The sequence below is a fragment of the Impatiens glandulifera genome, chromosome 1, assembly GCF_907164915.1.
Source record: "Impatiens glandulifera chromosome 1, dImpGla2.1, whole genome shotgun sequence".
Taxonomy (NCBI): Eukaryota; Viridiplantae; Streptophyta; class Magnoliopsida; order Ericales; family Balsaminaceae; genus Impatiens; species Impatiens glandulifera.
This window is the reverse complement of record NC_061862.1, coordinates 41283602-41354771: the sequence shown is the minus strand read 5'-3', so window position 1 is coordinate 41354771 and position 71170 is coordinate 41283602. Positions and strand designations below refer to the sequence as shown.

Sequence of the window (71170 nt, the reverse complement as noted above, 5' to 3'; positions counted from 1 at the left end):
CCCAAGAGATTCTGCAATGATGACTCCCCTTGAAAGTCAATCATAGTTGAAGAACAGCGAAAATCCTACAAGAGGGGAGATCATTTAACGATTTTGGAAATTAAGACAGCCCCCTCATCACAAGTCATGTTATTATGGAAATGAAGAACCCTTCCACGCTTCGCATGACGCGACTGCGTCATGGTTCCTAGAAATGGAGGTCGATGGGTTTCGTTCTAACTTGGCATCTTTGGTTTGCTTGGTGGTGGACGGAGAGACTTTATTGTCTGCATAGAGGTTCTTTGCTTACCTCTTCCTTAAGCTGGTGAAACATGTCACACAGACCTGCATCCATCTTTGTTGAGAGGAAGTACTTTCTGCACTAGGTTGAATTTCGGGCGTAGCAAACAATTTGTGTTCGTCGTTTTGTTCGTTGCTTAGGGTTTAGAGAGAATGGGGAGAAAAGAGAGAGCGGGGAAGAAGAGGAGAATCAAAAAATGAAAAAAAAAAATGGGGTAAAATATAATAAATATTCTGGACATTTTTGTCGCGTCACGAGAATGCATGCGTCGCGTCACGCGAAGGGGTATTTTCATCTTTAGACAGACCAAAAAGGTCATTTTTGTAAATTTTATCAAGGGTCATCTCCTAAAATGCGGTTATTATTAGTGTCATTTCGTCAAATTTCTCGATGAGGAGTGATAGAGGAGTGAATTTGGGAGAGAGAATGATGTGTCACCACATCACGGATGGTTTCTCAACCTAACCTGGTTTGGCGTTCAACTTCTAAAACTTTTTGTTCATTCATTCTCAAACTAACCTATTTACTGTTGAAACTCAGTTTTGTTTATTTTATTTATTATTTTTAAAATATATATATATATATTTAAATTATTATTTGTATAAATTAAACTATTTATATTTTGATATATATTTTAAATTATTATTTTTATAAATTTGATTATTAATATTTTGATATATGATCTAAATTATTTATACTTTAATATATATATATATATTTACATTTCAATTATTATTTATATAGATATTCTCTTTAACATTCTAATAAATAATTGATAAATACTAATAAATTTAAAATATCTTAACCATAATAATATAATAATTAACCATTCATAAAATCGATTACAATCATTTATCTAAATTATTGACAATTCTAACTTGTTTTTTCGATCATCATTGTAAATAATAATTGAAAATATATATATATATATATATATATATATATATATATATATATATATATATATATATATATATATATATATTAAAATATAAATAAACAAATTTATAAAAAATAATAATTTAGATTATATATCAAAATATAAATAATCAAATTTATAAAAATAAAAATTTAAAATATATATCAAAATACAAATAATTTAATTTATACAAATAATAATTTAAATATATCAAATTTATAAAAATAATAATTTAAATATATATATAATGAATTTAAAATATAATAAATAAATAAAAAATTGAGTTTCACCAGTAAATTATGTTAGTTTGGGAATGAATGAATAAAATAAGTTAGTTTGAGAAGTTGAACGCCGAACTAAGTTAGTTTGAAAAACCATTCCCACATCACTATCGGAAAAAAAAAAAAAAAGATAAAAGGTGAGGATAGAGACAAGAAACAGAAAAAATCAAATCAAATTAGGTTAGTCATTCCCTCTTCTAAATTTCATTTCCAATCATTTCTTTTTCCCATATAAGAGTATCTTTTAACTTTGATAATAAGAAAGAAAATTAAAAGATTAATTGAGATTATATTAATGAATTGAATTAATTATACAAATAAAAATTTAAAATATATATCAAAATACAAATAATTTAATTTATACAAATAATAATTTAAATATATCAAATTTATAAAAATAATAATTTAAATATATATATATAATGAATTTAAAATGTAATAAATAAATAAAATTGAGTTTGACTAGTAAACTAGATTAATTTGTGAATGAATGAACAAAATAAGTTAGTTTGAGAAGTTGAACGCCGAACTAATTTAGTTTGGAAAACCATCCCCACATCACTATCCAAAAAAAGATAAAAGGTGAGGATAGAGACAAGAAAGAGAAAAAATCAAATTAAATTGCATTAGTCATTCCCTCTTCCAACTTTCATTCTCAATTATTTCTTTTTCCGATATAAGAGTATCTTTTAACTTGGATAATAAGACAGAAATTAAAAAGATTAATTGATATTATATTAATGAATTAATTAATTACAATATAATTAAATTATTTTATTTATAATTAAACTAAAAAATTAAATTTTAAAAATAAATAATAAGAAAAATAAAATAATAAAATAATAATAATAATAATAATAGAAATAGTAATATAATTAAGTAGCTAATATCTCATTTGGCCCAACTAGAAAGAACTATTGCTGCGACCGGCGGAGTTTGGGAAATTTGAGTAAATGAACTCAAAGATTGGGTTATTTGAGGTTGTGGCAAAACATAAATTTAATTGTTTTCGTGGTCCTTTATTATTTTTTGACAAAATTGTCAAGTGAGAATGTGTGAAATGTCCAAATTTCATCAATAAAAACAGGTTTTGGATTTCTAATATTCGGAATATCATACTTGACTTGTAGCACTAAATCGTATGTAAATTTCTGCACGTTAAGTCTAGCGTAGAGTTTATCAACTAATTCAGCATAACGAGTACTTTGGGATAAATCATATGTTTTGATTGAAGATGCATCAAAATACAGTATTCTATCAGCATCAAATTTTCACTCTCCATTATAGAAAACGAAAACTTCAGCCGCAATAAAATACATGATTTAACTTAGAAACGGGAAATGGATAATTAATACTTCGCGAATCGCTAGGCACTTAGCGAAACGGGAAGGCCTTCGCGAATCGCTAGGCACTTAGCGAAACGGAAAGTGCTTAGCGAAACGGTAAGCACTTAGCGAAACGGGAAGTAAACCCTGAACAATAGTGATTCGAAAAAACCAAACATCAATAAACTTGAAGTATCATAGGGATAAAATAAACGTACCAAGTAGAACAGTGTCCGTACTCGTCGTGGAGCTCATCGTGGATTTTGACCCGTCGCCGACGAGATCGCCGCCGGAGTTTAGAGAGGAGGAGAAGAACAGGAAGAGAGAGGAGGAGAAGAAATGAAAAAAAAAATAAGGAATGTTATATTAAATAGTAAGGGTAATCTGGACATTTCACACATTCTCACCTCGCCCTTAGCGTTTCGCGAAAAGGACAATTACATAAAAAAAAAATTAATAATAATAAAATACCACGAAACGCAATTAAATTTATGTTTTGTCAGCGCCTCAAATAAGTCAATCTTTCACGTCATTTACTCAAACTTCCCGGAGTGGCGCCCAGTCGTTTACTATCGAATACTGTCCGAATTAGCTCCTCCACCACCATGGCTAATACTATCACTTTCCGAACGTCTCTCACTCAAAACCCTATAATCTTCGAAGCTCTGCGCCCACGTCCATCTTCTCCGTCTTTGTTAAAGATAAGCTCCGGCATGAGAGGAGGAACTAGAAAACCCTTATGGAGGAAAAGGGTATTATCATCGGAGGCGATACAAGCTGTTCACTCCCTGAAGCTAGCCAAATCTCCTCTCAAATTACAGCAAGTCTTTAGTAGCAAGATCGGTCGGCTTTTAAAGGCCGATTTATTGGACGCCTTAACTGAATTGCAAAGACAGAACGAAATGGAATTGGCTCTCAAGGTAGTAGTATCGTTTCTATAAGCTGTTATTTTTGTTGCATTTGAAATGGGTATCTTCATCTGAACATAGTTTTAGGATTCAGGTATTTGAATTTGTAAAGAAGGAAGAATGGTATGAACCAGACACGTCTCTGTTTTCCAATATGATTATGATATTAGGTAAGAACAAACAGATTGAGATGGCTGAAAAGTTATTTAGAGAAATGGTTAGAGAAGAAGGGTTGAAACCTGACACTAGTGTTTACACTGAGATGATTGGAGCATATCTAAGAATTGGGATGGTGACAAAGGCTATGGAAATGTATGAGGAAATGAAAGTATCTGGTTGCCCTCCTGATAAGTTAACATTAACCATTCTGATCAGAAATCTTGAAGCGTTTGGAGAAGAAGAGCATCTAGCTTTTGTAAAGAGAGAATGCGATCAATATGTCGATCTTCCTAGGAAGTTCCTTGAAGAAGTTGACATGAAATTTGTAAGAATCTCTTTCATTCATGACAGGATTCCTGCTGGCTAAATCATTGATCTTTGAGTTGGTTGACATATTTTTGTTTTATATCTGTTTTTTTTTTTTTGTTCCAGCCAAAGCGAAGGTCATTGGATTTTGCTTGAGGATGGTGTGGACATTTTGCTTGCTGATGTCTTTTATTCCAAGTGAAAAGCATAGCTAAGGTTTTCTAATATAAGCATATCTGGTTTAGATATAGTTCTACAATGTTGAAACATGTTCCTTTTCAATATATATAAATTCATGTTCATGTTCTTTTTTCAAATGTCAATTGATTTTTATGCAGACAGTGGTTACTTTCTGAAATCTGACTTATTTCTTTTTCATTACAGCCAATGAGTACCATTGATAATTGACCATTGTTAAAATTTGCACATATATGATATATCAAACTTATGGCTTCTTTTTTAATCTGAATTTCAATCATATTCATAAACAGAGAAAGAGAAACACATAAGATTAGTCAAGAAATAAGTTTTGTCACATGTCCTCTCCTCGAGTATGAGAACAAAAACACACTGAAAAGATACAGAAGTTACAAATGGTACAAATTAACATGTTTTTCCCTACTATTACTACTACTACAATTGAACATATAGCAAAATGAAATAACAGAAAATAGTAGAAAAACAAAATTAAACATAAACAGTTGAAAACCGTTCTCACTCAGTTAGCTAAATGGCTGGGAGAACTGTTGAACATGGAGTGCCACATGTATGCTCTAGAAAACACCATCTCAAGTTCCAGGTGAGTCCAATTTTCAGTAGGAAGGTGCTGGAGAAACATTACCATCTCTTGAAAATCCAGCTCTCGGAGCTTCTCCGACCACTGAAAACAAACAGACACTCACCGTTATATCCAATAATATATAGTCAAGCATTCTTACAAACATAAAATATCAGAAGGAGGTCTTACTGTTAGTAGAAAACTGGCAAAAATGTAAATAAGGAAATCGCGCAACGCATCTCCTTCTGCGAGGTAAGTGTCCCACAATCGAGTAACAAGGTTGAAAGGTACCTGTCACACAGTTTTTATTTTTTTTACATTTTATGAAGTTGAATGTAAAATATCATAATTGGCATTTCCAAGAGAGAAAAAAAGAGAAGCAAGCAAACCTCCCGTATAAGAAGGCAATTAAACCACCGGAAAGCAAACTGAAGGAATTCTAGCCCTTGCTCTTCAATATGTCTTGAAACGGGTTCTGTGTGTTACAAGATAATCAACAATTTACTAAGTGAGAACAGATATGCAAAGAAATGCTTCAATTGCAGTTTGAAGATTTATTTCTTTCTAGATTTATTTGTGTGTGAAAAAATTGACAGAGAGAACAAACATCATGTACAGATAGAATCTTTCAGACTATGAAAAATCTCTGCCAGCATCACAGCTATAGTGGCCTTTTTTCTCTCTTTCTGAAAGGTGAATCTTTTCATTAATCCACTGTAAACCTAGATGTCGCATTTATCGTGGGTATGAAACCGGAACATTAGAAAGCAAGTCATAACACAAGCTGACACAAGTTAATCAAAAGTAATAGCAGGAACTCAAACAAGAAAATAGACATCAGAATCCTCATAAAGAATAGCAAAATCATTGTTCCAAATTGAGGTTCTACTACTCAAAGACTAGAAACATCTTGAGATGAAGTGTACATAGTGAGATTTATCCCAAATTTTTGGGGGTTGTATCTCGATCCCATTGAGAAATCCATAAATTTTTAGTTGTAACAAATAATTTTTCGTTTAGTCAATCCCATTTTTTTTAGAGAATGGATAAAGTTTTGTTAGGTAAAACTTTGTGTTGGACTTTAGTGATCACAAAAATTCAGCTCAAAACTTTGAATATGAGATAATCATTCTTGATAATATCAGGTCTCCTCATCCATTCCATGTGTTTGTTAACAAAACGGTAGGAAAACGTTCTGATTTAAAGGGGCCATGACTGTGGGGGTCATGCTAGCCACCCACGGGAATAAACCCGGGTCACAAAAAAAATGTAAAACAGGATTACCATCAATCCGCCTAACCAACTCCTTCAGCTTAAAGACAAGCCTCTGGATTCCAGGTTGAGCAAATGTGTAATGATCTTGCATTCCATCAAGCAACTTGGTTAGGCACCAGTAGCAATCAGCTTCAATATTATTGATCTTCTCTGTAGACAGATCAAAGACCGACCAACTATCCATACTCCCCTCCACGTGTTCTGATAGGAAAACAACTAGAAAGGGTGTCGCGAGATCATTGATACCCTGAACATATCCACTTGCAGGGTGTCGTATTGCCCTGCATAATAAACAAAAGCCTACAAGTCACAACTAAAGACGTTTTTATTGATAAAATTGACTAAAGATGGTTGAGCTCTAAAGGCTGTTATAGTTATGGAAAGTGGAGTCAATAAGTGGATGAATGGTCACAACTGTAAATAGACTGATGTCCATTTCAATAAAAAAAATGGTTTGTCCTAAATCATTTTGAAAGAATAATGTGGCTTCTAATGGAAATGGTAAAGGTCTGAAAGGTAAAGTTTTTCATGTACAACAGAGAATAGTAATCCTAATGGTCATGGGAATGTTTGTATGTGGATGATCGCGGTAGTTATGCAATCATTTCAATGGCGGTAGTTATGCAATCATTTCAATGGTTCTTTGTTGCAGATTTGGGGGACGATAGCTTTATTTGAGAGGAAGCACTTAATGGTGGCTTGGATTTTTTCAACTAGCTTCGCTTTTGTTTGGTTCTTTCGAATCACATTTCTGAGATATATACTTTAATTTTCAATCTATTTGCAGATGTAGGATGGAGAGATTTCATTTAGTCATAGAATGAGGAGATAATATAATCAAGACTATTTCATTCCCCGTTTTTTATTATATGTTATGTTTATCTGTCTTAAACTCTAAATTGTGCTTCAATTAATTTGTTTCTACAGAGAATATGTTGACCAACAATCTTAAGTGTGGAAGTCATACAATAAAAAACAAAAGGACATACAAGGCTGATATATGGATATGATAAGCAAGCAACTGACCATGTATAGAGTATACGCTCCAGAGATTTCTGAATCGCGGGTTGATGGAAAAAGGCGACATCAGGTACTGTTCTAGGACAATCAACAGCTATCTGGAAACAATAAATGAAGATAAATAAATCAAAGTTCATAAGTTTAGAAAAAAGAGAGTACATTATTCAGTGATGGTCAATACCTGACGAAGCATGTTTATCTCCTCATCTGTACGCTCGGTGTCAGGAATATCGTAATATTGAGAAACACAATCAAGATACTCTAGTCGTTTTCTTCTTAAAATCCCTTCCCTTCTATCTGAATTAGTGGGTGCATATCCCTGTTGTCAGTTTAAATTTCAAATAGGAAATGATTTTTCTTCACAAATTGCCAGATAACTCTTGTTAATCAGTCACCAATCATTTATTTATACACATGTCAATCAGTGAATTCTAAATCAAGCATTATATCCTTAAGAATAAAGGATAAAGAGCATTTCATAATTTTAATAATGAACAATATTCTGTAGGTCGAGATGTTTCTTTCTATTATCACATGGAGAACTAGTGGCGTTTGAGTTAAAAATTAACAATAATCCCACAAATTAACCAGATTAAGAGGTCACATGTTCTGTTTCAATTAGCGTATAAACAAAATTAGAATAGAATACGAGATTACATGATAAACAAGAATTACAATGCCACACAAAGTATGTATAAACAATATAACATTTCCTAGCCATTGAGAAATAAACATCCTACACAGTAAAAAAAAGTAGAGGATTAGCTAACCAGAAGAAGTCTCCATACGGTGGGACGTAGATATGGGGGAATGCCACTCCAGGCCAACTCCCGCAATTTTTCTGCAAAACGATTTGTGTGAAAGATCAAAACTTGTGGAGAATAACTAACCAACAAGACTTAAACCTCCCATGTACTTTAATAATAATCTCATTTTCCTGAATGACATTTTGTCTCATGTTTTAAGGGGGAGCTTTGTTCTCTAATCAGTATGCTCGATGTCTTTTTTATACCAGGGGTGGTCTTTTCCCTAGAGGAGGCTAGCACAACTAGAATCAGATGAATTCAGTAACAAGTGCGTGATCACAAGAAAGCTATGAAAAACAGGATCTTGAATACCTAAGACAACATTTGTCTCTGATAATACTTTGGTGAACTTCATAAGCCTCGCTGAGTCAGTGGCTCTTGCACCCAAAGATGGCTTAGGGTGGGTCTCTTCGCTGGTACTATCAGTATTTGACATTGAGTTTCCTTTGCTGATAGAAGAATTAGCATTTTGCTTGCTTCTACTTCTGTTTTCATCCTACAGTAAGCAAAAAATTATATGTTATTGAAAAATCGGTATTGTAATCAAAAGGCAGGGAGGATTATTGGGTGATCTTAGATATCACCTCCACCGAACAATCTGTTAGGTCACTTGGCACTCTGTCATCAAAAGATAATCTCCTTCCAGAATCAGGAGAGCGCATAGTTGAGTCATTCAATGGATCTGATCTACGAGTTAACAACACTTTACCAGGAAAGCTCCGTCCCTTGAGAAGTCTATACAATGAAACCGAAATGAAATGAAATGAAATGACTAAATCAAATACACGCAGGCCTATATCTCAATTGCATCATCAGAAAACAATAAACGAATCGGAAATTGTTATATATAAGTAGATAATAGACTCGATACACTCAAAAGAAACTACATTTCGAACGGTTGTACGGCGATCACGGTGAAAGCGACATCTCCCCTAAATAGTAAGACGTGTATAACGATTTGACAAAGGGAAAGGAATTGGAAATTGCGGAGGAAGTTGGGAATCTGAATCCGGAAAGCTAAAACGTTTGGATCTTGAAAGAGGGTGAGAAGATGTAAGAGAAAAAGAGAAGGTACCCTTGGACGCTTCGTAGAGTCTGATTGAACCTGGAATCGATGGAAGAAGGAGAAGAGGAATTCGATTCCATTTGATCTTTCCCTCTGTTGTTGCTGTTGGTGTCGTCTTCTTCATTCTTCATGGTTTCTAGATGGAAACCATCATCTTCTGTGTTTGGCTATTTGCACACTTCCAACTCTTAATTTTACGGGAAATCGCATCATAAGCTCATAGCCAGAACAAGCAGCCGTTCCAACTCCAGACCATGCTACGCCAACAAGGGCTTGTTTGCTTCAAATTATTAAATTAAAGAACCTCTTTTTATATTTCACCATATTTAAATGTAATATTTTTAAGTCAATTTGTAACCATGGTCAAACAAAAATTAAACAAAAATTAATACCTAAACATTTAGTGATCTTTTAGTCTCTTAGATCGATTTTTTCTATTTGACCACTCTATTTATATAGATAACGATTTTTACTTCAATTTAAAATATTCCTAGTGTGATCAAACTAAAAAAATAGTCTTTTAAACATAATTTTTTGTTAATTAAATTACCCCAATAGATTAGATATTGAACCATCAACCATGTCTACATTTAAAGATTTTGGAAAACAAATACTAACATCTATGTTTGTTTGATTTTTTAAGATAACTAATCCAAATTAAGAATTTGTTTAGATTTGAGTTATTTAAATATCTCATTTGAAGTTATTTAAATAATATTATTTGGTATTTTATTATGAAAAGTTGATTATGGGTGAAAATACTTAGATTTGTTAATATTTAGTGAAAAATATTTGTTTAAAAAATTATATAAATTTTAATATTTTTAGTTTATAAATTAATTAATTTGATGGACGAAGAAGAGGTAAGAAAATGATAAATTATTTGAATAATTCAATGGCTCTTGATAAACTATAAATGAAAAGTAATATTAATAAAAAATTTTAATTTTTTTTAATTTTTTATGATATAATATTCAGCTATTAAAAATGAAAAATTAACTTTGTAACTGAAAAAATAATCTATATTTATCATCTTTAAAAAACAAGGTCACTACTCGAGGAATCTAAAAATCTTAAAAGTTAAAAACTAAAATTAATTTTAAACTTATATTTTGTAGTAGTTATTCTATCAACCTCTTTCTTGAATTAATTGGTTTACAATATTTTTAATTTATTTTAAAGACTTTTTGGGTAGGTTTTTATGACAAGTTCCATGTGATGGATTAAATACCACTATTCTTTTGACTATTTTTTTTTGTAAGGTACTTAACATGTGTTAATTTTATTTTTAATAAAAATGAATTTTATTAAAATCAGAAAAGTCATATATATACCCATGAAGTAATTAATATAGATCTAGCAATTTTTTTTAATTAAGGAGATTATTAGATTGTTTTTTTTTATAATTAGATTGCTTTGTTCTATACACAAAATCCATAGGAATTATTGTCTTAAAATAATGATGTTATGATTCTATTACAATTTATATTATCACTTTTCAAAAAAATATATTATAACAGCACATTTTATTTCATATTCTGACAAAGAAAATAACTTTAACTAAAGTTATAGGTCAATCATAGAGTCCCCTTCCCAAATTAAGAGAGGAAAAAGACATGTTTTAAAGTATCTTATTGTTATTTTAATATATACATATATATTAAAAGTTATTAATATAATACCACAAAACATAGTTTTGAAACCCGCCTAAGCCTGTCGGTCGGATCGGCAAACCCGGTGAACCGGTCTCCAAATCGGGTTAGATTGATGGAAAAAATCGGAAATATAATCAACCTAGTAAAACCAAACCAACACGTTGGTTGGACCAGAAATTCGGCAGCCCGATTAACCCAACAGGTTTATCTTATTTTAAAAAAAAAATCACTTCTTTCTTTCTCATTTATCACTCTCTCAATTCTTCTCTCTCCGTTTTTTTGTTCTTATTAGGTTTACCTATTTCTAATTTCATGTGGGTAAATTACCTATTTCTAGTTTTAGACACTAAGAATGACAAACTCTTGCATTCATCTCAAGCTCCACCTCCTACTTGAACCAGCTGATTTCGTTTTTACCAAACTAAAAAAAATTAAAATGACATTGTAAGTCATAACTTAAACCTAATTTCTTTTTCAGATAAAAGTATAGTTATTCAAAAATTAGAGGTTGTAGTTTGATTTAAGTATCTAATTAAGGTTTTGTTTAATAAAACTAAAAATTAATATCTAAATACTGAATTTTAAGTATTTAATAACTTAAATATCAAGAGATAAAAATTTAAATTAATAAATAAAAACATCTGAAATTTATGTATTCCATATTTCAGTTAATTTAATAATATTTAAAATTTATACTCTTATATATTATTTATATTAGTTAATAAACTTAATATATTGAAATTTATAATTTAATATATTAAATAAAAAATAATTAAAATAAATATTATATTTTGTTAACTAGTATATTAAATTATAATTTGTTAATTAAAAAAAATTGAAAATTAATACTACAGTAAATAATAATAATAATAATAATATATATTTCTCTTATTTTTTATTTTATAATTAGTTTAGATATAATTATATTTTTACTTGATTATGTTTGAAAATAATTTCATAAAAAAATAATTAAATAAATTATGATAAAAGAAAAGAACAAGTTTTAGAAAAAAAATATGAATTTATATACAGCAACAAATATGAGTTATATATATATATTTATCTCTTATTTTTTATTTAATAATTAGTTTAGAAATAATTATTTTTTTATTTTTTAATATTTGAAAATAATCACTAAAAATAATTAAATGAATTATCCTTCAAGAAAATAAAAAGAGAAAAAAAAGAGAAAAATAATACGATTTTATAATATATATAGAAGTAATTTTATTAAATTTAAAAAGATATAGGGTCTTTTGATGATTTTTTTAGAGTAGCTTGTTTAGCTTTTTCCACTTTTAAAATAAGTTTTATATTTTAACTTAACTATATATATAATAATGCTTAATTTTAAAGTGTCTGGATTGCTAGATCGAGAATTGTAGTTAATTTGGATATATATATATATATGTGTCAGTAAATAAATTTTTAAGTCGGATTGTGTGTTGACCCGCCCATAAACTTAAAACGGTTAAAAATCAAATAAAAAATGTTATAGTTATGTTTCGAACTTTCAACCTAACAAAATAAGTACAACTTTTTAACCAATTAGACTAATAAAACTTTATATTTTAAATTCAACACCCAATTTGATGAACGCAAACATTTTAACAATATAAGTTCAAATTTTTAACTAACTTATATATATGTATATATATATATAATGATGCTTAATTTTAAAGTGTTCGGATTGCCGAGTCGGGTTGAAAGTTGTGGTTAATTTGGATATATATGTGGGAGTAAATAAATACTTGGTCGGATTGTAGGTGACCCGCCTATAAACTTAGAAAGGTTAAAAATCAAATTAAAAATGATATATGTATGTTTTGAACTTGCAACATAACAAAATAATTATAATTCTTTAACCAACTAAGTTAATAAGACTTTATACTTTAAATTCAACACCAAATTTGATGAACGCGAACCATTTTAACAATATAAGTTCAACTTCTTAACTAATATATATATATATATATAATGATGCTTAATTTCAAAGTGTCGGGATTGTCGAGTCGAGAGTTGTGGTTAGTTTGAATATATATGTGAGAGTAAATTGATACTTGAGTCGGATTGTGGGTTGACTCGCACATAAACTTAAAACGGTTAAAAAACAAATTAAAAATGTTATACATATATTTCGAATTTACAACCTAATAAAACAAATACAACCCTTTAACCTTTTAACCAACTAGGCTAATAAAACTTTATATTTTATTATTATATGAAAACTCACTGGTTGAACCAGTAACCCAGTGATTCAGTTCCTTCACCGAGTTGATGACCGAGTCGGGTTTCAAAACTATGCCACAAAGATATCTAAGTACATAATTTTTAAACAATCATTTTTATATATAAAAATAAGCCTTTTGAAGAGTAAATTTGTTGGAATTTTAAACTAATTCATAAATTCCATTAATGAATGGAAATGAGAATTTGGGTAAATAAAATCAAATGAAATTCAAACGAAATTCACATGAAATTCAAACGTGAATTAAAGTGAAATTTGATCCAAATAATTAAATTATTTTGTTAATGATGTAATTAACATTTAATGGCTTGAAAAACAATTATCAAATTAAATATGTTTAATTTTGTTAATTGTCATTGTAACCTTCATGATATTATTATTATCAATTTATTAGCAAGAAAATCATGTAACGTGTATTTTCTATCGAACAGAAAATACAAAGGGCAATGAAAGGCAATCAAGGTCAGCCGTTGGATCAAAGATTAATGGTTGATTTTATTTTTATGAAAGTTTAACTTTTCAACAATATAAAATCCCTCATCTCTAATCTCAAATTTTTACATTATCTTATATTTTTTCTCACACTAGAATTTCAAAAGTCTTCTTCATGTTTTGTGAGTGTTCTTCGAGTTCTTTGTTCGATTTTTCCGTTGAAACCCGGTGATAGTTCAGGTACTTTATCAAGCTCGTTGTGTAGTGATTTCGGTGCTGAATCACTACTAGATTCGTTGTACCCTGGAAGACAGCCATCTGTGATAAGCTCTAGCACATGGGGAGACAGTAGAACTGTTTTAAGGGAAATGTGCTAAGCACATGCCTCGAATCAACAATTTATTCGGTGATATTGTTTTTCATATATTTTATTTATTTCATCTATTTGTAACATAATTTATATATATATTTCTGTTATATTTCAAGATAAGAATACTAACAATCTTAAAACAGTTTCTTTGTGCTAAGCTATTTAAGAGCTTGCACCATCGAATATATTTTTTGTCTTTGATGTTTCAGAAATACGAGTCGCGGTGTTGCGGAAGAGATGATGTTCATTTCGAAAAAATGAAAAAGATTCATCTTAAGGAATCAACAAATAAAGATAAGTCTTTATTGCATATAAATATGTTTGATTATTAACACATATGTTCTTATGCTGTTAAAGCTTAGTTTTATAAGCTAATATATTTTGATATGAAAATTTTCTCAAGAAACATTAATTTGTATATTCATTATACAAATTTTATATAGAAAATAAATTAGAACACAATAATTTAATTTGTTCTAGTCTTATTTAAAGATTTGTTTGGTTATTAAAATTATTAATAATAATGAATGAAAATAAGAAAGTAACTAATATGTTAACTTTCAATTTTTATAAAATTTATGGAGTTAAAATTAATTATAATTGAAACATATGGTTTCAGTTTTAAAATAATTAATTATAATATATACCTTCTTTTTAATTAAACAATATAATTAATAAGAATATGGTAGGATGATTTAATAAATAAAGAGAGATGATATCTTTATTTATACATTGTTTTATATATTACATTTTATTATGGTAATAAGTTATGATTTTAAATGGGTATATATTGTTTGACAGAGTTTAAGTCAAAAAGAAGAGAAAATTAAGTTTCTCTAAAAAGAAGACAAAAGGTCATAAAAGCGGTACAACAATGAAATGGCGCATTGGTGCAGTGGTTCAAAGTTCAGACGCAATAGTGCGTGATGGAAGGGAGGTCCCATGTTCAAATCCAACTGATAAGATGATTTCTTTTGTAGACGTGATAAAATGACATTAGTCATTTACGTTGATTTCTTTTATAGAAATCGGACGTGATAAAATGACACTAGTCATTTACGGTAGAACCATTCAAATTTCTTGTATAGAAATTATTAGATGAATGGAGCCAATGATTTCTTTCATAGAAATCTGATGTGTTATAAAATGACACTAGTCATTTATGTTGAAACCATTCCAATTTCTTTTGTAGAAATTATGAGTTGAATGGGGGTAGTCAATGATTTTTTTTTTATAGAAATCAGATTTGTTAAAATGACTTTAATCATTGATATTAAAACCATTTCAATTTCTTGTGTATAAATTATGAGTTGAATGTGTAGTCAATGATTTCTTGGTAGAAATCAGACTCGTTAAAATGACTCTATCCATTAATGTTGGAGATGAATGAGGTAGTTAATGATTTCTTTATAGAAATCAGACTTGTCATTGATGTGAAAATCATTATAATTTCTTGTGTAAAAATTATTAAATGAAATGAAATGGGGCACTATAGAAATTATGTGATTCATAATGACAGAAAATGAAGGTCATATGTATAATGAGATTAAATAAGTTATTTGTTTTAGAACTTATTCTAATCATGCATTTAAAGAGACATGACTATGTTAGTCGAAATTTTCTTCGCAAAAATTGTCTCGGTGAGAACAATCTACTAAGATTTATTTTGAGCATGCATAGTCGCTTCACGCCGATTATTGTTCAAAACATGCCAATGTAAGTGCTTCGATTAATATATGAAATATTTGATTATGTGCTAATTGATTATTAATATAAATCATGCATATTAGCTAATAATATGATGATTCATGTTATTCATAATAAGTATGATTATCTAGAAATATATATATATATATATATATAAATTAAGATTTATTTTCTATCTATTTTTATTTTAATAGATAATTTTGAAATTTGTCACAAATCATGTGTTCTTTAATTGACAAAGAATTGTTATAGAATGTTAAAGGTCATCTAATTAATTAAGAAACGAATAATTGATGACATGAATATTTATTTTTATAATTAGTTAGTTTTATATTCGATTAAAGATAAATGATCAACATTCTAATTAAGTGTAATAATTAATATTCTAATTAATTATTATGTATTTTTTAAACGGTATTTTTAATGATAAATGAAGTTGTATATATATTTGTTTAAGAATATATATGACATATTATTTATCTGATTACGTTTCTATGTTATTGACTATATATATATTATAGTTGTTTTGTCATCGTGGTGACTAAAATGAAAGAAGAATAATATATAATATCATATATATGGATATATTAATTTTGGTTTAAATATATTTGATAATTTTGAAATCAAATAATTACAAGCAAAGTATTGTTTGATTTGAGAATAATGTGGCAAACGTGCAACCGGAAATAAATGTTTAAGCGACTTCGGTCAAAGATGCTTGAAACATTATGATTTATTTTGTATAAATCATGTGATATGGTGAATATTTATTTGATTAAATATTCTAATTTCTTTTATAGAAATTAAGTGTTAAAATAAATATTTTAATTGATTAAATATTTTAATTTCTTATGTAGAGATTATGTGAAGAATGATTTATATATGAATAAACATTCTAATCTCTTGTATATAAATTATATTTTATTCAATTAAATATTTATGATATAGTTATCTTATTCATTGTATGATAAGTATAACAAAGGAAATTTGTAAGAGAATTGTGTGACAATTTCTTGATTAGAAAATCATTGATTTAAATCATATAAGTGTGTGATTTAAAAAATGGTACCAACACGAATGTGGGGGCAAATATTTTTATTGATTATAACACAAAAATAATTTTGTATATTATGATAAATAAAAAGATAATTTATTGTTAGAGAAATATGTTCTCTATAAAAGATAAAGTTGCGCAACTTTACAAAAAGAAAGAAAATAACAAGAAAATGTCTTGTTTATATTTGCTAAGTTGGTGTTCAAATCGATATTTTAGATTTGAGGATTTTGAAATCAAGAAACGTGTCATATTTTGACATTATTTTCATAGAACTTTGAAGAACCAATGTCTTCAAAAGAATTTTATGAAATAAATGAAAAAGAAAATTTATAAAGTCTTGGTATGACTTATAACAAATTTTATAATAATGATATGAAAACTTGATCATACTTTTATTAAAAAGTGAATGTGACAATTATATATATCATGAAGACAATGAAAACTATTTCATTACGTGTCTTTTGTACGATATTTTATCATTGAAAATTACGATAAAAATGATAAAATCCATTAAGGATATGAATTGCACTAAACGAAATATCATGTTATTATCAAATGATATATTGATATTATTAAATGAAAGACTTTATGTCTTAAAGTGAATATGTTTACACTTAGAAGTGTAATCTACGTATGAAAATCTTCTAAGAAACTTATGATGGATAGATTAAACGTTATAATCTATATTTTTGACTTATGTCGAAAAATAAAATATTTTTATGTAAAATATATAATCGTTTACACGAAGGCAGAATAGTTCAAAGACATTTTGTCTACTAGTTAGCCAAGTAAACAATATTTCCATAAAAAATTAAATGATAAGCATGTACGGATGACTATGCTTCTTATTAGAAGATGTTCCAAGGTTAACTAAGAATGTACCAACATAAATTTCTAATTATTGTGATAGTAATTATAAATTGGACAAACTTAGAGTTAGTGACAAGTCTAGACATACACGTCTTAGACATAATGTCATTAGACTATACTCTCTAATGAAGTTATCAAATTTGACTATGTAAGTCAAAGATAACATTGTGGATCCACTAATCAAATTATTAAATAGAGAGATAGTTTGAAGTCTTATGAGACATCAGCCTACTATAAGTTGGTATGAAGGAAAACCCAACATATGCAGACTGGAGATCCCAAGAACTAGGTTCAATGGGACAACCTAATTGTACTAACTTGGAAAGTTATTGTTGAGGATTAATCCTATAACGAAACAATATATATTTTGACGAGGATAAGCATATCGCTTTTAATGATTCTTTGTGAGAAAAGAGATCACCTATGTGAGGGAGAAGTGGGGCCGCTTCGAAAGAATTGCACGGCTCAATTCTAGACCCTCTCACAGAACCAGGCACGTGTTCCATGGCCAAAATGGACACAACCATGAGAGCTTGACATGTATCAGGGAGAATTTTATGTGAAAGTGTGTAATCGTTTACACAAATGGCAGAATAGTTCAAGGACATCGAGTCTACTAATCGGCTAGTAAAGTTATATACTTTCATAAGGGAAGGTTCAAAGGGTTACACCTACCTATCCTATGTAGAATTCAACTGTTGAACCTTTCACCGGGTTAATCTTTCAATTTCCATTAATGTGGGGGATTGTTGGAATTTTAAACTAATTCATAAATTCCATTAATGAATGGAAATGAGAATTTGGGTAAATAAAATCAAATGAAATTCAAACGAAATTCACATGAAATTCAAACGTGAATTAAAGTGAAATTTGATCCAAATAATTAAATTATTTTGTTAATGATGTAATTAACATTTAATGGCTTGAAAAACAATTATCAAATTAAATATGTTTAATTTTGTTAATTGTCATTGTAACCTTCATGATATTATTATTATCAATTTATTAGCAAGAAAATCATGTAACGTGTATTTTCTATCGAACAGAAAATACAAAGGGCAATGAAGAGGCAATCAAGGTCAGCCGTTGGATCAAAGATTAATGGTTGATTTTATTTTTATGAAAGTTTAACTTTTCAACAATATAAAATCCCTCATCTCTAATCTTAAATTTTTACATTATCTTATATTTTTTCTCACACTAGAATTCCAAAAGTCTTCTTCATGTTTTGTGAGTGTTCTTCGAGTTCTTTGTTCGATTTTTCCGTTGAAACCCGGTGATAGTTCAGATACTTTATCAAGCTCGTTGTGTAGTGATTTCGGTGCTGAATCACTACTAGATTCGTTGTACCCTGGGAGACAGCCATCTGTGATAAGCTCTAGCACATGGGGAGACAGTGGAACTGTTTTAAGGGAAATGTGCTAAGCACATGCCTCGAATCAACAATTTATTCGGTGATATTGTTTTTCATATATTTTATTTATTTCATCTATTTGTAACATAATTTATATATATATTTCTGTTATATTTCAAGATAAGAATACTAACAAAATTTGAGATGGTTAAAATGTTAACTCTTCTTGACTTATGACTTAAATTCAACTCTTATTATCACTTAAAATTAAAATTATGATTTTCTTTAATTTTAAGTACTTAGAAAAATAGGACAATTAACACTCTAGTATAAAATATCTAGGGCCTTTTTTGGATTGGGGTTAAAACTTAGAAGAAAGGAAAAAAATTATGTTTGTTGATGATTTTGAAAAGATAATGATTATTTTTAGTAAAAAAATACTTAAAGGGTATTGATATATATAAATAAAATAAAAATATAATAATTTAAAATCAATATTATTTTAGCATTTTGATTAATAATTTGAGTGATGCAATGAATGAGAGGGGAGTGAAATGATGTTTAATTTTATTTGAATTATTTACAAAAATCCAACCGAACAAGGTCTTGGAATTTTTTTTATAACTATATTGTCATACATCTTGACTAATATGTAAGAGAGACTAGAATAATAACCTAATTCAAGTAGATTTTTTCAATAAGAAATCAAAATTGAGACACCTTTGAAATCCTTTAGTTATAATTGGTATTTTCAATAAGAAATCAAAATTGAGACACAATTGAAACCCTTTAGATAGAGCCTCCTCTTACCATTCATTTACATTGTCTTTCTAACAGTTTGGTTTGATCTTAGACCACTTGATTAAATTTTTTAAAAAATTCAGTTTTTTCTTTAAGGATATTTTTTTCTTTCTCTTGAATGGTAATTTAATTTTAAATAATTAAATAAAGAATTTTTTAGTATTTTAATAGATAAAAGAATAATTAAATTGATGAAATGAGATTAAATCGTTTTAAATAAGAATCATTTACCAATCTAAAAACCCAAAGATAAAACAAGTTCTAAATAGATTTGTAAGGTTAGTTTAACTAGCATGTAACCCGTCGTGAATTTACACGAGTAATAATATAAAAACCATGAAAAAAATTTACGAATAACATTTTTATTTTTTTTAACCATTTTAAGTTTATGGGCGGGTCAACCCCCAATCCGACCGAAATATCAATTTACTCTCACATATATATCAAAATTAATCACAGCTCTCGACCCGGACACTTTGAAAATTAAGTATCATTATATATATATATATATATATATATATATATATATATATATATTAGTTAAAAAGTTGAACTTATATTGTTAGGAACTTCCCACATTCATCAAATTTAGTGTTAAATTTAAAATATAAAGTCTTATTAGCATAGTTAGTTAAAGAGTTGTATTTGTTTTTGTTAGGTTGCAAGTTTGAAACCCAAGTATCCATTTTGTTCTCACATATATATCTAAATTAAGTACAATTCTCTATCCAACAATCCCCATCAATTCAAACGCTTTAAAAATCAAATATCATTATATATATTTATATACTTTTATACCATTTATTTTATAAGTTATAGATAAAACAAAATATATTTGATAATATTTTCAAAACAACTATTACACGTGATCATTTTTGTTGGAGAAATTAAGGTTTTGAAAACCGTTTCGGTCATCAACTCTTTTTTTTTGGCGTACTTCAGTCCGACCGGTTGGACCGGATTTTAATTTTATTTTTATTTTAAATAAATTTAAATATATTAGTACACAAATTATATAATCATTAGACATATAAAAAATAATTAAATAAATACTAATTCAACTTAATAATTAATTATATTCATATCTTTTTACCTGAAGCAACCTTTATAGGAATTTTATAAAATTTGACCAAATTTAAAATTAAATGATGATCAATAAAATGAAATAGAAAGTGTTAGAAAATTATAAAAAAAAAATCTAGTTTTAATATATAATAAAGGGACACGTGTAATATAGGGTTAGGCCGATTATAATAAGATTATAATAAATTATAATAATGAAAAACTCTAGAACTATTTACCAGCTCCTTATCTCTCTAGTGGGTTCCTCAACATTTGAACACATTACTTGCCATCATCCAAATGAATTCAATAAATTAATGCTAATATCAAGCATTTTCAGCGGCAAGAAACATCTTCGACTCGTTTTCCACTCTATGACATCTTCGAGGTTTCCCTTTCTAATTTCTCCCCCTTTCAAAAATCAATAATATTGCATCCTCCGTCCTCAAGACCTCTTCTCATTCCCCAATGCAAGGATCAAATGGAAGGAGGCACCGAAGGCACACGTATTCAAAACCAATCTGTCTGCCCTGAGAAGATTTCAACATCCTTAACTTGTAGATCAGAGCTCCTTCTAGAGGAAAAATAAAACTTTACGAACCGGAAATATCCAGTTTGTTTTTCCGGTTGAACCGTCCGGTCGGACCGGATTTTAGCCGGTTTGAAAGGTAACCGTATTGAAGTTAAAATTCGGACCGCCCAATCAACCGTTTCGCGGTTGGACCACCGGTCGAACCGCGTATTTTAAAACTGGGGAGAAAAGAATTAAGCATTTTCATTGCAGGTGGGACCCGTTACAATTCCTTAGTGGTGGCGTGGCGTGTGATGATTGGGTGGTGAGTAAACATATAATGATGAGGTGGCAAATCAATGAAGGCACATTGAATAAATAAAACACTCACTGACTGTAAAAGAAGTGGCATGCCGCCGGAAAAGGTAACTCTCTGCTTGCTTGCTTGCTTGCTTTCTGTGTATCCGAAAACTGTCAAAGGAAGGACGACAACTCCATTCTTCACTGATTTGGGTCTCTAGGGTTTTATCTATTTTCTAATGCCGTCTCCTTGATCTAGAGAAAGATCCAGACCACAACTATGCTCTGTCATTCTGATTAGAAGCTCCGGCGGTGGTGGATTGATAAATCACTTAATTATCTAACATTTTAGTATGCTGCCTCACCTTCAATGTCATTCCTAATGCTGTTTAAGTAGTAGATAAACATGGGTTTTTAGCTGCAGTTTTCAGTAAAAGAGAATCTTGTGGTTGTTTTTGTTGTTGTTACTCTTCAGTTCCGCCCACTTCCTGTCATCTTTTTGTGTTGTTTAGGTTGTATTGAGCTGCCGAGATCTTCTAGACATTTTTTGTTTTTGTTTTATCAACTTTTAAAGTAAGGTGAAATCTTGCATCTTTGTGACGCAGTTAAGATTATGTTGAATTCCAATGAATAAAACATCCATTGTTTTCACTTTGTCTTCTTTACTATTTTTTTTATGATTATTGTTGAGTACACTTAGTTATCTCAGAAGCTAATACTCTAACTCTATGCTGGTGCGGAATGTTCTACATTATTCTTTTTTGGATTTTCAAGTTATTTTAGAGGGGAAATTTGATAATATGACCCTAAAAATATGAGTATTTTGATTTTTAACCTTACTAATTAAGTTTTTGTTTTTTAACCTTTTTTTATAAATTTTTCCAATTTCACCCTCAATAACCTTTTTATGTTTTTTCTTTTTTTTTTCTTTTCTTTTTCTTTCTTTTCTTTTCTTTTCTTTTCTTCTTTTCCCCCCGCTTTCCCCTTTCCCTTTCCCCCCGACCGTTGCATAGTTTATTATTTAGGTTTATTGTTTAGATAATCTTAGTTTAGTTTAGGTTTATTGTTTGAAATGCTAAGAATGCTGAGATTGATATAGTTTGAAAGGCTGAGAATGTTTGTGCATATTTGCTTTGCATGTTTTGCTTATTATGAATGCTAATAATGGTATAGGGTTTTAGGGTGGTGAACATTAGGGTTTTAATTTAGGTTTAGGGCTTGGCGTGGGGGTTGGTCGTGGGGCGTAGGGATTAGGCGTGGGGGTTGGGCGTTGGGCGTGGAAGGTGGGCGTGGGGCGTGGGTTTGGGCGTGGGTCTTGGGCGTGGGGCGTAGGGCTTGGGCGTGGGGCGTAGGGCTTGGGCGTGGGGCGTGGGGAGTAGGCGTGGGGCGTGGGGAGTAGGCGTGGGGCTTGGGCGTGGGGGCTTGGGCGTTGGGCGTGGGGGCTTGGGCGTGGGGGCTTGGGCGTGGGGCGTTGGCGTGGTGATTGGGCGTGGGGCGTGGTGGTTGGGCGTGGGGCGTGGGCCTTTGGGCGTGGGGCGTGGGCCTTTGGGCGTGGGGCGTGGGGCGTGGGGCGTTGGGCGTGGGCCTTTGGGCGTGGGGCGTGGGCCTTTGGGCGTGGGGTTTGGGGCTTGGGCGTTGGGCGTGGGGGCTTGGGCGTGAGGGCTTGGGCGTGGGGCGTGGGGGTTGGGCGTTGGGCGTGGGCCTTGGGCGTCGGCGTGGTGGTTGGGCGTGGGGCGTGGGCCTTTGAGCGTGGGGCATGGGCGTGGGGCGTGGGCGTGGGCGTGGGCGTGGGCCTTGGGCGTGGGGCGTGGGCCTTGGGCGTGGGGCGTGGGCCTTGGGCGTGGGGCGTGGGCCTTTGGGCGTGGGGTTTGGGGCTTGGGGCAACTCATGTGGCGGTCGAGGCCATAACAGGGCAACATGCAAAGCAGTGATGCCTACAATATCTACTTCAAGACAACAAGTGTCACAACCGTCACAGTTGGCCCAACCTTCACAATTTTCATCTTTGCCACATTCTCTAGACAATATTTCTTTTGGTTAAATTGTATCTTTTTGTTAAATTGTATGTTTTTGCACCAACTGAATTAGTGACTATTCCATATGATGTTTTATATATATGTAGGTGGTAGTTTTGTCCAGGTGATATATGTGCAGGTGCCTTTTTTTTCTGTTGTAACAGATCTGATGTGCAGGTGCCCAAAGGCAATAAGTGGGGCGTGGGCCTTGGGCGTGGGGCGTGGGCCTTTGGGCGTGGGGCGTGGGGCGTGGGCGTGGGCCTTTGGGCGTGGGGCGTGGGCGTGGAATACGTAGTTGGTGAAGGATTATATCATGGAATACGTAGTTGGTGAAGGAAGTAATCCTTGGAATATTGTTGATATGATATATGTACCCTTGAATCTAAAGTAGAAGCACTGGGTCCTGTGCAAGATTCATCTACAAGATTGGTGCATATATGTATATGACTGCGAACAGAATATGTTCCCAAAGGATGAATATGACAAATTCTTGAAACCAATGTGTGTAATGGTGCCGTACTTGCTTGAACAGGGGTTCACCACGGGTGATAAACAAAGGTTTCCACAGATCAAATTGGATGCGATGCCATATTCCATAATACCACACCCAATAGTCCCAAAGACAACCAAAAGTGGGGACTATGGGGTTTTTACTATTATGCATTTGGAATACCTTACTGTCTCATTGGATATATCAAATGTGGTCACTGAAAATATAAATTTTTGGAGAAACAAATGGGCAGTAAGGTTATTCCATCAAATTGTACACCTTTGATCTAAATTCAATATAAATAGTTAATTTGTTTGCTTCAGATTTCATTCTAAAATTAGTTAATTATTGGTGTCTTTGTTAGATTCAAATGAATGAGATTTTACAGTAAATAATATGTATAACAAAACCTTAAATTAATTCAAGTAAATAATATGTAAAGCTCCAACGCCCAACCCCCACGCACCACGCCCCACGCCCACTCCCCACGCCCAACCACCACGCCCAAAGGCCCACGCCCAAAGGCCCACGCCCCACGCCCCACGCCCAAAGGCCCACGCCCCAGGCCCAACCACCACGCCCACGCCCCACGCCTAAAGGCCCACGCCCCACGCCCAAAGGCCCACGCCCCACGCCCAAGGCCCACGCCCCACGCCCAAGGCCCACGCCCCACGCCCAAGGCCCACGCCCAAAGGCCCACGCCCCACGCCCAAGGCCCACGCCCCACTTATTGCCTTTGGGCACCTGCACATCAGATCTGTTACAACAGAAAAAAGGCACCTGCACATATACCACCTAGACAAAACTACCACCTACATATATATAAAACATCATATGGAATAGTCACTAATTCAGTTGGTGCAAAAACATACAATTTAACAAAAAGGTACAATTTAACCAAAAGAAATATTGTCTAGAGAATGTGGCAAAGATGAAGATTGTGAAGGTTGGGCCAACTGTGACGGTTGTGACACTTGTTGTCTTGAAGTAGATGGTGCAGGCATCACTGCTTTGCATGTTGCCCTGTTATGGCCTCGACCGTCACATGAGTTGCCCCAAGCCCCAAACCCCACGCCCAAAGGCCCACGCCCCACGCCCAAGGCCCACGCCCCACGCCCAAGGTCCACGCCTCACGCCCAAGGTCCACGCCCCACGCCCAAGGCCCACGCCCCACGCCCAAAGGCCCACGCCCCACGCCCCACGCCCAACCACCACGCCCACGCCCAACGCCCAACCCCCACGCCCCACGCCCAAGCCCCCACGCCCAACGCCCAAGCCCCAAACCCCACGCCCAAAGGCCCACGCCCCACGCCCAAAGGCCCACGCCCATGCCCCACGCCCAACCACCACGCCCACGCCCAAGCCCCACGCCCAAGCCCCCACGCCCAAGCCCCCACGCCCAACGCCCAAGCCCCCACGCCCAAGCCCCACACCTACTCCCCACGCCCCACGCCCAACCCCCACGCCCCAGCCCTACGCCCCACGCCCAAGACCCACGCCCCACGCCCACCTTCCACGCCCAACGCCCAACCCCCACGCCTAATCCCTACGCCCCACGACCAACCCCCACGCCAAGCCCTAAACCTAAATTAAAACCCTAATGTTCACCACCCTAAAACCCTATACCATTCTTAGCATTCATAATAAGCAAAACATGCAAAACAAATATGCACAAACCATTCACAAACATTCTCAGTCTTTCAAACTATATCAATCTCAGCATTCTCAGCATTCTCAGAATTTCAAACAATAAACCTAAACTAAACTAAGATTATTTAAACAATAAACCTAAATAATAAACCTAAACTAACCTCAAATCGTTGGGCTAGAATCGTCCAAGGTTTGGCGATCGTCGTTGGCTGGAAGTTCGGCTTGGCGATCGACGAAGAGGCTGGCTGGAAGGGTTGGGCTTCTTGGCGAACGTCGGCGGATCTTGGCGTCGGAAAAACGGAAGCTGACGGGGAATAAGAACGGAAGGGAAGAAGACCTGGGGAGGGAGGTGACGGGAAAGAAGAACGGAAGGGAAGAAGGGAGTGCAACGGTCGGGGGAAAGGGAAAGGGGAAAGCGGGGGAAAAGAAAAGAAAAGAAAGAAAAAGAAAAAAAAAGAAAAAAAAAAGAAAAAACATAAAAAGGTTATTGAGGGTAAAATTGGAAAAATTTATAAAAAAAGGTTAAAAAACAAAAACTTAATTAGTAAGGTTAAAAATCAAAATACTCATATTTCTAGGGTCATATTATCAAATTTCCCTTTTAGAGGTTCCTTTCCATGTGGCCAGTGGTTTAGAGGTGTTATGGATTATGAAAAGACTGTTACTCATCTAACAGGTAATAAATGTTGCCACAACGCTGATAGATTCCTTCATTCAACACTTTTGGACAGGGGCGGAGCCACACATGGGCTAGGGTGGGCTCCAGCCCCACCTAAATTAAAATATTAAACTAAAATATTTTATATATATGTTTGATATAGGACTCTTAGCCCATTTGGCTAAGTATGTAAACTACCCTGCCTCACACTTTTAATATTATATTTTGAAACTAATTCTTAATTATTTTAATTTTATTTTAATATTTTATTTTATACTAACAATATTTTCTAATATAAATCATATAATAATATTATTTATTTTAAAATTAGAATTATATTATTTATTTTAAAATTATATTTATATAATAATTATACATTATTTTTTTTATTTTTTTCAATATAATTAATAATACAAATTATTAATATGGGTAAAATATAAAAATTAAAATAATAATAGTGTTTTATATTTCTTAATTTTAAACTATTTCAAAATTTTATAAGAAAATATAGATTAATATTAATAAACAAGTTAAAATAGTTACATTGGTTTGTTCGGTATTTAAATAAAGAATTTGATATCCCTTCTCAAGAACTTAACAAATCTCCTAAAATTGATGTTGATGTAAGTTCTCTTAAACTTGATCCAGCATCACATATTCCGATATGAAAATATCATTTTAATCAAAAGGATGAAATTAGACGAGCTTATATCAAGATGGGGTCATATCAACCTATTAAGGATTAGTACCCGTTGACCAAATTTGGAAATCAAAATCGACGGTTCAAAATATTGGTTTAAGAAATTTACTTGGTTAGAATACTTTACTTTGAAAGATGTTGCTTTTTGTTTCTCATGTTTCTTGTTTGAACATAAACAACCTTAAAACCTACATTTACAATAGATGAATTCAAATATTAAAAGTGAGTTAATGATGGGGATATATACTCTTTTGTTATGCATATATGATGTAATATTTCACCACATAATAGGGCAGTTGAATATCTTGATAATCTAATGAATATCCTTGTCATATTGACAAAGTACTGAATGCACAGTCTTCAGATTAAAAACAAAATAACAAATTACGGCTTACAACAACTATTGAAAGCACTCGGTGGCTCACTTTGCAAGCGTGTACATTGAGAGGGCATGACGAGTCTCCATCTTCTAATAATCGTGAAAATTTTATTGAAAAAAAACGGAGCATAGAAAGTTAAATCTGAGATGCAAGCTTGGAATCAGCCCCGGGTAATTTTTCATCCTAGCTCCGCCCCTGCTTTTGGATACTGTATTTCCTATGAGATTCTTCTTTATTGAGATGCTACTAACGAAATTCATCCATATTGGCTTCAAACCACATTATTATTTAGTGTCGTGTTGATACGAAATAGAGTCGGGGATTCAAAGGGTCAATCAAGCGACACTTTTGGATACTGTATTTCCTATGAGTTATCTTTCTTTGGTTGAAATTCAGAGAATATCTTTCTTTCTCTCATTTTGCCTGCTAAGACTTGCAAGAAACTGCTTCTAATATAAATGTATATCCTTTGTTAGATTCTTGAACAAATTTCCTGGTAGTGAAATTTCTTAAGGCTTCTAAATATGATTGCAGGTTCACATAGCCACCCATTATTGTTATTGATCATCTGGTTATCTATTTCACAAAGTGTATTTGCTCTGGAAATTAAACTTGAACTGAGACACATGTTGTCCTTATCTGAGCTGTCTAGTCCACCTGACAACGGGCTCTTTCAACCAATAGCTATATCCCCAGCTGTTATTCCACATAATCCATTTCCTGATCCAACGGAATCTTTACCACCCATGTACCCTACCTTGCCAACAACATACGATCCAGTCCTGACTGGCAAATGTCCTGTAAATCTCTCCGAACTTTCTAGCATCATGGACAAGACAGCATTAGATTGTGCTCGACCTTTCACAGCTTTTGTAGGAAATGTAATATGCTGTCCTCAGTTTGGTAGTTTATTGCGGATCTTCAAGGGATACTACAGCATCAAATCGAATGAGTTGGTTTTGAAAAATGCTACTGCTACTGATTGTTTTTCTGATATTGTTAGTATTCTAGCTAGTAGAAGGGCCAATAGTTCAATACCCACTCTCTGCTCAGCAAAACCATCCAATCTAACTGGCGAATCATGTCCAGTGAAGGAATTAAGCACTTTCGAAAAGACAGTTAATACCAGCACATTGTTGGAATCGTGCAGCAGTGTGGATCCGTTGAAAGAATGTTGTAGACCAATCTGTCAACCTGCAATTATGGAGGCTGCTTTAAAGCTGTCAGCAGTACAAACTCTTTCTGGCAGCAATGGAGATTTCTTTGGAGGACCTAACACTGTTAATGATTGTAAGGATGTGGTGTACTCATGGATTTCTCGGAAACTTTCTCTAGATGCTGCTAACAGTGCTTTTCGAATACTTTCTGCATGCAAAGTCAACAAAGGTATGAATATTAATCTTCAGCTGCAATAGCTTGGTGAATTCCTCTTTAGGTTGAAAGATATTTCCTCTTAAGTAGATTGGGCTGTTGTTACCAACCCATTTTCATGTTGATCATGATCTAAAATATATACATTTGTTATGTTTACCAAAATTCTTAAGTGATCCAACCAATATGAAGTCAATCTGCCCTACTTCCACGAGGTAACCTAGAAGTGATTGAAAGAGCTAGTAGGACTTTTTTATGGGGTTCTACCGAGGACAAAAAGTTACACTATATTAGATCATGATCAAGAAAACAATCTGGTCTTAATAAAAATAAGTATATCTTATACCAAACAAATTAAATAAATCAGTTTCAGTTTTAACTTTTAGCAATTTATCAATGTGATAGATTGCGATAAAATACTAGTTTCTAAATAGGCTTGAGATTGCATGAACATCTATTTCTGCTTATTATGTTACATTGAAATTTTATTGTTTAAATTAAATGCTCTCCTATTATACACTAAAAAACATAATCCAAAGGATCGCGAGCCTTGCCATTAAATGTTTTGTGGGATGTTTAAAAATATACTTCCATGATTTCGGAATTTCAGTTTGCCCTTTGAATCTTGAGAATCCATCAGAAGTGATTAAAGCATGCAAGAATGTAGCTGCACCGAGTCCTTCATGTTGTAGCTCGTTAAATTCTTATATAGGAAGGATACAAAAGCAAATGTTAATTACGAATAAGCAAGCGATAATTTGTTCAACTCTTCTTGGTTCCATTCTCCAAAAAGGTGGGGTCATAACAAATGTGTATGAACTTTGTGATGTTGATCTTAAAGATTTTAGTCTCCAAGGTACTCTCTCTTGTTGCTGTCTTAAATTGGCACTTTCTTTTTGCTGATATGCTTTTCTTGTTTCGTGTATCTGCCCGTTTGCAATGGAGCAGCATTTGAGCAAGGTTCACTTATTTTCTTTAGTGATTATTTTTTTTTTTGAGTAAAAAGTGGAATCTGTATTTTTTGATTGAATTGTATTTTGAAAATTCTGTACAGGGTGTTTGCTTCGCAGCTTGCCAGTGGATATGGTATACGACAATGTGACAGGTTTAGGTTTCTCATGCGACTTGAATGGCAATATTGTAGCTCCATGGCCTTCATCATCTTCTGTAACTTCCTTTTCTCTTTGTGCTCCCGGTAAAGACTACTTGAAACATCGACTATTTATTATCTTCCAAATTTTCTTTAGTATATATCCTTGTTCTTATTGAGAAATAAGAAAAAAAAAACTTCCTGTAGAAATGTCGCTGCCTGCATTACCAACTTCTGAGAATCTTGGTAACCCTGGTATGTTTTTGGCTGCTACTACTTCCTATAATTGTTTGTTTATTCTTTGTTCGATTCTATCTGAAGTAAAAGCTGATGTTTGTTTATACCACAATGATGCAGGATATCATAGTAGTTTTCGATTTGAATTCCTTGTACCACACATTCTTTCTTCGATTATTGTATTCAGTACTTTGTTATACTAAAAATGCTATATTTCAAGTTAGAAGAAGCGTTTCGAATCTATTCTATTTTGAGCATCTTTTCATGTACACTAGTTGGACTTGTTTCTTGATCTTATATTCCATTTATTATTATATATATATTATTTTATCTCACAATTGTGTTTCTCCAATTCCTTCCATTTGCTATGAAATTTGCTTGAAAAAACTCATTTGATGTTGTTTTATTAAAATATGATTTGGAAAAAAACTGGTTTTTTTTTATGAAAAGTGGTAGAGGATGGAGTTTTGGAGGGAAGATAAGAGAGAATGACTTTTATCGTGGAAAAAGTGGAAAAGATAAAGAGCAAAGAAAGAGAGAAAAATTCTTTTATTTTTTTCCATCATTCTCTCGTTCTTTCAATCATTTCTCTCTTTTTATTTATAGAGAACGAGGAGAAGGAAGAGAATTCTTTTTTTATATTTTAAGTTAATTAAATTGGGTCACATTATTATTTTATTTTATCATTTTTCATTACTTAAATATCCTTATTTTGTTTAATAATAAAATAATAAAAATATTTAAATTGGATAGTTTGATATTTTGTGTAACGAGTATAATGATTTGATAGATGAAAAAAAAAGACAGCTGTGTTTTGTTATTTTTAGATTTTATCCTATTTTTTTATAAATATTTTTTTTTATCATAATATTATTCTTTTAACATCAAATCACTTGTTTCATCAACTAAAATATTTTTTTTATTAAAAAAATAAAATACAAATAATATTATAATAATTTAACAAATTAAAAACCCAAATAATATTATAATAATTTAACAAATTAAAATCCCAAATAATCTTCTATTTCATTTCTACGATTTTCTTTAGATAAAATTAAAAAAATCTATAAAAAAAACTAATATGAAACAAGTCTATTTCCTCTAAACTTTTGTTTTTATTTACGAAGAAAAAAATATATTTTTTTGTTTTGAAAACGAGATATTTAAATTATTGACTTCAAATTATTCTTTGAGGATCTAATCAAATTTAAAAAGAAATTCTAATGTCATAAATATTATGCAAAAAGATTCATCATTTATCATTTATCATGTATTACAAATCCTTAAATATATAAGAAGAAAAGAGTAATGATAGAGAGTTTTGTTTGTCGGCTTGTTTATGTGGTCCCTTAACATCCGAATCCGAAGCCCTAAGTAGAAGCTGTTTGATATTTGCCCATCGATTTACGAATTTGTTTCTTTGTCCAAACTCCGTAGATCTCTAATCGAAAGTGGACGTCTTGAAGATTTCCCAGTCTTTAGCTTGTGAAAAGGTTTCAAATTCCGTAATCTCTCATCTAGGGTTTCGGTTAGATATTCTCTTTCTTTCTTTCTTTGAGCTCGATTTTATTCAGAGATGGATAAAGATAAGCCATCTAATCATGGCGGAAGTTTGTTACCTCCATCAGGGAGGTATTCTCTTCATTCATCTCATGGAACTGGTTATAGCGTCAAATCGGAGCTATCTCCATCTCCATCTTCTGCATTACCTCCTTTATCACGTAACGGTGTTTCAGACTCAGGTTTCAACCATGGAAAGTCTTTGGATGTTAAGCGCTTTAGTCATGATATTAGTCAAATGCCTGATAACCCACCAAAGAAATTGGGTCATAGACGTGCTCATTCAGAAATTCTTACCCTTCCAGATGATTTGAGTTTCGATTACGATCTTGGCATTGTTGGTGGATTTGAAGGGCCTTCTATGTCTGATGAGACTGATGAAGATATGTTGTCAATGTATCTTGAGTTGGATAAATTCAATTCTTCATCTGCAACATCATCAGGTATTCAAGCTGGTGAATCATCTTCTGCTATGGTGGATTGGCCATCTTTACCAACTCCAACCTCTTCTGCTATGGTGGATTGGCCATCTTTGTCAATTCCAATCTCTTCTGCTACTGCCACTGCCACTGCCTTCAATGAAAGGCCAAGGATTAGACATCAGCATAGCCAGTCTATGGATGGTCTAAGTACAATTAATCCAGAGATGCTCATGTCAAACACAGAAGAATCATCTGCAGCTGATGCCAAGAAAGCCATGTCTGCTACGAAGCTTGCCGAACTTGCTCTGGTGGATCCAAAGCGAGCTAAGAGGTAGTAGGATATGTAGTTCCGATGGTTTAACTTTATACAAAGATTGACCTAGCTGATGTGGCACTTTGCGCACCAAAGTAACAATATAATCAATTTAGGCCAACATCTCGATCTATAAGCTCTCTTTTGAATGTATCATCAAACCCTCCTAGGTAGTGTTTGATTCTGTTCTAACTTGTCTTTGTTTCAATTACAGGATCTGGGCAAATCGACAATCAGCTGCCAGATCCAAGGAAAGGAAGATGAGGTATATTGGTGAGCTTGAACGGAAAGTTCTAACCCTGCAAACAGAAGCAACTTCATTGTCTACTCAATTAACCCTGTTGCAAGTACGGAGATGATTTAGCACAACATAATCTCTTCCTTTCGTATTCTGTTTTGCTCTCAAGAAATTGCCACTATTTTATGTTCTTTTTTAAACCATTTTCTTGTTCTTCTAACTTTGACAGAGAGATACAAGTGGTCTGACTGTTGAAAACAATGAACTGAAACTTCGGTTACAGGCAAAGGAGCAACAAGTCCATTTGCAGGATGGTAAGTCTTACTATCCTTCAGTTTGTGATGATGTCTTTGTGACTACTTTGTTGAATGTACACATGATTTTAGTTTTCTTAAGTATATTGGTACAAACGTTTAACTGCGATTTTGGTCAAGGTGAACCAACTCAGAGAAATAGTTGTATTTTGGGCAGAATTAATTGGAATAATAGGATTGGCGAAAGTTTTAGATCTGTTTTGGAAGAATGCTTGGTTTGTGATAGGAGACAAAGCTTAGGATTTTGAAGGGTCAATCACACTAAGAGATCTGATCTACAATATTAGTATTAATAGATGATTATATTAACATTATAGTTTGTCTATCAATTAGGATTAGGGTTACTCTATGAAGTTACGTTATCATTTGATTTATGCAAAGAAATTATGAAAAGATGACATGCTTCTCACCTCTCTTTCTGGAATTGTTTAAACCCTAGAGTTTGAACCCTATCATTATATTATCAGTTTTTGATCAAATGGCAGGGAAACACCTTTTCTTCTTCTTTTCTATACGTTGATTTGGATCCAGATACATAAACAAAAAAGATTCAAACACAATTCTTCTTTTTTTGGAACCAATGGTTTTGTAAATTTAAGTTTCAACGCTTTCCCTCTCGAATTGGATACTCTTATTTTGAATGTCCTCAAATGTTCCAGTGTCGATAAAAGAATATTCTTTTTTCATCCTTATTCAGCTCTAAATGATGCAATAAAGGAGGAAATCCAGCACTTGAAAGTTGTAACAGGACAAGCTATTCAAAACGTTGGACCAATGACGAACTTTCCATTGTCTTTTGGATCTGGGCAGCAATTTTATGGCAACAGTCATGCTATGCACACTCATTTAACTGCCCAGAAATTTCAGCAACTCCAAATCCAATCACAGAAGCTGCAACAACAACAACAACAACAACAACATCATCATCATTTAAACCAGATTCAGCATCAGCAGCTTCAACCTCAAACAAGGGCCTCCTCGTCCTCTGTGCCTTCACCAGATCAAAAGGAATCTTCATTAGACGCAAAATCTTCATCATCTGTGAAGGAATAGATTCATGATATTATTATCAGTTTGTGTGTGTTCTTGGAGGTAATCCCGAATCCTCAGTTCAAATCACCTGTAAGATAGTCTTTGGCATCTATTCTTTTATGTATGAGACTATGTATTCTTCTTGTAGTAGGGCTTATGCAATATGTTACCTTATTTCAGAACATAGATGGAGATTGATTTATTCATTTGTAGACAAAAAAAAGTGGTTTTATTTGGATTTTGGTTGAAGGAGATATAATTTTATTCTATTTGTTGAACACTGTTCTTGATGTCTTACTAGAAATTCTGATGGATTTTGGTCATAAATTTATATATTGTTTGCTATAATTTTTTTGAAAATGTTTGAGAAAGTTTAAATTCACATCTTTTTAGTTATAATTTTGCACTTTACAAAGCCTAATAGTCTTCCAAAATTCATATAAAGTTTTAATCTCTTCTTACTTTATTTAGGGCTTTAATCTTTGCAAACCAAATACTTGATATCGCTATTATGGTGAATAAATTTTAAATAAAGAAAAATTGATGATTGGTTTTAGTATTTACTATTAGAAATGTTAGGGAATGTCAATAATAAAAAAAATAAAGTTGTTGACTAATGAAATGTTTCCCATTTAATTGGATTGAAATTTCTGAAAATTGTTTTTAATTTACTTTAGAATGACACTTTCCTTCTTATTCTATTATTTTAGTCCCTTATCATATTATTGTCGTATTCTATTATTTTTCTTTTATCACATTATTTATGGGTCATACAATGAATATGAATCTAATATATATATATATATATATATATATATATATATATATATATATATATATATATATATATATATATATATATATATATACTGCATTGCATGATATACAGTTAGTTACTTAAAAAAAAAAAAAAAAAAAAAAAGTTAAAATTGAATGTGATATTTTTTTTTGGTTTACCTCTAATAAAAAAAACTGATTTTAATGAATTTTCATATTATTTTAGTTTAATTTACTATAAAGTTTTTACAAACATAATCAATTATAAGGTACTATCGTGTCATAAACATTGCAAAAATAACCCTTCGCTCGCGTCATGTAATGACCCAGCGTGCCGCTTGACACAAAGGGTATTTTTCGTCCGGAAGAACGATTTTTACAAACTTTATTAAGCTCCGGTCATTTCCCAAAATAATATAATTATTAGTGTCATCTCGTCAAATTTTCCAAAATTATCTGTTTTTTTCCGGAAGAATGTAACAAAAAGGAATATGAGGATAAGATTAATTTATTAAAAAGTATTGGGGTCTATTAACAAAATCTATATTGTACAAGGATTTATTTTGTAATATTTTTCTCAAACCGCCTCCTCCATCTCCCTCCCCGCTACTTTTCTTCTCTCTCTCTTTGACGTCTCTAATCCGTGGATTTGTGGTTGTGGAGGTTATCTTTTCCAGCTGACGCGCTGAGCTATACAAAGGTACTTTCTCTCATAATCAATGGAAATATTCTCTACTAGATTTGATTTCGCAGTAGTTCACATTTTACAACTGATGAGCTGTTCATGCATCTTTGTCTCAATCAACCATTGAATTGCTCCATACTACTGTATCTCAATTACCTGATTGAATAATATAGCTTGTAATTAAGACGATTGACTATATCTTCAAGTGAGAATCTCGTAGCAGTTGCTTTTTGCTTGCGAGAGGTGTCAGTTAGTTCACCGACGAGATAGAGTAGATAACAAAGTAACTTTTGAGAATCTCCTTTTGTCATTTGTATTGGTTATGTCAATACTGCTGTTGACGTGAAATCATATTTAAAAACCTGAAATGATACCATTTATGTTGCTGATTATAGAATGAAATAGGTGATGAGTATAATAGGAAAGTATGATAGATAGTGCAATTTGTTTATGCATATGATCTACATTTTGATGCTTGACAAGTTTCAAGATAGAACTATCAAGTTGAAGAAATGTGAATTTATTGATAACTATGTCAATTTTGTCAGATTATAAATAAGAACGTAAGGTGATTATTGCCACCAATACTCCCCCCATGGAAGCAGTTGCAGGGCTAGAAGTTGCAATGAAGGTCTTGGAAAATTCTGTTTCTAGATCCAGATGGAGAATGAGGCCTGCTTCTAGAAATCGGCTTGAAATAGGTTATGACTCAATGAGAATCACTTGATTTCAGATTTCTGCAGCTTATTGTCGTCTACATAAACCTCCAAAATTTAACCGTACAAATATTCTTGACTATTTTCCTATGCATATTTAGGTAAAATGACACGGCAGTCTCTTGTATTACTTCACGAATCCTCTGTTTCTTTTATGCAAATTCATTAGGGAAAATATTTACCTGCAGTTTTATGTTTCTCTTATAAAGGGAGTCTTTCAACAAATGTGCATGTGCATATCTTTTAGTAGAAATAGGATATTTTGGATTTGCTATGGTTTTGAATGTTCATATTTGAAAATCTATGGGTTTTTTCTTGTTGCCAGATATACTGGCTTTGCTCACAGGGATGAGGGCAGTAATAATGGTGGACTATGGTGGGAAAATGCCTGAACTGCAACAACATCTGTGTGATGTTCTCAAACTAAGCCAGCAGGTCTGTTGATGACTTGGACTCATTACAGTTTGTTGTAGAATGGTGCATATTTTTAAGATTCTGACTTAGTGCGCACTAAATTGATGCAAAATAATAAAATTCAAATCAACAAAACCCTTCATAGTTGTACCTACAAATAGCTTATATGAGCCTTTGTGACTTTGTGGCCCTTTCTGGAAGCAATGTCTCACCATGAATGCTACTACAATTTATTTGACATTTACATGTGTCAACAGTCAAACCCAGTCATAGTAGCAGTTGCAATCCCAACAATCGTTTCTTTCAAATAGGTATTTTGATGATGCAAAGCAATTAACTCTACAGATACCTTCATACTACTACTTAGGACTCAACTGTCCCAGATTCATGCAAAGACCTTAGATATCGTCACGCCTCAGGTACCTCTTTCAAAGCTCTTAATAGCTTATCTTGCATCTACCGTTGGCCTCTTCCAGTAACAGTCACTGGCATTCTTCTTTTTACTGAGTCAAAATTCGTAATCTATACTTTGCTACTTTTTGGCCTTCTCATGTTCTTTACACTTGACTTGACTATTCTTTATGAAGCAACATAATAGAGTGGGACATCCAACCGAATGGCAACTCATCCAAATTTTCCTTGGCCGAATTCATAGGTGATTAATTAAGGCCTTAAGTTTTCCCTTCTTCAAGGCCTAAAGAACTTAAAATAAAATCATAAATGGATGTTATTAGGTTTTAAATATTCCTTTCCTTTATCTTTTCCATTCCTGATTTAATCTATTATAACCTTTCAGTTATCCAAAAGTTGGGCCTTGCCTCTTGTGTTTAGGTTTTGATAATCTATGTTATTTTGACTGTTAATTCTTGTTGGAATGGCAATGACTGATTAATAATCATTGAGCACAGTTTTCAGGATGACATCCTCTCTCCATTCTCTACCCGTTATCCAAAGTGCTACAGATATTGTATCTTTAGAAACAAATAGGTTAACTGAATTGTCTTGCAGGAATCACCCATCTTTAAACAACTTTCTGTCATGGTTATAGAAGACATGATCTACTTGATACATCTTCAAGGCCTTGCAGAATTTGCCAGAACCAGCTTAGAATCAGAACTACTTTTTGTGGACATTGAAAACAATCCTCCTCAGGTTAACCAAAAAGAGGCCTGCCATTTTGCACGTACTTTTTTCTTAGTAAAAGATTTCATTCATCACATTTACTGATTTACATGTTACAGATGATATCCCTAGCTGCGAAAAACACAATGATTATGGAGCTTATATCTGTTCAGAAGTTCTTTGCTACTACATTTCCTGTTAATGAAGAAACCAACGAAGTCTTGCCACCACCTCAAAGGACTGATTCAACAGCAAATCCCAGTTCCTCTGATTTTATCGATCTGAGCAGCTGCCTTCAAGAGACTGAGATCACAATACCAACACTAAATGGGTAACCCCCTGTTTTTACTCACCCATACTTTATTCTTGTTGACATCATTCTTTGATCTCTGGCTACTTTCAAGTCCAAATGTAACTATGTTTTTAGAACTCCAGTTATAGGAAGTTGCCTTGCGTTGTCTATGAACAGTATCTTATTGGAAGATGCCAAAAGACATTCTTTGTTTTTTTTACATCATCTCAAACATATTCTAGTTATTGCCTTCCACAGCTAGCTTAATTCTCAGATGATAGAGGATCACATTTGTCTCTTTCTTTCTCTTTCTTGAAGCTTTTGTATATAGTGATAATGATAGAACACATAGTCTCCTGACTTATAGTTAGCTGGTATTTGTTACAGATGGCTGCTTGGTTATCCAGTAGTGTACTTGTTCAGCAAGGATCATATAGCAGATGCAGTATATAATCTTTCCACCATATCTCTTCATCTCTACAAATTTCTGATCCACAGGTTTGTTCCATATTTAGGACAATGTTTTTTAAGCTTCCGTGTTTTTTAAATGATGAAAAACGGCATTATTGATGCACATGTTTGTTCTGATTGTGACATGCATCATGTTTTCTAGGACTGGTGCCTTTGACAAGGGTCGTCAGCTGGAAGAGTTGACAAGGTGAGGTTCTTCGTCATTTCTCACTGAAAGTACCTTGATTAGTTGATTGAAATGAGAATAATGACGGTGTGATGTTATGTTAGCCTCCCTCAGAGAAAAAACCCTTGTCTAAAAAAGAATAATAATTTGCTATCTCTTGACAAATATTTTTTTCAGCTTTTCAGTGCCTTATGACCTGAGCCTGGAGGGGCATAACGAACCATGGGCAAAGAAATTTCTGGCATCTATGGAGGAAAAACAGGAAAACTACAAGCAAGTCTTTAGCTCTCTGCATATGGAGGTTAGTAGTTGTTATCCACAATCCATTGCATTGTGAGGACTAATTATCTAAAAATACTGGAAAACATTGTATTGATTTGCCAAAACTGCATGTCCCTTTACATTTATTCTAAACTTTTCTCATTAGTAATTATGATATGAGAAAATGCCTTGTTTTGGTAATTGAGTAATCTCATAAAACTAATCTTGAAATTGGAAAACTCCAAGACTCTGCAGTAGGGCAATCTTAAGAGCAAGTCAGTTAGAAGGGTATGTCTTTGAGATTTCCTTTTGAGCAAGATCTGGTAGGTTAGTTGATATGTTATCTTGTGGGTAATACCACTTCCAAGCATATGGTGTGCTTGGTAGAATTTTATATGTTGGGATGTATATAATTGGAATTAGAATTTATAAGAATTCAGTTTCTTAAGCTTGGAAGTTTGGTAGAAAGTAGCCAATTTGGTGAAATAATAGTAGTCAATTCACCTAGCCTGAGGTCACATGTTTGGTGAATAATTCACCTTACCTGAGGTCACAAGTTTGGTGAATAAAATAGCTACTTTTGTTATGACTTCCAAATCTTATTTATATGGGTACATTTGTATTCAGTACTAGTTAATTGCTAGTAAATAAATTATTTATTCATATATTACATCTCCTAAATAATAAGATGGATGAAAATAAAAAATTATAATTCTTTCAGTCTTAATTAACAAACATAACATTGGTTTCCACCAACAATCCCAATGTTATTTGTTGGGATTGGATCCACAATCCTTTTATCCATCTTCTCATCAAATATATCATTCAAATCATCAACACAGTTATCTATATTTTTTTCTAAAATAAACTTTTTCATTATAAATCATTACCTATTAATTCTTTTCACTCAAATAATTCATTTTTTCATAACTCAAACATGAACAAAGTTATGAATTATTTAAAAAACCCAAATCCAAGCAAAGCAGGTTAAATAAAGCTCAAGAGCAAACACAATGACAACTTTAGTTTGGTAGAAATTCAAACATATGTACACTACATATTCAGCAAAAATTTCAGAAAGAAGCAAACTTTTATTATTTATTAATAGAAGCTCAAAGTTGTTATTATCACAAAAGGGCATTGATAATCTCAGAAAACAGAAGAAAATTTGGATAGAGAATATCATCTAACTAACATCTAAGAAGAAACACAATTAAAAGCTTAATTGATATTTTTTTTGTTTAAAAAAGTCTTGTGAAAAGAAAGATATCATGCAAAAGCACTCTATGCACCGTTAATAAGAGAAAGGACTTCAGCTTCATTAGGAAGAGCAGGAATTGCTCCTTTCTTGGTGGTAGTAATGGCTCCACAGGCATTAGCAAACTTGATCGCCTGCTTCAACTTTGCCTCATCCTGCAACATAGAATGTATATCAATTTGAGATCCTTTTTTACATTTAATTGTTATAAACACTTTTTTCAGTTTGAAAACAGTGAGGAAAAAACAAACCTCGAGAATAGATAGGTCGGCAACAATCTTGCATAACATAGCTCCAATAAATGAGTCACCAGCACCGGTTGTATCAATAGCTTTGACATGAAATGCATCCACAGATCCCTTGAAACCCTATGAAAGATTGGAAGAACATTTTTATATATATACATTTTAGAGTTAATTATCATAATAATATATTAGTATTAGTAGAAATAGTTATATACCTTAGTGTAATAATTGCAACCCTTTTCACCAAGGGTTACAAGTAGGAGCTTTAAGTTTGGATGCCACAAGGACATTGCAGATTCGTCATCAATCTTATTGCTTCCAGTAAGAAACTCCAACTCGACATCACTAACCTTAATGATATCCGCCTTGTCCCAAATGCTCTTGATCTTTTCACGAGCTTCCTCCGCCGAAGGCCACAGAGGTAGCCTTAGGTTAGGGTCATAAGACATAAGAGCTCCGGCTGCCTTTGCAACCTCCATAGCCTTCATATGTGCAGATCTACATGGCTCCACAATCAAGCTTATCGATCCATAATGAAATACTTTAGCCTGTTGTTGTAACAGCCCATATTCAAAACATCAAAATAAATAAAACCAAATAATAGAATTTTCATTTCAATAATTTGACAAATATCTTAGTTATGACAATGACACCATTGTCAATAGTTTGTTTGATGACAAACAAGAAGTAACTTTCTTGTGACCCCATTTCTGAAACTAAAGCAGAAAATCACAAGCAGAGCTTTCTGCTTATCTTTACTAACAAACAAGAAATCGAGTATATTCTTGTGAGAGTTTCAAATTCACAAGAATTACTTGATTAATCAGCATATGACGTGGAAGAAGGTTGAAGATGATAATAAGATACGATACTAATTAGTCACACCACGCGCGCTTGCCATCGCGTGTGTGTGTGTGATTGAAGTGAGATTCCAGATCTAGATTTGAAAAAGAAAGAACACTTACGGATCTAAGAAGGTCCAGATTCAATTCTTCCGGGGTAAGAAGCATGTCGGCGCTAGGGTTCCGGTAAAACATGAACTCGCGATCGCCGTCGGCCTTTAAGGTGACGAAAGCTAGCGCAGTCCTTGCTCCCTTATCGAATAAGATACCATCGCCGTTTACGTTGTTCTCTTTCAAGATCCCGGCAAGCATTTGTCCGAATTCATCGTCACCTAACTTTCCGACGAAAGCCGCCTTACCTCCAAGCCTGGACACGGCAATCGCGACGTTGGCCGGAGCGCCGCCAGGAGCTTTGAGGAATCCGGGCGCCTCCGCAAGAGATACGCCGGAAACCGTTGGGACGAAATCGATCAGCATCTCGCCGAAGCTCACGATCAGATCGCCGCTAGCCATTGAAATGAATAATAATCAAACAAGAAAAATAAAGATTTGAATAATCTTGGATTTGGTTTAGTAGAGAGAGAGGAGTATTAGAACAAGTTTACAGGAAGGAGGAGTGTCATATATATATATATATATAAATATAGATAGATATAGAGAGAGAAATGTGTAATTGGTGTAGAGAGAGAAACGGGGGAATCGACGACATAAAACGATGGACTTTCTGTTGGTTGGTGAAAACTATCTATCGTTGTATTTAATTCCGGAAAATTAATATTATCCATACAACTATTTTTATTTATTTTTAGCCTTTTTTTATCTCATTTTCACCATTTATTAATTATTATTATACTTAAATTGTTGACTCAATTGTTATTATTTCAGATTATATAGTAAATTATGTCAATCTTTATATTCTTCTTTTGACACGTATATAAATGGGATAAATAGAAATATATATAGATATATAGATATATAGATATATAGATATAGATATAAAATGAACACGAGATCTGTGGTATGTAAATGATGTATTTTATATAAATACATGATAAATTAATTAAAAATAAAAATACATCTAGTTTTGAACAAAGTATATATATTTGTAATTTTAGTATGAGATAATGATTATTATTTTATTAAAATCATAATTTAAGAAAATTGTTTAAAATCTCAAAACTTATTAAAACTGTTTTAATTAACACTAGTTTTGACTTTTGAATAAGATAATGATTTTAATTTTTTATATAATGGATAAATGGTAGATTTTATGTCCTATTATGCATAAGGAACTAAATTAGTTTAAATTTAAATCAATTTATTTAATGTTAAATTTTAATATTTTTTAAATTTTATTTTTACTGTTAAAAGTTATTTATAATATAAGAAAGGGTCTTTATTTTCATTTAAGTCAAAGTCTTCATTTTTTTATTCTTATCCATTTAATAAACTATTTGTTTTTTAAAATTTTCTTTCAACACCTTTATTGTTATATTATTTTTCTTAATTTCATTCTATTTAATAGAAATCACTTAAAATAAATTTTAACAGTTTAATTCAAATAGTTTTAAGTAAATTTTCACAAAAAAGTAAAGGAAAAAAGCTCAATTAGACGTATGTACTTGTACAACTAGCTCATTTAGACGTATGTACTAATAAAAGGTCATTTAAACCTATGTACTATCAAAAATTGACTCATTTAGCCTCTTTTAATAACCATAGTTAACTTTTATTTTTAAATTTATATATTTATTAATTAAATATTAATAAATTTTCTCTCTCCTTTTTTTTCATTAATTAAACTAGATAATTTATTTTATTCTTAATTTTTTTTATTATTTTAATATTAATTTCTCTTTTACATTTCATCTTCTTTTTTTATTAGTTTTTATTTCTCATATTTCTTAAATTCTCATTTTTTTAAAAAAAATTTAATAACTTATTTATGAATTTTATGTTTTACTTGTAATATTTTTTTGAAGGGTTTTATCTTATTTAATTTAATATAATAAAAATGAAAAAGGTTTTTTTTTTCTTATTTAGTTTAATATAAATAAAAATGAAATTAATAATTTGTTATTTAATTTTTATTTACGGACTTATATTAGTAGTAAAAGAATTGTTTTGTCTAATATTTGATTATTACTCTTTTAGTATTTGATGAATGAGTTTTTATTATTATTCAATTCTTAATTCTTAATTAATTTATTTTTGTGTTGAAGAATTTTTATTGTTGAAAGAATTTTCATTGTTATATTCAATTATTGGGATCAAACAATTTTAAAATAATTAATAATTAATGTGAATATAAAAAATATATATAAAAAAAAAAAGAAATATAAAGTTAAAATAATTAATTATGAATGCTCATATATAAAATAAAATTAAAACAATCAATCATAAATACTCATATAAAAATAATAAAAAATTATAAAAAAGGATAAAAATAGAGGGTTCATTTATTAGTAATAAATGAAATAATAAATGAAAAGGGAAGAGAGAGAAAATATATTAATATTTAATTAATAAATATATAAATTTAAAAATAAAAGTTAACCATAGTTACTAAAAGAGGCTAAATGAGCCAATTTTTGATAGTACGTACGTTTAAATAACCTTTTATTAGTACATACGTTTAAGTGAGCTAGTTGTACAAGTACGTACGTCTAAGTGAGCTTTTTTCCAAAAGTAAATATATATATTTTTTTAAACGAGGAGTGTGAAAAATTGGTGGTATGACGTGATATTATGTCTTGAATGGAAAAAGTGAAAAAAGAGGAAATATAATTATTTTCAACCAGATTACATGTTTATCCTCTTCACCTTCCTTTTTCAAAATTTTATCCATATTATTTATCTTTTAAAATAAAGCGGGTCAATAGAATAAGAGAAAATTTTCAGAAAATATAATCATTATATATTTTTATATTTTTCTTCACACTATTAAAAGTCAAAGTGATTGTTTTGATTCACATATTTTATTAGTATATTTTCTTATAAATCTAATTAATTTAAATCATGTCAATTATTTTGAATTTAAAACATATATGTATCAAACAGTTGTAACTAAATCCGAAGATTATTCAAAAATATAGTAAATGGAAATATTATTGATTAAAATTTATTCAATTTTAAGTAAATTGAATTTCAAACTAGGCCTTATTTAAAGGAGCCGCCTATAATAAATATCTAAATAAAAAACGGATTTTTATATTATCAGACTATTTATTTATTTATAATATTTTGGTGAGTGGGTCGATTTCACAAAAAAAAAAAAATTAAAATGGAGCAAGTTGATTTATTTTTATAAATTTTGTTGCTAATGAAACCTTCTACTTTATTTTTTTTTTGTAATCATGATTTTATAAATTATTTATTTGTTACTTGTATAAAAAAATTATAGTAATTTACAAAATAATTGAGAAAAATATATAAGGTAATTTGTACATAAATTAAAATAGGAAAAAAAATAAATTCAAATTTGATGATTCTAAAATCAATTTGGATCTTGATTGATAAATTGAATTTTTTTCCAACAAAAGAAAATGATTTTAATAACAAACAAAGCAAGATATCTCATTATTCCGTAGCTTTCATTCCAATATTCCATTTTCGTAATTTGGTAAGTGATAATTATGGTGCAATGAGATATTGAATACGACTTATTGCACACACACCATTAAAATAATTAGTGTAGAAATAGACTATTTCAAATAAATAAATAAATTGACTATATATAAGAATTATATCTATAATTAATCTTTGTTTAGGATTGTGTTGAAGGATGGAAGAAAAAACATAGTGGATTGTTTTTATTTATTTATTAATATTATAACTTATTATTAAATACATTTTAAATTTAATTATTTATATTTTTATATCTATATTTACATAATTAAATCATTATTTTTATTTAATATGATATATTATTAATATAATTATTGTCATAACTTCAATTTTATTTAATTTCTCATCTTTTATATTTTATATTTTATTTTCTAATATTTGTAAAATTTTAAATATTATATTAAGTTATATTCAAATTAAAAAATTAATAATCTACTTTCAATAAATAATACTATAAAAAAAATAACAAATTTATGAAATGTGTAAATAATTTTAAAAGGCAATAGATATATCATAAAAAGGATATAGACACTTTATTACCCTTCTATTCAAAGAAATAAATAGACATTTTATCATGTAATTTAAAAAAATACATAAAATAATAAATATGTTTATTTCTAACCAAATTTTTGATGATACTATGACTTAATGTTGTAGTCAAGTTTAACCTAAATCTTCCCCAAAATCAAAAGAGTTTATCTTTATCTTGAGTATGTGCCGATTCAAGATATTGATGAACTCAATCGTTAGATCTCGGAAGTAACTTAATTATGAGGTAAATCAAAATTTGACCCAAGAATTTTTAAATGTCATTCTCACTTAGGTTTTGATAGAAAAAAACTTTTGTGAAAAATTTAGTGGATCATTAGACAAAAAAAAAAAAATCATTAAAACTATTAGTTTATGGAATTGTAACAAGGTCTCATATTCATTAGGTGGGTCATATTTTTCAGAAACATTTTTTGCTTGTATGGACATATATTTATTTTTCTAAATGACATCTCTGGACACATGATTTTTGTTTTAGTTTCAGAGTCATATATAATTTGTATCATTTCTCTCATTGCATAATCTAAGAAATTGCATTTAAAACTTCTTGGGTCAAATCTTGATTTGTGTGGAAATTTATTTGAAAAAAACATAGACAACAAAATGTTTTAATGCATTCTAGTTTAGGTTATTTGTTGTGCAGTTTTTGATAAGGACTCATCAAATCTAACAGTATAATTGACCTTCTTTTAATTAGAAGAGTAGTTATAAAATAACATATGACCAAAATTTCATAAGCAAATTAACTTCAGTTAGAATTGTTCGAGTAACATTCAACAAATGTCTATATTTTTTTCAACAACCTTATTTTGTTTTGTGGTAAGCACACATTTATCTTTGATGAATGAGTAAATTGAGAAGAAATGGTATTAGAATGATATGTGAATGATGTGTGAATAATGTGTTACCGAGTTACATAAGTTATGTCTAATATATAGACATTAAATTAAACTTATAAAGAAACTAATATAATATAATATTAATATTATATTATAATTTATCATATTATCATATTATGATAATATCTTATATAATTAAACTTATAAGAAAATTAATATAATAATATAATATAATATTGATATTAAATTGTGATAATATCTTACAAATATATTATATTATATTATACATCTCTTCTCAAACTCAAAATGGAAAAACGTTTGAAAACTTGAGGTTGAAGACGATCGAGATGTTTAGCTGTTGATGATGTATTCTTCAAATTTCAGAAACTCGTGAGCTGTTTAAATCCATCAAACTACATGATTGCAGTGTGTTGACTGAAAGAACCAGCGAAGTAAGTAGAATTCCATGACTTTTGAATGCTAGGTGAAATAACAATCGAAAAGAAACTCTGAAGTTACTCGTGAGTCTCAAGATATCCATTCAACAACAGGATGACAATGTGTTGCCTAAAATTAAAAACCAACGAAGAAGGTAGTCCTATGAGAATAAAATGGTGGGTGAAACAACACCTAAAAATAAACACATCCTAACAGAAGAATGGTAGTGTATTGACTAAATAACGTTAATAAGCACATATAATTGGATTAAAATCAATAAAAATATGGGCACTGACTACTTTGATAAAACAACAACTGAAAACAAAACTCAGAGATTTTGATTGACGAAGAAAATAAGATCATCAACATAATTATTTGAAAGAAAATAATATTATTAAAAATATATATATATATATAATATAATAATAATAATAATAGAGTTTTATTATAGCCTTCATCAATGGCTAAAATAACTATTGATGGAGGCAGCGGAATACTAGATTTTGTGTTCAAGAACAAAACGAAACCTCTCAATGAGAGAGCTCTCATACAATGAAAGAATATGAAGAATGAAATTGTATTTGATCTTGTATTAAAATTGTTATTGAATGATGTGTCACCGAATTGATATAGTATAATATTGATATTGTCACAATTGATTATATTGTGATAGTATCTTATATATTATATTATATTCTACGATTCTAACTCATTATCTAATATACAATCAAATTAGTTATGAACCAACCATTTAAAAGAAATGTGAGAGTATCATAATTAAATATCCCTTTACACTTAAGAAGAATAGTCTAAAAGCATCTACTAAAATCATGACCAATGTTAGTATATAGGAGTGTTTGTGATCAAAAATTCATTATATGGACCCAAATATTAGTATACAATCGATCAAATATTTTTTAGAGATTTAGTTATACTAATAGAAAAATATATTTTGAAACATTACATGCATCACAAGGATAATCCTTAATTTTACATTTGGACACAATTTTTTTAATACATAATTTTGAAGGGTGTCCAAATATTTTGTGAAGATTAAAAAAATCACATGTAACAACACCAATTGATCTGGAAATAGACATATAGTTGATATTACTATCAATATTATTATTAGAATATAAGATAATATATATAAGATATTATCGCAATATTATAAATTGTGATAATATTATTAGAATATAAAATAATATTTCTATAAGATATTATAATAATATGATAAATTGTGATAATATCATTATTATTTTAAATTATTATATTAGTTTCCTTATAAGTTAAATGTAATGTTTATATAATATAACAGTGTTTGTTAAACAGTATTAAACTATATGTATAGGATAATAATTTATAAACAGTTTAAATGTTATATACAAATTTGTACCTAGTCAAACAAGTTATAAAGCAGTATAAAAATCTATTTCCAAATTTAACCCTCTTTGCCTCTCTAGTTCTTCATTTTTATTTTTCATATTATATTTAAATTTGTTTTTATATTTAAATCTGTTATATTTTAATTTATTTTATATTTTAGTTTTATAATTTATAATTTTATTTTGAATAAGTTGATCTAATGTACATTGATTATCAATCGTATCTTCCATTTTACGAGAATTGATGTATTGTATTTTAAAAAGATCGTACTAATGATATAGAGTATGAAAATGTTGGAAAAGAGCCTACATCGAGGTCAGTTCATGCAAGAACTAATGATGTAGAAAAAGGAAAACCGGATAAGAGAAATAAATAATTTGTATTTGACATGTTATGTTAAATACACTTTTTTAATTATACTTTGCTAAATCTATTTAACTTTGTTATTAAAGAAAATAATATATAGTGTCATTCTTATTAATTATGTGAGTAGTGTGAGAAATTTGGTTGTCAGTCATTTTATTTTATCAACTAAATATATTCTTAAATGAGGTAAAAGAAAACTATTTATTACTATAGTCATGATTTAATATAGTGGTAAGAAATTTAATTCTTAAACGAGATCTAAAGAGTTTAAGACTTTCCCATTGAACAAATAAGTAAAAAAAAACTATAGGTGAAAAGCAAAGTTTGAATATTGAACCTGAACAAAGAACTATCTTTGTTAACATCATTTTATAACATAGCACAAAATATGTTCATAAATTTATGGTAACATTATTTTATAACATAGCACAAGATGTGTTCACAAATTTATGGTAACATTATTTTATAACCTAACACAAAATGTGTTCACAAATTATAAGCATTATAAGCAATAATAAGAAAAACACATTAATAAAGAGAAATAATAAAAATAATTAAGTAATTATTAATTTAACAATTAAATTAAATTTATATAAATATAAAGGAGCAAAAATATCTTTTACATTTTATACAATATTTTATACTACCAACCAAACAAAAAATTATACAATCTATACAATTTATAACCCTCTTATACTTTCAACCAAATACAAATAACATATATAACTTATACCTCTTAATACCCCTTATAAATTATAACACATACAATTAATACCTATATAACTAATACCATATAACAAACGCTACCTAGACATAACATATGTAACCGAAAAACATAACGATTCCAACACAATCTTTTTCTTTATATTCTTAAATGGTATTAGAGTTTTGTTATCGTTTTTGAGTCAATCAAGTTATAGTCTTTCGTTGCCTCCATCAATGGTTATCTTAACAATTGATGGAAGGCTCTAATATTTTATTCTTATATTTTTAATAATGTCTTTTCTTTTGATATTTTGGTTGATTTTTAATATTCTTCGGCAATCATATTTTTTTAGTTTTAATTTTAGTTGTTGCTTCAGCCAAGCAATTTTATGCCCATGGGATTTGACATCTTCGTTGGTTTTATTCTATGCAACACACGTACATCCCCGTTATTTGATGAATTTTGAAACTCAAGAGTAACTTCGGAGTTATTTAGTTGTTGTTTTACCCCAGTATTTAATGCCCATGAGATTCGACGTCTTTGCTGGTTTATCAGTCAACACAATGACATCCCGTAATTGGATGGATCTCGAGAGTTTCTGAAGATTGAAGAATACATCATCAACATTTCACATCTCGGTCGTTTTCAATCTCAAGTTGTTCAAACATTTTTCATCTTAAGTTTGAGAAGGGATGTTAGAATATAAAATATTATCACAATAATATAAATTATGATAATATTATTAGAATATAAAATAATATATCTGTAAGATATTATAACAATATGATAAATTGTGATAATATCATTATTATTTTATATTATTAGATTAGTTTTCTTATAAGTTAAATGTAATGTCTATATAATAGACATAACATATGTAACCGAAAAACATAACGATTCCAATACAATTTTTTTATCTGTATTCTTACAATTATAATGCCCAAATTTGAGTACCGTTAACCGTGAGAAAATAAATTATGAAGACCACAACAGCCCAAGCTCAAAAGATACTTAGAAGGTATTTATAGTCTATATTAACATCACTCTGGAGTCTATATTTAGTATGATTTCTCGATGTGAGATATCACAATCTTAGTCACACAACGTCCCCCCTTTGTAGTCCTAGTCTCCCCTAGTTAGGACTTTAGGAGTGACCATGTGGAACTTTGTTTCCGCGGAATTCAAGAGTTGCTTCCCGTGACACTTTGTTCCTATCACTAGGTTGGCTCTAATATCATTAGTAACACTCTAACCCGGGTACTTTACCTATTAAGAAATAGACTATAAATACCCTTAACTATTGAGCTACAAATGTTAAAAAGTACTTATGAGACTATCTATAGTCTATTAACATCACTCTTATAAATAGTTCATATTTATTTTGATTTTTCGATGTGGGACATCACAATCTCCGCAACTTAATCACGCTGACATTCTCATCACAATCTCATTTGTAGTCCTAGACTCCCTCGATTAGGACTTTAGAAGTGACCCACATGACACTTTGTTTATTTTTATTTTTATTGGTTCACAATCATAATTCGTTCACATGTAAGACAAAATTTAAGACATTAATTTTGAAAGTTAAAAAAAAAATGCACTGTACTTATCACTTAATCCATGTTTCTATTTATGACATTTCTTCTTCAGAAGTGTTTGCCTCCTCTACAAATTTGAAAAGAATCCCCCTCTTTGACTTTTCAGATTTTTTACCCAATCAATTTAAAACAGACTATGACTCATCATGCATGTTACAATGACCATATTGGTTGGATGTCTTTCTTTTGATTTGCAGGTTTAATAAAAATTAATATTTTGTTTGTCTTTAAAGTTGTTGCTACTGGTCTTCACATTAATAAAAGTCGAAATGGATTGTTATGATTCACATATTATATTTGTATACTTTCTTATAAATCTAATTAATTTAAATTATGTATATTATATATTTTTTTTAAAGTTAAAACATAAGTATATGCAGGGACGAATCTATGTAGGGGTTCGGTGGGCTGAAGCCCACCCCAAAAAAAAATATATATATATATATATATTTACGGTAAAAATATGAAATTACCCTTAATTTCTTGAAAAAATTTAATATAATTCATTGTTTTTTTTATATAATTATTAAAAAAATGGTAAAACTTTATTTTTATATACTTGTTTTTTTCAAAATTTTCTCACCCTAAATTTTTTTAAGCCCACCCTAATTCGAAATCCTGAGTCCGTCCCTAAGTATATGGTTCAAACAATTGTTACTAAACCCGTCAATTATCATAAAATAACTATACAAGAAATTAACGATATTTTATTAAAATTAATATGAACTTTCAAAAATATAGTGAACCAAATATTAATTGAATTCTATTCAAATTCTAACGTGAATTTCAAATAAGTCCTAAATTTAAATTATGAGGTATGTAATGAATTCACTTATCTTGTTTTTGAATTTTGGTCTCTTTGTCAAATTAAATACTTTTTATTTAGGAATTGTTTAATATATATATATATATATATATATATATATGATTCTCTAGTCAAATAAAATTAATATTTTTATGCTAAAAACGACAATTATTCTACCTCCACCCAGAACATAGATAAAAAAAACACAATAAATATTAAATATTAGAATAACCTAATTTCTAAAGTTTATACATTAATGGATATTATTTTTGGATCTCTTGGTGTATCAAAAACGAATTTCACTTCTTCTGTCTTTGTTCTATCGTCACTATAAAAATGACACTTAACAATATTATATATATAATATGTCTGTAGAAGCATTAAAGAGACACTCGTGGCTCGTGATTTCTGATGCAAGAATGTAGTAGTAGTACATAATTCAACTAACTTAGATATTCACATTGGCCCTTGAACTTGTTTGAGATATTTAAATTAACTCCTAAACTTCATCTTCGTTCAAATTAGTCTTCCCAACTTCAATTAAATTAAACTATCAAGTTTTAAACACTTACCTTCTTCGTGTGTAGTATAGTATACCAAACAAAAAAACTGAACAAAAGGTTATGATATAGAAGCCACAAAGTTGGAAGTGATACATACAGCAGCTTGAACACTGAAGACATAATTCAACTGCTATGCTAGCCTTCTTTACTTACGGTTATAGACTTACATGATTTCGATGATTCCTACCTAGGTTTCGAAGTAGTCCTCCGGAACATAAAATTTCAATCCAATCCCCTGCAACCAACAAATTTTATTTTAATATTTTTTTGGCAAAATGCTTAATTGCCATTTTATTAATAATACCTTTGCAAACTCAATGTCAGCAGCACTGTGATCATTGATTCTTCCAGCAGCATCACCAACATAAAATGATCTGCAAATGAAAAATAAAAATAAAAATTACAAAAGACCAACTGATTTCAAAACACCAGTTTTATATGATACTGTCAAAAGGGAAAAAGGGAGAAAGAAGCAACCGATCCATATCAATCTGGATGTTAGAGTTGAAATGTTGTTTCATGATATGCCACATCCCAATTTTGGGTTTGCGGAATTTGTCCTCTACTTGACTATTACCCACTCCACAGGCTATGTAAACCTGCAAAAACGGTGTATCAAAACATGATCCATGGAGAACTGCCATTTTCAAATCATGTTTTTAATGCTGTTAAGGTATGAACTAGCATGTCTATGAAGAACCATGTCCGAGAAATGCTTGGAAGTTAATAGTGAGTATAAGAATGTTGGTAATCAAATCACCTGAACTGGGACATTCACAGACTTGATAAAACTACAGAGCCGTCCAATTTTTGAATCCACGGCTACTTGTCTCTTATTCTTCCAACGATCGATATTTGATTCGTTCGTGAATATTACCTATAATTATGATAAATCAATGTAAAATAAAGATAGCTTCATATAGAAGGTTTAATTAAACAACATCGAGGAAGAAGAGAAAAGCTAACCAATTTGTACCCATCATTGTACAAGCTCTGGAATTTCTCGGGTATCGAAGGATACATAAGGGACCATGCATCTGGACCAACCCTAACATCGAAGTAAATATGTCATCATAAAGTGTCTTGAACATTAGGATTCATAATACACCTTTCTATGACATCCATCTTTTTTCTCCCTTTTTTCCCAAAGAAACTAACTATGTGCTTTATTGATATGTGAAATCATACTTTCTCACAGATGTTTTTGCTACGCATCCATCAAAATCAAATGCGGCTATTTTGCTAGAGTCCTTAAGGCCATCATCCTGAAAGAAAGAAAAAAAAAATCATCATATCACCACTAGAGGCCATGAAGAATACACCTGCAAATGAATCTGCTACTATAAAGGCAGTATCCTACATGTGACACTCATAAATTGTATAATTCCAAATCGAAATAAGAAGCCTAATGTCTCACCCGTTCAAGAAATATAATAGTCTGAAATGCCTTCCACTTCGGTGGTAATATAGCATCCTGGTTCAAGAAACAATTATGAGAAAAAAAGAAAAAAAAACTTATGGGTAACAAGGACCAAGAAAATACTAAGATAACTTAATTCCAAAATCAGGTTCCACAAAAAAAACGATGAAAGATACCTTATAGACATCCTTGATTTCAGTTACTGACAAAGCTATATCAGCTTCATCACCATATTTAACCAGACATGCCTATGATCAATGAATAATTAGCATGTCAAATATCAAGGTAAAAATAAACCAAGGAAACAGAAATTAATAAATAATCAAACAGTGCTTGATTAGGTTTACCGTTTGATCTACAGAGTCCTTCTGTTCACTTCCTTCAATTGCATCATGTCCATCAGTTATAGGATCCTGCAACTTACAAATTCTGATTATATGAATACAAGAACCAATATATTTGAAGCGATAGTACTAATGCAGGAAGCAAACAATACAAGCAATTCCAAGTAATTTACGTCACTTCATATTCTCTTATGTTTGAGCTCACCTTCCTTCTCTTCGAAATTTCAACACTCTGTTCACTGCTTTCAACTATTTCTCCTGCACTAACCTACAAAATCGACAATGATATGCATAATAATAAGAGGTTGCTTGGTTTGGGATTTCTAAATTGAAACTTAGTTATAAATATATTTAGATAACTAGTATTAATGGATTACTAGTTTCGTAATAAATCAAATTCGAAGTTCTTGAGTTTACCTTCCTCTTCTTGGAATTCTCATCATTCTGTTCAGCGATTTCAGTTTCATCTTCTGCACTAACCTACAATCACAACCGCAATCACAACGAAAAACATTAGAAACACGCAGGCTTGACATAACGAGTTATAGAAGGTTCTTCAACTAATTACTTTTAATAATCGATTCCTTGTAAGCAAATAACGCAAAAAAGCAAACAAAACTCTTAGGATAACTATTGTAAATTCTCAGTACATACCATCTTAGTGGAGCAATCACCTCCAGCTAGTAATCTCTTTAGACTTTCCTGATCCGAGCTCTGTAAATCCAAATGAATTCAAACAAAATAAAAGTGAATCATCGCTAGCTTGTAATGGTTGCATGTAATGGCTTAAGATTTTAGGTTCGAAGTGAATAACTAAAAATGGACAAGAAGAACACACACAGACACACAGACACACCTTAAGAGAAGAGAAACCGGAGATTGAGTCCGGTGAAGAAATTTCGTTAGACGCAACGGGAAAGCAATCTAAGTGATGCCATTTGGTGAGGCCAAATCCTCGCGGATCTTTGGTGACCAGTCCTAGCCTGAGAGAAGCGGTTGAGATTGCCTTGGTGCACTTCTTGCAGGAGGAACGGCCCGATTTTGCGTACTCCGCAATAACCTTGGGAGGCGCCATCAGTAGAGGCAACAGCAATGGAGTCGTGGAGAGTCTGTAGGAGATCAATGAGAGAGAGAATGGACCGAATTTGCAGAGAGTGGATGGCATGAATAATTATAGGTTTATTAGGGAAATGGCGCCATTTCCCAATTTGCCCGGTCCAACAATTTTGCCACCGGCTACTATCTAGAACCGAGAACCGGATGTAGTAGGTGGTTTAGGGTTACCAAAATTAAGGTGCAAGGGTTTAAGGTTTATTGAAATAAGTCGGTTTTACAAAATGTGACAACCGAAATGAAAACGGAAATGTAGTAGGTGGTTTAGGGTTTATTGAAATAAGTGATTTTGAGGAGCATGAAATGAAATGAATTTTTTTTTATTTTTTTTTTATTATGGATCTATTTTTTATTTTATTTTTTGAAAAACAACTTATCACGTTGAAAAACTTGAATATTTATTTCTATTTTATATAAGGTTGATATTTGTGACACGAAAACATGATCTAAACTGAACATAAAAATATTATATTTTTGTCATTATTTTTTAGTTTGGGAGTAGATCAATTTAACTTAATTAATAAAAATGTCAAAATAATAAAAATGTCAAAATATGATATACCTTAAATGAACCTTTTTACAATTTTTTTGTGGGTAAGATTTTGTGTTTGTCTTTTTTTCTTATCCACTTATTTTCACCTACAAATTTAAAGCATTTCATATATTTTAACTTGACTCATTCATTCTTCCATCTCTAAATTTCAAATGTATTGAATCAATTTTATTTTTGGGATTCAAAGACATAGAACTAGAATGAAATATCTAAACAAATTATATTTATCGAATTTGAAAAAGAGTCTGAAAAAATTGTTCGATTCTCTTATTTTTAGTTCTCAAACCGAGAGATCCATGAACGAGGATCCTTATGCATATAAAATATAAATGGTTCAATGGGAGAAAGAATTTTCAAGAACATTTCAATCATTCCAAAAATTCGAAGTCTACCTTTCTCTTTCCAGATTTGATATGTAACTCCCTCTCCCTCTCCCTCTCAAAGGTGTAGTCGTTGATCCATCCCTAGCTATCATAGTCATTTGTAATTCATCCCTAGTTATCATAGTCATTTGTAATCGTCGACTAATGTAGAGTCATATTTATTTTTTTTGTTCAACTTATAAGCGGATTTTTAATTTAGTTATAGAGACATTAAATTGAATTTGAGTTAAGTTAAGTCGGGTCAACACAAATTAGTAAACTTATGAATTTCAAATTATTATCGCTTAACCCATAGTATGTTAAGTTCGAACCCACAAACCAAAATTAACTTCAATTCTCATCTATACTTTTTGTGCATTTTAATTCAGATAAATAAATTTTAATTCTCACTTATATATATATATATATATATTAACAAAGGGTTTCTGTTAGTAATAAGATAATAAGATATCTTGTTAGTTTATTCACATTTTAAGATAGACTAATTTATTTTAGCACAATTAATTCAACCAAAAAGTGAATAATCTTCAATACCTTTACCTTGGTCATAGGTTTGGACTTTGGACTGTTTGTTACTTGTTAACATGAAAAGTTATCTAGACATCCCTAAGCCATAAATTAATTTTAAAACTCAAAATGTAGTAAATATTACATCAAATATCATCTACAATTCAAAAATTCATTTTCAAACTCAAAAAATATTCATTTTTATACCAATTTTTTAACTTTTTTAATAACTATCTACATATTTATTCTTTCCAAATTAAACTCTAATATTTTTTCAAACTTACCCCCAATAAAAATATTTATGATAAAATGAATTATAAATCAATAACTTATACATACTTATAATAAAAAAAAATGTAATTTTTTAATTTTATGTATTTTTAAGAAATGTAATTATTGTATTTTTTTATTTTTTAGTTTTTTTTATCAATATCATTTATTAATATAAATTTATGATATATAAAAAATATTAATAAAAATATATAGGATAAATAAAAATTATATATATAAAAAATTATATATAAAAAACTAAATATAATAATTCACTTTCATTTGTTTTAATTAAAAATAAAAGGACCAAATTAAATATTTAAAATAAATTATATAAAAAATTAAAATATCCAAATTAAAATATCTTTAAATTTCAATGACCTTCTTAATTTTTAATTAATATTATGCATATGTGAACAATAGTCACACATTATTTTTATTTTTATTTAATTTTTTTTTAGAAAATGGGAGAAAATAGATTATGGTTTGAGTTTGGAGAGTTGTTTGAAACGAAAACCCATTATAGGTATGAGAATGTTTGGTGTGTTGTTCGAACTGAAAACCCATTATAGGTATGAGAATGGTGTAAAATATGAGAATTTCATGAGGAATCTTAAATTTTTGATAAAACAATTTAAATACAGCAGAACAATGACCATATTTACAGAAAATTATATAACTTCTAAAGGAAATTAACAAAATTATTATTATTATTGGGAGAACTTGAAGAACTTTGTTTTAAAATTGAAAAATAACAATAAAAAAAGAAAGTTGATTTCGATGCTTTTCAAAAAAGTTAGTCAAATTTTTTTATTTGATAATAATTATTTTTTGTTTGGAAACGACTACATGCCTGAAAAACGTTTTTGACTTTCAATATTTATTTGATTTTAACTATTTTGACTTTTTATTTTGGAGTTTATCATTTTTAATATAATTAATTTAACATTCATTTAATTGAAGATTAAAAAGTTTAGAATTGATTTTCATATTATATTACTAGCAAATAAAAATGGTATTTTTATATAATATTTTTTTTAAAGAATTGTGCATCAAAATCATACTAATAATGACACAATATTTAAAGATAATAATAATATAAATATATGAAATATAAACGAAATTATTTAATAAAGTTATGTCACCGGTTAAAAGAAAAGTGTTCTATTATTTTTTTTATTAATGGTATATTATAAATGTATTGAATAATACAAAATAAAATAATAACAGTCTAGAAAGAGTAATAAAAATATTTGAAAAGATTAGGTTAATTTTAGGGTAAAAAATAATAATAATTATTTTATTATTATTTAATTATAACATCTATCTATGTGAGAGGGCACAAAGTAAATTTGATAATAGGAATTCTAAGCAAGGTCAGCAATTTTGGACACGACATAAAAGTACGACTCGGATCGAACACGAAAAAATTAGGTTAGGATCATTTTTTTTTCTGGGTCAAATTAGGTTGACCTGTTTAACCTGATTAATAAATATGTCAAAATCGGGTCGACCTGAAATGACCGAAAGTAGATCTGATAATTCGTGTATACGTTTTTTTGGTTGAGTTTATGTTATTCTTTTCTATTCACCTACTTATTTTCTTTTATAAAAATTTTTTATAAGTGAGTTTATGATTTAACTTCATTTTTATTTTATGTTGATGTCATTTTAATTTGAAACATATGTGTGAATTAATTAAATCGAATTTGGTTTGAGTTTAGTAAGGTAAATCAGGTCAAACATGTCAAGTTTAGATTATAGATTTTGGTCCGAATTACTAAACATTTTAGGTTAAAGTATTGTTTAACCTGTCCACCCGAACACACCAACCTAAAACTGACCAAAGTTATGAGTCCTAATTCCAAGTGGTTATTTTCGATTATGTGGTTTACTTAATACTCCTACACAAATACATAAATAAAATTCAAACAATTAAACTTTATTTATTTTTTCTTTTTTTTTTAGACAAGAAAGAATTTAAAAACTGAAATTCCAAGTTGATAAATTTCAATAATCTTGTCTTCTTCTCTTAAAGAAAGAAAGAAATAAAAAAGGAAAGAAAGAAAGAAAAAGAATTAAGTTAAAGCAGCAAAGCCTCCTCCTTTCATCATTTGTTTAAACTCGGAAAAGTTAACCCTTCCATCGCCATCAGCATCGACTTTACTAATCATTCTCCGGCAATCGTCCGCCGTTCGTCCCTGTTTTAATCCCAAAGAAGAAAGAACAGATCGTAATTCATCAACTGTAATAAACCCATCACCATTACGATCGAATACATTAAACGCCTCTCTTATATCCTCATCTTCTTCTTCTTCTTTCCTTTCCCCTGTTCCTCTTCCAAGTCCAATAATCGACTGATAAAGTGCCCCAAATTCATCAATGTCGACACACCCATCTCCGTTAACATCAATCTCCTCGATCATTTTTGTTAAATCTGAGTCTGGGATTACGATACCCATGTTGTCGAGAGAATCGTTCAGTTCTTTTCTTGTTATACGGCCATCTCCGTTGCGATCGAACATTTGGAATATCCGACGAATCTCGCCGGAATCCATGGGGGAGGAGGTAATGTCCGGCGGCGACGGAGATGGGACGACGGAGGTGATGGTGGGTTTTGGGTGGAAAGAGGTGGGGAGGAAATGGCGGAGCTTTTGAGGGATGAAATAGAGGAGGATTGATTGAAGGAGTTGGTAAAGATGGAAGAATTTGAATAGGAGGGATGGCATTGGGGGAAGAAGAAAGAGAGAATGAAGGAGATGATGAATGGTGGAGAGGGAAACCTGGAGAGAAAATTTTGGTAATTGTCTATTTAAGGAAGATGACCTACTTAGATACACAACAACCGGACAGACTATAATTCTATTTTTAAAACACAACCAACATTTACATTATTAACTTATTTTTTGTTTGGATTTTTTTTTTTTTTAATTTACAAAGTTAAGAGGACTTTAATTTAATTATTTTTAATAAAAATTGAACTAGTGCTTTTCATGATTTTGTAGGTAAGATTTTTGTCATTTGAAACATAGTTCAATGATTAGATTTTTTTTTCAATGCTCATCCTTTAAAGTTCTTATTTTGTTTGCACGGTTTTAAAGTACGTTAACTTATTATTAATATAATATTTTAAAAAAATAATATTATCGATTTAATTATCGAATTTAAGTAAATCGAAGATTTTAACTTTTAACTACCTACTTATGAAATTCAGGAGTCAAACTCTCAATTTGTCAATTCATTAGTTAAAGAGAAATGATTAGGTGAGGGAATTTGATGAGGGAATGATGTGGCATAATCTTATTCGCTGAAAAAATCAAATAATTTCTCTCTTTTCTCTCTTTCCTCCCACTTTTACATTTTTCAACCAATTAAGGTAATGCCACGTCATTCCCTCACCAAATAAATAAAAGATGTATTTACTAATTTAACTAAGAGGAGTGATAGAGTGAGGGAATTTAGTGAGGGAATTTGGTGAGGGAATGACGTGGCATTACCTTAACTGGTTGAAAAATGTAAAAGTGGGAGGAAAGAGAGAAAAGAGAGAAATTATTTGATTTTTTCAGCGAATAAGATTATGCCACATCATTCCCTCACCAAATTCCCTCACCTAATCATTTCTCTGAAAGAGGAGTGATAGAGTGAGGGAATTTAGTGAGGGAATTTGGTGAGGGAATGACGTGGCATTACCTTAATTGGTTGAAAAATGTAAAAGTGGGAGGAAAAAGAGAAAAGAGAGAAATTATTTGATTTTTTCAGCGAATAAGATTATGCCACATCATTCCCTCACCAAATTCACTCACCAAATTCCCTCACCTAATCATTTCTCTATGATGAAATGACCTTAATAAGATTTCTAATTTCAAAAAAGGCTCACGCTTGATAAATCTTGCAAAAATGGCTTTTCGTCCTACGAAATGTCCACCTTACCCCCAAACACCCACTTTACGCTCAAAGACGAGAAATATCATTCTCGTGTTTTCCTCTAAAACGTGTTTATGAACTCACACGTTTTAGATGAAACGCGTGAGTGATATTTATCGTTAATAAAAACACGCGAACTCATGTGTTCTAGATGAAACGCGTGAGTGGTATTTCTCGTTAATGAAAACACGCGGTTTACAACTATCGTGTTTTATATAAAACGCGATTATTAACTCATGCGTTTTACAGTAAAACGTGATAGTTGTAAACCGCGTCTTTCATCCTATATAAACTTATTTTGCCCCTCATTTAAAAAAAACCTTTCCATTCACGACTCTCTCGACTTTCCATTTATACTCTCTTAACTTTCCATTCCAACTTCCAACTTCGTTCAAATCAATTCAACATCATCATCGATCAACTCTCGTCATCGTTCGTCGTTCGTCTCTTCGTTCATATATTTAGGTGAGTTTAGGGTTTAGGTTTAATCTGTAAGATTTTTATTATTCTGATATTTATATTGATGTATAATCCTTAGTTTTTAGGGTTTATGTAGCTTTTAGGGTTTATGCAGCTTTTAGAGTTTATGTAGCTTTTAGGGTTTATGTGTGTATATGATGTTGCGTATCCATTATTCTTCACTCACGAGTATTATATCAGTGTTCTTATTCTACATGCATGCATGGTTTAGGGTTTATAATAACTGTAAATTGCTATTTCACGAGCATTGTACCTATATGTATTGTACGTTTGTACTTTATTTGAATTGCTTGTTAATGTTTTTTTTATCTAATTTCCTTGTATTATTTGATGTTGCTTACTTGAGTTGTTATGTTCTATAGTTTAGACAATTATAATGTTCTATAGTTGTAATTATAATTTTCTATAGTTGTAATTAAAATGTTCTGGAGTTGTTATGCTTACTCCAATGTTGTTTTCTTTTTTTATAGATGGATTCCACCATAATTCCTGAGTTTGCTGGTAGGGTCTCATGGAAAACCAATATCTCAAACATTACCACTAAGTTTGCTGCAATGAATCTAATAGAAATTGTAGAGCAAACCCAATTCCAATTTTTATTCAAAGGATCCACGTTACCGCGGTTCTCAGGAACAATAGTACATCAAATGCTCCTCAGGAAGAGCAACTCAAATTCTATGGAGATGAAGTTTATCGTGAATGGAGAGGAGTTGTACTTCGGGATGAATGAGGTTGCCTTGGTCACATGCCTCAATTTTAGGAGATACCCTGCGGTGGAAACCATTTTCAATGAATTTGAAGAATGTCCACCTTTAGTTGTCAAATATTTTCAAAGTAATATGATTGTTAGAACATGAGACCTTCACTCAAAATTTGTGTCCGGCTCTGATAATGAAGATGCATGGAAATTAGGGTTGGTATACCTGGTTTTCCATTATCTCTCCGCCCTTGACCCAAAGAGAATAATAAATATCAAACTCCTCAGCATGGTCGAGGACATCCCCTGCTACTTTCCTCCAATTTCCATGGGGAAAGTTGTCCTTTAGAGTAACCCTAAAGGGTTTGAACAAGGACCCTAAACACTTCAGGTCGCTATATCTAGAGAAGAAGAAAGTCATGGGAAAGAAGAACAAAGACAAAAATGTCGATGTTTCTTATACCGTATATGGGTTCGCACTAGCCTTACAAGTGTGGACCTATGAGGTTATCAAAACGTTTGTCCTCAAATTTGCAAGGAATACTATACTTCAAGCGCATGAGTCTGTCTGTCCATGCCCAAGGATAATACAGTACAAATTTAGCAGGAAGAGCACCGCCTCTGATATTCATACTGCCTTGCAAGGAAAGATTGTCAAGAAGATAGAATTGTCTGAAGAGGAGAAAATCTTATATGTTGAGGAGGACTTTGAAGATATGTGAGGTAATTTTTATGATTGCTTATTTGAACTAATTGTAAAAGGAGGAAATTTGGAGATATTCAAGATGTAGTTCATCCCAAACCTAACATGAGGAAGAAAAGACAAATTACTCACCCCATCACCTCTCATTCGGTTCCTACCAAACCTTCCATGAGGAGAAGAACCTGCATCCCCAGCCCTAGCCCTAGTAGCTCTTATTCTTTCGAGAGCGCCACTGAGACTCAAGAAGATGATGATGCCTCTCAAATGACTCCAACATTAATAGATCCCTATGATGATGATGGCCCTCAAATGAATCTAATAACAACTCCCCAGGATAAATGTAGATTGGATCAACTAACGAAGAAGCTAAATGAACTAAAAACTGAAACGAGAACTGAAATAAATCTCATAAAAAAGATTCTAAACCAACTACAAGAACAATTTGACATATTATCAGCCACATTAGGGGAGGAACAAAGCAGGATAAGATTGAATGAAGAATATGTGGATGTGCTTGTGGAGAAAAAGAAGGCGAACAAGGAAGACAAGGATGGGGAAGATTTGGAGGAGGTGAATGAGAAAGATTTGGAGAAGGTGAATGAGGAATATTTGGAGGAGATGAATGTGGAAGATTTGAAGAAGGTGAATGAGGAAGATTTGGAGGAGGTGAATGAGGAGGATTTGGAGAAGGTGAATGTGTTGATTGAGGATCTGGTGAATGAGAATATTTAGGTATGTCTAATTAAAGCATTTTGTCTTTTTTTTAGGATGTGGTGAATAACCTAAATGATATATACAATGATGGGCTTGTGGAGATGAAGAATAAGGATATGGTGGAGAAGAAGAATGAGGATGTGGTGGAGGATGTGGTCAATGAGGATGTGATGGAGGATGTGTTGAAGAATGATGATGTGGTGGAGAAGAAGGAAGACAAGTAGAAGAATGATGTATGTATAATTCAAGTATTTTGTCTAATTCAAGTGTTTTGTCTAATTGAAGGATGAGATTGATGATGTGGAGAAGGTGGATGTGAATGATAAAGACAAGGTGGTGAATGAGCAGAAGATGGAGTAGGATATGTTTGTATAGAATGAGCATAATGTGGAGAATGTGCAGAAGGTGGAGGAGGATGTGTTTGTGGAGAAGGTTGAGAAGAAGGAAGACAATGTGCAGAAGAAGAAGGCGGTGCAGAAGAAGAAGGTGGATGTGGTGGTGCAGAAGAAGGACAAGCAGAAGGTGGAGGAGGATGTGATGGAATTGGACGATCCAATCCATGTCCAATTTAAGAGAAAAAGGTTGAGGTCGAGAGTACTACTTAGTCCCTACACCGACCCTACTAGAAAAAAGTTAGGGTCAAAGATTCAATTAATGTCGATCCTATGGTGAAATTTGATCTGAAACTAATGAAAGAGTTGGGGAAAAAAGTAAATGTAAACAGTTGGAGCTCAGTACTGGCACTACAGATTATAAATTCTTCGATACAATGCTGATGATAAATAAGTGGCTCCCTGATGAGGAGATCAATGCCGAATGTGCTCTACTAAGAAAAAGAGCAATCACGTACCCTAAGACTTACATGAAGGATATCACCATCGCTGATTGTCATCTCGCCCATTTGTTTTCATCACACTATGACCAATTTGTTGTTGATATTGATGAGCCAAAAGACTATGATTTTGATGTATCCTTTTTGCGAATTAGAGAATGGAGAATTGACGTTTATGATTGCGATCAGTCAATTTTTAAGGGCGACCAATTTGCAGAATTCATGATACCCATGTGTGAAATGATGCCGCACTTTCTTCATAAATCAATGTCTGCAGTTGAAATTTTCCAAGTATCCTAAGATGACCATGGACTAGGGCTGCAAATGAGTCGAGCCGAGCTCAAGCTTGCTGAAGCTCGAGCTCGACTCGATTAAGTATTTATTAGCTCGACTCGAATTCGAGCTCGAACGAGTTTATAAATTTGAGCTCGAATTCGACTCGACTATATTACCTACAAGTTCGGCTTGACTCAAAAGCTTGAACAAAAATTTAATTTTCAAGCTCAAACTCGAGCTCAAACTTGAGCTCGAACTCGATCAAACTCGAACTCGATTCGAGCTCGAACTCGAACGAAATTTATTTATAAAATTAAAATATCAAACTTTCATACATATTAATAATTTAAAACATGATATTTCAAAATTAAAATATGAAACAATCATAACTATTGAAAATTCTAAAATATAATAATCCAAAACATTAAATCACCATTACTAATCAAAATTCTAAAACATAAAATTTAAAAATTAAAGTACAAAACTATAAAAATTGTTTGAACATTCAATATATTAATCTTTTTAACTCATGTTCTTCAATCATAGAACATGTACATCTACCACCTGCATTCAATAATATGAAATGTTTAATCTTAAAAATAATTAATATAAAAAATAAATGTTAAAATAAATAACTAAAATTTAACTTACTTTAAGAGGTAGATACTAGCAACAAAATTTCTTGATATGTCTTTTCTTTCTGAAAAGGTGAAAAATTAATTAAATAAGTGATAAAATTCAGTATGTAATTAACATATGTCAAAGTTAAATAAAAAGAAAAAATAAATAAATTTAATTATATGTAGAATAAGAGATTAAGAGCTAAAGAAATGGTGAAGAATGGATGAAGAAAAGATTAAAAGTGAAAGAATGGTAGAGAGTGAAAGAAGAGGCGATTAAATGAAGAAGATTATAAGGAAAAATGAAAGAAGAGGCGATTAGATGAAGAAGATTAGGTTAGATGGGAATGAAAGAAGAGGCTATTAGATAAGAAGATTAGGTTAGATGAAGAGTAAGATTAAGTTAGATGAGAATGAAAGAAGAGGCTATTAGATAAGAAGATTAGGTTAGATGAAGAGTCGTAGATGTAGATAATAGATATGTTAGAAATTAAGGTTTTACTTATGGATTGTGGGCCTTCATATGGGCTTTGAAGAGAAAGAGATGGAAAAAATATATTATTTGAGTTTTAATATTATATAAAAAAAATTATATATTATATAATTAGGCTCGAAAAAGCTCGACAAGTCATCGAGCAAACATTATATGAGCTCGAGCTCGACTCGAATTTTAAACGAGTCGGCTCGAGCTTGGTCAAAGTCAAGCTCAAGTTGAGCTTTGACCGAGCGGCTCACGAGTGGCTGACGAGTAGCTTGACTCATTTACAGCCCTACCATGGACACTTTAACATTTTGTAGAATCTCACATCCATAAGTATCAAAAGCAATAATAAGTGGGGACTGTGATGTTTTTGTATTAATGTATATAAAGTACCTGACTGCTAAACTTGGGCTAGAAAATTGCCTATCAGATAAACATGAAATTTTTTTAGAGAAAAATTGGCAGTCAGGTTGTTTCACCAAATTTTAGAGCCATGAAGTGTTCACATTATTGTAATATATTGAAACAATTCACTATATTGTTGTAATATTATTGTAATATGTTGAAACAATTCACATCAATAAACGATATCAATGTTTGTGACAATATTTGTGAGTGAGTTGTGTTGAACTGCGTGAGTTGATGATACAACATAACTCACGAATATTACAATATTTGTGAGTTATGTTGTAATATTCGTGAGTTGATGATACAACATATTATAATATAACTCACTAATATTGTAATATTCGTGAGTTATGTTGTAAATTGCGTGAGTTGATGATGGAAATCCAGTAAAGCATAACCGAGGAGGAGTTTGCTGGTAGAGTTTCAAAAAATCAAATGTAGAAATTTTCCCAGAAGTTTGCTACAATGGATCTAATAGATAGGAGCACCCTATCCAATAGGTCCATTGAAGTAAACTTGTGGGCAATTATTGGCACATTGTATTTCCATGAAACCTACCAGCAAACTCCTACTCAGTAACTAAGAATATAACATAGTTATACTATAACCAACCTAGTGTTCATAATCACTAAATAAGAAATCATCAAATCAAATAACATAAAATAAGCCTACTCATTTGAGAACGAAGAGTCGTGGGTCTTCAAATAGAGAGGTCGTGGTCGTGTCAATGGGAGGGATAGGATTTCGGGGGATGGAGAGTAGAGTCGTCGTGGGTTGTAGAGAGAGTCGAGAGTCGTGAATGGAAAGTTTTTTTTATATAAAATTAGGTCTAATTAAGTACATATATATATGATGAAAGACGCGGTTTACAACTATCGTGTTTTACTATAAAACACGTGAGTTAATAATAGAGTTTTATATAAAATGCGATAGTTGTAAACCGCATGTTTCCATTAACGAGAAATACCACTCACGCGTTTCATTGAAAATGTGTGAGTTCATAAACGCATTTTAGAGGAAAATGTGAGAGTGGTATTTCTCGTCTTTGAGCATAAAGTGGGCGTTTGGGGGGTAAGACGGACATTTCGCAGGGCTTAAAGACCCTTTTTGCAAGATTTATCAAGCGTGGGCATTTTTTTTGAAATTAGGGGTCTTATCAGGGTAATTTTATCAAATTTCCCTATAAATGTCACGTAGATAATAAATTAACGGCGTTCAAAACTATTAAGATAAAACTTCGTTTTTGTAGAATTTTAACAATAAGTATTCCCAAATTGAGAGGATTGAAAAAAATGTCTCAACTTCCATTTGTACTCAATAAATATATACCTTAATTTGACAATTTGGTTTTGAAATATTTTAGGGATGGATTTCGATTATATTTTTTTTAAATTTAAAAGGTAGTACGAATTTCATAGTTCTAACTCATAGTTTCAACTTAATGTGTTTATAAGAAAAATCAAACTTGTAACTTTTGATATAGACTATTTGATTTTTTTTAGGTTAAGATACTCTAGTAAGTTGAATTTTGACTTTGTTGTTTCTAAACTATAACAGATTAAAAGTTATTGTTTTTATAAATAATTTATTATATACAAATTGTTAAATGTACTTATTCAAGTTTAAATTAAAAAGAATATTTATTTTATTAGTTACATATTTATTATAATAGTTTAAATTAAAAAGAATATTTATTTTATTAGTTACATATTTATTATAATGGGGACTAGTTTAAAGTAGGGATGACAATTTTTGACACTGACACGTTATTAACGGGTTTGGATCGATTATTAACGGTTCATGTCTTTTTCATGTCGTTTCTTTTTTGTGTCATTTTGTTAACGAGTCGTGTACGGGGCATTATCGTGTCTACCGTGAGCCATGTTTGATATGTTACTCAATTCTGACCTATAAATAACTTGTCCCTCCTCAAACACCCAAGTCAACTCCTTTCTTTATTCTCCCTCATAAAACTCTTGAGACTTTTCCACACCCAACCTCACGACCCCAACTCAAGACGGACATTCCAGCCACAAGCCTCCCCCTCCATCGTTCGCCGCATCATCTCACTCCGCTGTTCACCTTCCCCTTTACCATTCGCTAGCCGCGGTAGGTACAACTCTCAACTTGTTTTCTCTCCCAAAAACATAACTCGATCTGCAAGGGAAATATTGAGAAATCCTTTCTTTAGTTCTATTTTGTGACTTTTCGTGTCAGATCGTGTCGTGTAAACGTGTTGACCCGAAATTAATTTCTCGTATAACGGGTCGTGTCGTGTCGATCTGTTAACACAGTTCGTGTTTGGGGTTAAAAATGTAGATACAATAAGCTTAATGAGTCGTGTATGAGTTGACCCATAATGGGTCGTGTACCAAGAAATACACGACACGAAACACGATCTGTTACCCGAATTGCCACCCCTAATTTAAATTACAAATGGATGTTTTCATTATTATGAGGTTGAGTTTTCACACTCAAATAATTTATAAAAAAACAACTTAGAAACAAATCATAAATTCCAAGAATAACAGAGACAACAAAAATTAAGTACAACTAATATTATTAAGTGACTCAAAATTGATAGTTGACTAGTAAAATTATTGGTCTTGTCTTGCTTATTAAAAGATTTTAGTTCATAAGTGGTTGAATGTCCAATATATAAAATTGATTAATTTAAATAAGATTAAAATTTATAAGTTGTCCCAATCTAACCCAACAAACCTTATAGAAAAATGTTTGTGGGCAGCTTCAACTTGTAACATTAATTAACCTTAAAGTAATGAGATTGAAAGAAACTTTCGATCTGTCGAGGCAGGCCGCGTACAAGCAGCGTGAGTGATGGACCATGATCATCATCATTGTTAAAGTGGCTAATTAATTAATTAAGATTACTTACTTTAATTATAAAAAAGACTTATAAAGAAAACGCGTTTTTCATAATATCATAACTTTATGTCCCTACTTCAACTACAAAGACTATAGTTAAAGGAAATCAAAATGAAACCTATATCCGAAAAAAAAAAAATATATATATATATATATATATATGAAGAGTGATAGAGAGAGGGAATTTGGTGAGGGAATGACTTGACATCACCCTTCATTGGTTGGAAATGTAAAAGTGAGAGAAAAAAGAGAAATTATTTGATTTTTTCAGCGAATAAGATTATGCCAAGTCATTCCCTCACCAAATTCCATCACCTAATCATTTTTATATATATATATATATATGATTGAATTGTCAATTTGAGATTTTTTATGGTGATAAATTGAAATTTCAAATTTATTCTTTAAAACTTTACTATTTATGATTAACTTATGGTTAAAATTATACAAAAATGAAGTTTTTTTTAATGGTTTCAAATGTCGTTATCTTATTATTAATGTGATATTTATAAATAAATAAAATATTAGAGTCACTAATTTAACTATCAAATTTTAACGAAACGAGAGTTTTAACTACAAAATTTGACCTCGTTTTGTATAACTTTAATAATAAATAGTCTTAAATAGTAAGATTTAAAAAATTAATTCAATTCCAACGTAACAATTTGACCCAAAGAAAAAAAAAATGAAGAATGACATGAGATAAAAGGTAACCATCATCTTTATTTCTAATTAGTTTCTTTAGGATTGATTTTCATATTTAAATCATAATTGGACTTTGTCTAATTTTGATTAGTGACTCTTCCATTTTGGTGATTTTAATGAAATTGATTTAACCGTATTTCAAAAAAAAAAATTACCACTTGTTAGAAACATTTCATTTATTCAAGTTTTTTTTTTAAATGGAAAGACAAAATATCATTAATAATTGATACAGAGAATGTTCCGTATTGTTACATTTTCTTTTTCAAAATTTATAAATAAATAAATCAGTGTTTTGTTCTGAAAATAAGTTAATATTATTTTATTAAAATAAAAATATAATTAAGTCATTATTTAAAAATTTACAATATATATAATGGATCATGTTTAGAAAAAGAAAAAATATATATATATACATATAATATATATATATTACTTGACTATTTTTCAATGAAATATTTGATATAAAAAATAAAACATTTCACAAGATTGATTTAAGAGATTTAAGAGGGACATCAATATTATCAATAATGAGCCGGAAACTAGAAATCCCTAAATAGGTTTGTCTAATTTATCAAATTAATCAATACTTAAAGAAACTTAATAATAATAATAATATTTGGTGGCAAGTCTCCTATGCATAGTAACAGCTAATATATTATAATTTAGAAAGTACAGCTATGTAAGATTCTGTCCCTAGTTTTGGTAATATTATATATATTAATTAGGTTAATTCAATACTATATTTATAAAATATAAATATCTTAGTAAATTAGTAATTAAGAAAAATAAACAAAAGAATATAAATTATTGTTATATATATATATATATATATATTGCTTAATTTGAATTTTTTGGTTGTCGGGTCGAGAGTTGTGGTTAATTTGAATATATATGTGAGAATATGAATATTTGAGTCGGATCGTGGGTTGACCTGCCCATAAATTTGAAACGGTTAAAAATAAAATTAAAAATATTATATGTATATTTCGAACTTGCAACCTAACAAAAACAAGTACAATAATTTACCCATATTTTTTAAACTCGGCTCGGTCATCAACCGGGTGAAGGAACTGGGTCACTATGTTACTGGTTCAACCGGTGAGTCAACTGATTCAATCAGTGGGTTTAGGAAGCAAAAATTCATCAAATTATTTATACAATAATAGTCAAAGTAAAGATCAAAATTTAAAATATTGTTTCGCAATTACAATTTGTTCATTGCCTCTATTATGGACAACACAATTAAAATAAAAACAAACTCTTACGTTATAATTAACACAATTAAAATAAATATCAACTATTAATTATTCGCAAAACGCTCACACCATTCACCAAAATAAGTCCCACCAAAATCATCACCATTCTTAATGTCTAGAACTAAAAATCGGTAAACTACCAACATAGAATTAAATATAGGTAAACCCAATTAAAACCAAAAAGTGGGGGGAAGATAACTCAGAGAGTGATAAGTGAGAAAGAAAAGAAGTGTTTTTTTTTAAATAATAAAAACTCGTTGGGTTAACCCAAGCTACTGAATTTCCGGTCCAACCGGCAGATTGACCGGGTTTAACTGAGTTGATTGCATTTTGGATTTTTCATCAACCCAGCCCGGTTTGACGACTGGTTAACCGGGTTTCCCGGTGGATCGGATCATATTTCAAAACTATATTTTAACCAACTAAACTAATAAAATTATATATTTTAAATTCAACGTCAAACTTGATGAACGCGCAACATTAGTGGGTTTAATTTTGATGAACGCGGAAAT

The 71170-nt window shown here is 31.0% G+C and overlaps 8 protein-coding genes across 10 annotated transcripts; 4 read left to right on the top strand and 4 right to left on the bottom strand.

Moving 5' to 3' along the window:
- Nucleotides 1–3375: 3375 nt before the first annotated feature.
- On the top strand, nt 3376–4556 carry LOC124922475 (protein THYLAKOID ASSEMBLY 8-like, chloroplastic). The gene is made up of 3 exons (XM_047463206.1): nt 3376–3725; nt 3808–4197; nt 4305–4556. The coding sequence occupies exons 1-3, from the start codon at nt 3411–3413 to the stop codon at nt 4332–4334; spliced, it is 735 nt and encodes a 244-aa protein (XP_047319162.1). The 5' UTR covers nt 3376–3410; the 3' UTR covers nt 4335–4556.
- Nucleotides 4557–4662: 106 nt separating this feature from the next.
- Nucleotides 4663–9377, bottom strand: LOC124922474 (GTPase-activating protein GYP1). The gene is made up of 10 exons (XM_047463205.1): nt 9133–9377; nt 8642–8792; nt 8370–8553; nt 8022–8092; nt 7433–7570; nt 7258–7349; nt 6241–6512; nt 5346–5431; nt 5146–5247; nt 4663–5058 (listed from the first exon to the last, which is right to left on the bottom strand). The coding sequence occupies exons 1-10, from the start codon at nt 9252–9254 to the stop codon at nt 4897–4899; spliced, it is 1380 nt and encodes a 459-aa protein (XP_047319161.1). The 5' UTR covers nt 9255–9377; the 3' UTR covers nt 4663–4896.
- Nucleotides 9378–26243: 16866 nt separating this feature from the next.
- Nucleotides 26244–30406, top strand: LOC124920302 (uncharacterized GPI-anchored protein At1g61900-like). The gene is made up of 7 exons (XM_047460763.1): nt 26244–26321; nt 27918–28769; nt 29365–29610; nt 29703–29714; nt 29809–29949; nt 30052–30099; nt 30202–30406. Exons 1-7 carry the CDS (start codon nt 26288–26290, stop codon nt 30282–30284), a joined length of 1416 nt encoding a protein of 471 aa, XP_047316719.1. The 5' UTR covers nt 26244–26287; the 3' UTR covers nt 30285–30406.
- Nucleotides 30407–31473: 1067 nt separating this feature from the next.
- On the top strand, nt 31474–34238 carry LOC124922473 (probable transcription factor PosF21). Its single transcript, XM_047463204.1, has 4 exons — nt 31474–32394; nt 32591–32723; nt 32844–32928; nt 33626–34238. Exons 1-4 carry the CDS (start codon nt 31658–31660, stop codon nt 33979–33981), a joined length of 1311 nt encoding a protein of 436 aa, XP_047319160.1. The 5' UTR covers nt 31474–31657; the 3' UTR covers nt 33982–34238.
- Nucleotides 34239–35896: 1658 nt separating this feature from the next.
- Nucleotides 35897–39033, top strand: LOC124920645. Of its 2 annotated transcripts, none has more exons than XM_047461180.1 (7): nt 35897–36123; nt 36464–36573; nt 37561–37704; nt 37794–38005; nt 38354–38464; nt 38580–38624; nt 38781–39033. In XM_047461180.1, exons 1-7 carry the CDS (start codon nt 36018–36020, stop codon nt 38938–38940), a joined length of 888 nt encoding a protein of 295 aa, XP_047317136.1. In that variant the 5' UTR covers nt 35897–36017; the 3' UTR covers nt 38941–39033. The 2 variants fall into 2 exon arrangements, with proteins under 2 accessions (XP_047317136.1, XP_047317137.1); XM_047461181.1 differs by having other exon boundaries at nt 35980–36094.
- Nucleotides 39034–39937: 904 nt separating this feature from the next.
- Nucleotides 39938–41882, bottom strand: LOC124922471 (fructokinase-2). Its single transcript, XM_047463199.1, has 4 exons — nt 41333–41882; nt 40583–40915; nt 40374–40490; nt 39938–40277 (listed from the first exon to the last, which is right to left on the bottom strand). Exons 1-4 carry the CDS (start codon nt 41720–41722, stop codon nt 40149–40151), a joined length of 969 nt encoding a protein of 322 aa, XP_047319155.1. The 5' UTR covers nt 41723–41882; the 3' UTR covers nt 39938–40148.
- A 10115-nt stretch (nt 41883–51997) lies between these two features.
- LOC124920783 (polynucleotide 3'-phosphatase ZDP) lies at nt 51998–55098 on the bottom strand. 2 transcript variants are annotated; one of them, XM_047461338.1, is made up of 13 exons: nt 54707–55098; nt 54505–54564; nt 54268–54330; nt 54056–54118; nt 53854–53925; nt 53683–53754; nt 53504–53560; nt 53275–53351; nt 53053–53134; nt 52847–52963; nt 52564–52685; nt 52391–52460; nt 51998–52321 (listed from the first exon to the last, which is right to left on the bottom strand). In XM_047461338.1, exons 1-13 carry the CDS (start codon nt 55013–55015, stop codon nt 52274–52276), a joined length of 1212 nt encoding a protein of 403 aa, XP_047317294.1. In that variant the 5' UTR covers nt 55016–55098; the 3' UTR covers nt 51998–52273. The 2 variants fall into 2 exon arrangements, with proteins under 2 accessions (XP_047317294.1, XP_047317295.1); XM_047461339.1 differs by having other exon boundaries at nt 53854–53919; nt 54707–55097.
- Nucleotides 55099–58599: 3501 nt separating this feature from the next.
- On the bottom strand, nt 58600–59467 carry LOC124921736 (calmodulin-like protein 3). The gene has a single exon (XM_047462431.1). It carries the CDS (start codon nt 59403–59405, stop codon nt 58755–58757), a length of 651 nt encoding a protein of 216 aa, XP_047318387.1. The 5' UTR covers nt 59406–59467; the 3' UTR covers nt 58600–58754.
- Nucleotides 59468–71170: the final 11703 nt, after the last annotated feature.

What these genes read in the sequence shown, in the direction of transcription:
- LOC124922473 (XM_047463204.1), top strand. Translation starts at nt 31,658, where the DNA reads ATGGATAAAGATAAGCCATCTAATCATGGCGGAAGTTTGTTACCTCCA. An exon ending in GATCCAAAGCGAGCTAAGAG is followed by an intron (nt 32,395 to 32,590) that starts GTAGTAGGATAT and finishes TTTCAATTACAG; the next exon opens with GATCTGGGCAAATCGACAAT. An exon ending in CTCAATTAACCCTGTTGCAA is followed by an intron (nt 32,724 to 32,843) that starts GTACGGAGATGA and finishes TAACTTTGACAG; the next exon opens with AGAGATACAAGTGGTCTGAC.
- LOC124920783 (XM_047461338.1), bottom strand. Translation starts at nt 55,015, where the DNA reads ATGCCATCCACTCTCTGCAAATTCGGTCCATTCTCTCTCTCATTGATC. An exon ending in GTGATTGCTCCACTAAGATG is followed by an intron (nt 54,331 to 54,504) that starts GTATGTACTGAG and finishes TTGTGATTGTAG; the next exon opens with GTTAGTGCAGAAGATGAAAC. An exon ending in CTGACATTGAGTTTGCAAAG is followed by an intron (nt 52,322 to 52,390) that starts GTATTATTAATA and finishes TGTTGGTTGCAG; the next exon opens with GGGATTGGATTGAAATTTTA.
- LOC124921736 (XM_047462431.1), bottom strand. Translation starts at nt 59,405, where the DNA reads ATGCCATCCCTCCTATTCAAATTCTTCCATCTTTACCAACTCCTTCAA.
- LOC124920645 (XM_047461180.1), top strand. Translation starts at nt 36,018, where the DNA reads ATGGAAGCAGTTGCAGGGCTAGAAGTTGCAATGAAGGTCTTGGAAAAT. An exon ending in ACAATACCAACACTAAATGG is followed by an intron (nt 38,006 to 38,353) that starts GTAACCCCCTGT and finishes TATTTGTTACAG; the next exon opens with ATGGCTGCTTGGTTATCCAG. An exon ending in CAGCTGGAAGAGTTGACAAG is followed by an intron (nt 38,625 to 38,780) that starts GTGAGGTTCTTC and finishes TATTTTTTTCAG; the next exon opens with CTTTTCAGTGCCTTATGACC.
- LOC124922471 (XM_047463199.1), bottom strand. Translation starts at nt 41,722, where the DNA reads ATGGCTAGCGGCGATCTGATCGTGAGCTTCGGCGAGATGCTGATCGAT. An exon ending in GTTGCAATTATTACACTAAG is followed by an intron (nt 40,491 to 40,582) that starts GTATATAACTAT and finishes AATCTTTCATAG; the next exon opens with GGTTTCAAGGGATCTGTGGA. An exon ending in CCGACCTATCTATTCTCGAG is followed by an intron (nt 40,278 to 40,373) that starts GTTTGTTTTTTC and finishes TCTATGTTGCAG; the next exon opens with GATGAGGCAAAGTTGAAGCA.
- LOC124920302 (XM_047460763.1), top strand. Translation starts at nt 26,288, where the DNA reads ATGGATTATGAAAAGACTGTTACTCATCTAACAG. An exon ending in TGCATGCAAAGTCAACAAAG is followed by an intron (nt 28,770 to 29,364) that starts GTATGAATATTA and finishes TCGGAATTTCAG; the next exon opens with TTTGCCCTTTGAATCTTGAG. An exon ending in TGAGAATCTTGGTAACCCTG is followed by an intron (nt 30,100 to 30,201) that starts GTATGTTTTTGG and finishes ACAATGATGCAG; the next exon opens with GATATCATAGTAGTTTTCGA.
- LOC124922475 (XM_047463206.1), top strand. Translation starts at nt 3,411, where the DNA reads ATGGCTAATACTATCACTTTCCGAACGTCTCTCACTCAAAACCCTATA. An exon ending in AAATGGAATTGGCTCTCAAG is followed by an intron (nt 3,726 to 3,807) that starts GTAGTAGTATCG and finishes TTTAGGATTCAG; the next exon opens with GTATTTGAATTTGTAAAGAA. An exon ending in AAGAAGTTGACATGAAATTT is followed by an intron (nt 4,198 to 4,304) that starts GTAAGAATCTCT and finishes TTTTTGTTCCAG; the next exon opens with CCAAAGCGAAGGTCATTGGA.
- LOC124922474 (XM_047463205.1), bottom strand. Translation starts at nt 9,254, where the DNA reads ATGAAGAATGAAGAAGACGACACCAACAGCAACAACAGAGGGAAAGAT. An exon ending in TAACAGATTGTTCGGTGGAG is followed by an intron (nt 8,554 to 8,641) that starts GTGATATCTAAG and finishes TGCTTACTGTAG; the next exon opens with GATGAAAACAGAAGTAGAAG. An exon ending in CCGTATGGAGACTTCTTCTG is followed by an intron (nt 7,571 to 8,021) that starts GTTAGCTAATCC and finishes AACTGACAACAG; the next exon opens with GGATATGCACCCACTAATTC.